The sequence below is a fragment of the Triturus cristatus genome, chromosome 2_2 (assembly GCF_964204655.1).
Source record: "Triturus cristatus chromosome 2_2, aTriCri1.1, whole genome shotgun sequence".
Taxonomy (NCBI): domain Eukaryota; kingdom Metazoa; phylum Chordata; class Amphibia; order Caudata; family Salamandridae; genus Triturus; species Triturus cristatus.
In genome coordinates, this window is record NC_140582.1 from 699,230,264 (window position 1) to 699,302,352 (window position 72,089).

Consider the following 72,089-nt stretch of genomic DNA (forward strand, 5'->3'; position numbering starts at 1 on the left):
TTGTGACATGGCCCTGTGTTTTGCCATGGTGAAGAGGGGGGGTTCTGGCACTGGCCACCCTTGGCTACATGCACGCAGTCTACCTGCTGACGAGCAGACATTCCCACACACCACACGGCTGATTTGCTCTCCCTGTGTCTCCCTCCCTCTCTGTCCCCCTCTCCCTCCCTCTCTGTCCCCCTCTCCCTCCCTCTGTGTGTCAGCCTCCTCCCTCTGTCCGTCTTCCTGTGTCTCCCTCCCTCTCTGTCCCCCACTCCCTCCCTCCGTGTGTCAGCCTCCTCCCTCTGTCCGTGTCCCTGTGTCTCCCTCCCTCTCTGTCCCCCTCTCCCTCCCTCTCTGTCCCCCTCTCCCTCCCTCTCTGTCCCCCTCTCCCTCCCTCTGTGTGTCACCCTCTGTCACCTCAGCCCAGCTGTGTCTGTGTGTGCGCTGCTGCTGTGGTTGTGTGTGCTGCCACTCTTTCACAGTGTTGGCTGTTCATTAGCTGCTGTCATGTGCAAAACAGTGCCTTCACCCCCATGTGTTGATGCAAGGCGTCCGCCATTTGCTGGCGAGTCTTTCCTGTGTGGGGACACACTGTTTGTCTGGCTGTGACCTGGGCCATATGGGCAGAGGGCATTGTTGTCTGCTTCTGAGTTGCACTATGTGATTTTTTGGGCCCACCCTCCCGCCATCCGTGTCATGTGTTGGTGTCTTCTGTGGCCTGTGACTTGACATTGTCCAGCTGGGTGCATGGGGCATGGTGGCGTCAGTGGCATGTGCGTGTTAATGGAGTGTGGTTGAGTCATGCGATAGGTTGGGGTGGTTGCGTGCCTGTTAGTGATTTTGGTTGTGGATGAGGTCCCCCCCATGTGAGGTGCGTTGTTCGTGTACTCACCCGGGTCTCGGAGTCCTCCTAATCCTTCGACTGCCTCCACCGGCTGTATGGCCATCACCCTCTCCTCCCAGGGCTGGTAGTGTACGGGTCTGCGGGAGGGCCCTCCTCCAGTGGCGTTGGCCTGGTTGTGTTCCTCTAGCATCTTGGCTCGGACCCTCCTCCGCAGATCGTACCACCTGGCTTGGCATTCCTGCCTGGTCCTTCTGGTGTCCGCAAGAGCATTCACAGCATCGACGATGGTCTGCCACATGGCTGTTTTTGCTGCAATGCTGGTCTGTCTGACCAATGTTCCAAAGAGCTGTGGCTCGACTCTGAGGATTTCATCAACAAGGACCTCCAACTCTCGGTTACTGAACTTTGGATTCTTGTTAGTGGGCATGGTGAGGGGTGTGGGTGTGGATGGTGGGGGGTGTGTGTGGATGGTTGTGGTTGTGTGGGTGTGGTTGTGCAGGTGTGTGTGTGTGAATGTGATGAGGGGGTGTTTGTGGAGGTGGTTGTGTGAAGGTGTGCAAGTGTAAGGTGTGGTGAGGCTTGTAGTATGGTTCTGTGGTGTCTGGCAGCAGTGAGTCTGTTGCAAAGGCTCATGGTTTGTGTGTGTGGGCCCTTTTTATTGGTCCATGGGTGGGTGTGGCTGTGTTTGAAGTTTGGGTGGGTGTGTTATAAGGAGTGGTGGTGTTTTGGGCCTCTGTTTGTTTTTGGCAGTTGCAGGTCAGTGGATGTGTTTTTTTAGTGTTTGTTGGCCATGTTTAGTGGCTTTGTGCCATTCGAATAGTGTATTCTTGTGTTGTTTTGTTTTGTCCTGGTTGTGTACGTGCGTTTTGAACGTGTGTACGGTGTGTACATGGGCCATTTGGTTGTACGGTGCTGTCCTTGTGTGTGGCTTGGTACGACTCGTACATGCGGTTGTGATGTTGGGGCCTGGGGTGCGCTCCGTACTTAGGAGGTTGTGTTGGGGGTGCGACTCGAACGTACTGGGGTGTACATTGACGGTGGTACGACACGTACAGGGGTGGGGGTTCGACTCGAACGTACTGGGGTGTACATAGACATTGGTACGACACGTACAGGGGTGGGGGTTCGACTCAAACGTACTGGGGTGTACATAGACGTTGGTACGACACGTACAGGGGTGGGGGTTCGACTCGAACGTACTGGGGTGTACATAGACGTTGGTACGACACGTACAGGGGTGGGGGTTCGACTCGAACGTACTGGGGTGTACATAGACGGTGGTACGACACGTACAGGGGTGGGGGTTCGACATGAACGTACTGGGGTGTACATAGACGTTGGTACCACACGTACAGGGGTGGGGGTTCGACTCGAACGTACTGGGGTGTACATAGACGGTGGTACGACACGTACAGGGGTGGGGTTCGACTCGAACGTACTGGGGTGTACATAGACATTGGTACGACACGTACAGGGGTGGGGGTTCGACTCGAACGTACTGGGGTGTACATGGACGTTGGTACGACACGTACAGGGGTGGGGGTACGACTCGAACGTACTGGGGTGTACATACATGGGGGTCGGACACGTACAGGGGTGGGGGTTTGACTCGAACGTACTGGGGTGTACATAGATGGTGGTACGACACGTACAGGGGTGGGGGTTCGACTCGAACGTACTGGGGTGTACATAGACGTTGGTACGACACGTACAGGGTTGGGGGTTCGACTCGAACGTACTGGGGTGTACATGGACGTTGGTACGACACGTACAGGGGTGGGGGTATGACTCGAACGTACTGGGGTGTACATACATGGGGGTCGGACACGTACAGGGGTGGGGGTTCGACTCGAACGTACTGGGGTGTACATAGACGGTGGTACGACACGTACAGGGGTGGGGGTTCGACTCGAACGTACTGGGGTGTAGATAGACGGTGGTACGACACGTACAGGGGTGGGGGTTCGACTCGAACGTACTGGGGTGTACATAGACGTTGGTACGACACGTACAGGGGTGGGGGTTCGACTCGAACGTACTGGGGTGTACATGGACGTTGGTACGACACGTACAGGGGTGGGAGTACGACTCGAACGTACTGGGGTGTACATACATGGGGGTCGGACACGTACAGGGGTGGGGGTTCGACTCGAACGTACTGGGGTGTACATGGACGTTGGTACGACACGTACAGGGGTGGGGGTACGACTCGAACGTACTGGGGTGTACATACATGGGGGTCGGACACGTACAGGGGTGGGGGTTCGACTCGAACGTACTGGGGTGTACATACATGGGGGTCGGACACGTACAGGGGTGGGGGTTCGACTCGAACGTACTGGGGTGTACATAGACGGTGATACGACACGTACAGGGGTGGGGGTTTGACTCGAACATACTGGGGTGTACATGGACGTTGGTACGACACGTACAGGGGTGGGGGTTCGACTCGAACGTACTGGGGTGTACATACACGGGTGGGGGTGTACATACACGGGGGGTACGTCTCGGACGTACGGGGGCGGGGGGGAGTGTTGGGCGCGTATGCGGGCACATGTGTCCATGGTTGTTATGGGAGTTCGGTGCGGACGGTGTTTTTTCCATACGGTTGTAACATCGGACGCACGGGATGGATCGTGATTCCTCGGTCGGACTTCACCTTTCACATTTGTACGGTAAATCGTCCGAGGACGTGTCGGACACATTTTCCGACCCGAGGACGTGTGGGAAATCATTCCCGATGCGGTTCGTATGGACTTTTTACCATGCGAATCGTGGTTGCCAGTTCGTACAGCACTTGTACGATTCGTACGGTAAAAAGACCGGATACGAGTCGCACGGGGAATTTTTTTACCGGATCGTAATCGGCACCTAAATGTACAATACCTGTGACTTGTCTCCATTCGTTTTTTTTAATCTGTAATCTGCATCTCGCTAACCTTGAAGGTTGTTGCGGGTATCAACACCTTACTGTGTATACTGTCCTACATTGAAACCATAATAAAATAAACAACCGTGTGCAGTGGCGCCCGGCACACTGCAGCCCCTGTCTCTTTAAGATCTGGGAGTCCAATGAGTTTTACCAGTAACCGGATTTCTTTTTCTATGTGACATTTATTAATGTATTCGCAACTTCACTCGCTTTGAATTTTACAGTGAGAAACAAATGTTTCAATTAAAAAATAACACCACACAAGATACTGTTCTCACCCTGCACGATAAAAACCAGTCTAACTAATGTCAATGCTGTTGACAAGAGGCTGGCACCCGCATCAGGGCAGGTCCATTATGTCCTATTTGAGCACAAAGAAGCTGGCATCCGCAGTCTTTTGACCCTATGACTGTCACTTCTAGTAAGCAGCTGTTTCCATGTGAACTATATTCTCGTGACATTTGTTTATGTTTCCAGTGCATATGTACTACAAATCCTCGCACTCCATTTCACATTTTTCAGTAATTGAAATGCACTGCATGATTAATTGAAATCTTCACAATAACATGTCACATACAAAAGGCATTCGGTAGTAAAAACGAAATATAATCAGTATGATGAAATCTACGCAGTAACATATATGCCCATAAAAAGGAAATTCCAGTATGTCACGCAAGGGAGATTAACATATGAATCATTCCATTTCACATTTTATTTACAAAATACTTTTGCCCAATGTATGCCTTCACAATTGAAAAAACTGTTTTAGCCAAACTCCGCATATAGACCACTTTGCAATCATGTCCTTTAAAATGAAGCTGTATGGGCCTTACACTGGCTTTTCTTGAGCACTGGACTTGTCAGAAGGGAGCCGAGAAATACTCCCCTGTGAATTATTTTCCAAATCCCCCTTCGATCTCCTACCCTTCACCTCCCTTTAACTCATTTCAAGTACATCAATATTCATCCCTTGCTGCTCTCCGTACCCCCACGCAAGAAGAACGTTTGGTACTTGGAAAGGAGCAATCTAGCGCCCTCTGTTGGTGCCGCCCTCAGCCCTGCCTTGTCTTACCTGCCCCAGAATCAGCCCTTGATGAAAGAGGCACTGAGTGAAAATACACAGGGGAAGATTTACTCATTTTTGGCGCATCCCAGCAGAGGAACCAAAGCAGATGTGCTGTGTCAGTGGGAATTACAAAAACAGCAACATATCAACACAGATGTGTGCTGTTTTATTCTCCCCCAGCATTGACATACTTTTGGCAGCCATGTGCTAATGCAGACACCATTACTCTGCAAGAGTTTGTGCTTTCTGTAAAGCATATCTTTTTTTTAAATGGGGGGGGGGCTGTTCCAGGACACAAACTATGCATTAGTTATTTTCCCACTTCGTATGTGTGATGTACAGTGCAGCACACATGCAAAGGTAGAAACGTTTTAGGAAAACTCGAGGTGTGTACATTTGTGGTGAACATCCCTGTTTACCAATGACCGTAGATACGGATTTGCGTTAAATCCCATGGGTAAGTTCATGGGAACACCCATATACCCTGCATGGAACAACCCTGGCGCACAGATGTGCATATCACCACTTGGCTTTCTTTAGGCAACTTAAGGGCAGGTTTACAATAAACTAACGTAGCGCGGTGCAGCAAGTCATTTTGCTGCGCCGCGCTGCATTAGTTTGGAAGCACAGGAATGCAACATATTTGCAACACTATGTCGCATCTCTGTGCTTCCCCCTGCGCTGGCGCACAAACTGCTGCTATGTGCCGACACAGGCACCCTTGCACCATGGTGCAAGGATGCCTGCGTCACATGGATGATTGTTTATGTGCAGGAAGGGTTCCCTTCCTGCACATAAACAATCAGAAATGTCGTTATACAACTTCTATGTGTGCTGCATTTGCACATGTGGAACTTGTAAAACTTCTTTATTTAAAGGATTCATTATGTGCAGGAAGGGACACCTTCCTGTACATAAACAATCACCAGAGGTGATTTCCTCTTTCTATGTATGTAGCAGAATGTAGCACGCATAGAAAGAGGAAAAAAACAGAGTAGAAATTAATACATTTCTCCTTGTTGTGCCTCCCTACACCTCCCCTGGGGAGGCGTAGCAATTAGACGCTTTTCCAGATTTACGATTTCTTGTAAATCTGGAAATGTGACTGGTTCCACAGCAACACCCATGGAACGCCCCTTTCACGCAAAGTGCTGCGTGTAAACGGGCGTGTTTACAAGGACAGGAAAAACCACACAGGCTGGTTTTTCCTGTCCTTGTCAATATGGGGCAGAGAAATGCGCTGCCGGTGCGTCACAAAAAGTGACGCACTGGCAGCAAAAGGGGCTTGTAAATCTGCCCCTTAGTTTCCACCAGAAATCATGATTTGCCTTGGAAAACAAATCCCAACAAAACATTTTGCGCAGGGTTTATCACTTTTGTGACACAAATCCAGTGCAAAATGTTGATAAATTTCCCCCAAGGCATGAAAATGAAAGCGGGCTGCTTTTGCGTTGTTTAAATCAGCCAGGTATATAGGATTCTGTGCTCCACTTCATTCTCCTATAGTGTCTCAACCTTTCATATAGTTGAATATTATAAAAGCAATATTATACGAATCTTACTCGATATTGATGCTCGAGTATTTCCCGATTCTGACTGTTGGTCTAAAAATCATTGTTTAAGGATCTTGTCTGTGTCCATGTGTTTCTGAAATTCAGGAATAAAGGAAGATGGCTGAAAAAGGAAATTAGTTGTGCCTGCTACGCAGTTTGAGACGGCCATTTGATTAAAACTTACCACAACTGGCCACTCCATAAAGTACACAAAGATCAAGATGTGCCGACGTCGTCGGGTAATAAAGAGACTCCGACTAAGAAAGGCTCCCCGTTCGCACTGCCTTGATGTCGCAATGTTGAAACAGGCACTCTAGAAAGTTAACAAGCACGCGCTCTGCAAACCAATAAAAGTTGTAGAGAAGCAAAAAAAATACAAATTGCTCTGCAAACCAATAAAAGTCGTGAATAAAACAATTTAAAGCATGAGGCCTGTGCTGTAGGCTGCCTTCATAGACGGGTTCTGCAACAAAACTGAGAACTTCACAAAAAAAAGCATTTGCAATGCAATAGTTCTCGCATTTCCGCGAGTTTAAGCTATTGGCATTGTAAATGACAATGCTTTTTATTTATGTTTTAAAAACCAAAACATACATAAAAGGCATTGTCATTTACAGTGCCAATAGCTCAAACTTGCGTAAATGCGAGAGCTGTTGCATTGCAAATGGTAGGCATCGCAGACAACAGGGAGGGAGGAAGGGCGGGCGGATTGGGGGGAGAAGAAGGCATGGACAATGGGAGGGAGGAAGTGGGGTTGTTAAGAAGGCACCAAAGCCCGTGGTGCCTACAGTAAGAGAAACTGGATAAAGAAAATAGTACTCACAATCTAAATAACACATTGTACAGTTTAACAACCAAAGTAAAGGGGCCAGTCACAATGGGAGGTGACAAATGAAGAGTAGGTGGTACTAAGGAAGGACTAACAAGCCTCTTTATGAATCAGAAGCCAGCATTTAGGACGGACAATGACACAAGCCAATGGCAAATATGGGTGAAGAGTGGGCGGGACTTCTATTCCCTACTCCAGTACAACAAGTCTCACAGAGCGGCGTATGCACGCTGGCTCTAGGCTCGACCTAAAAATAGCAACATATTGAATGGCTACCTGCAGCCTTACTCTGCTGTCAATGGCTGCAAGAATATGCTGTTTCCTGGCTAATGGTTAGTTTTCTCAGATTCATAAACATCAGTGTTAGCTCTCACCAGCTTGGGTAAATGTTTCCTAGATGAATGGGTCCATTTGGAGTAGGGACTACTCAGTGATCCAGACCTAAACCCTGGTAAAGAGAATGCATGGACATTGAAATATGGCCCTATGGGACATCTACTTCTGTACTTCGCGTCTGAAAAACTGCAGCTTGAGGTCTTAAGGAAATGTCACTGTTTTTGGGGCACTGCTCATATTATATAACCAATCATGGGTTTGGAAGGACTCACCACCTGAAATGAGCCAGTTTTTGGCACACTTGATATTTCCAGGTAAGGGACTGAAGGCAGACAGAGATTGGAGGCCTTTTCTTTTGAGTAAGTAAGTTACTTGACAGGATCTGTGGTGGCCCAGATCCAACATACTATTACATTTCAGTTAAATAACCAAGTTATCACCTTTATACACATGACTGCCCATGGATAGAGATAGTCAAGGAGCTACTTAGTTTTAAATTTATCTTGTCAAATATGTTTGTCTTGTTGGCCAGTATAATGGTGCTTTATATACTGTTCCATAAATACTTAGTTGTCTTTCACTTTTGCTCAGTCTTTGTCCAGCAACAATCTATTAAACAAATTGTCAAGCACAGGATTCAAAGTCACATGTATTATGGCAAGCACTTAGTTACAAAGACCATGCCTCTTGTAGAGGGTTCTTAGGCTTCTTAGGTCACAGACCTTTAGAGTTTACCTTCACCCACTTTTTTTTTCATCTCACTTGAAACAATGGGGGTGGTATTGTATAGAGACATGGCGCTCAATGCCAGTTATGGCATATGTTTATTATTGAATTGAGAAATTAGATGGTTACCATGACGGACAGAATTTTCGAGAGCCTCAGGAAGAGTGTAGCATAGGTTGTAGGCTTGCTGTGTGTAGCAGACAGCCTGTCCTAGGTCAGAGGCAAAGATTGACAGGAAGCTTCCTATGTTGGATCCAACTAATGGTTTGGTATAATAATGATGATGAGTTAAAGTGCAGTTCAGGCAAATCATTGTCAGGCACATAATAAATGAGGAATAGTTCTCTTTTGAAGAGGGAGCTTGGTACACAGAATTAGATTCAGTCATCCAGTGGGCCATATGTCCGTGATTACAATATGTTAGCGAGGGACTCTACCTCCCAGATCATTGGCACAGGAAAAAGGAATGTTTTGATGGCATGCCAAAAGCCAAGCTGGTTAGTTACTTTCCTAATGCCTATCCATATTTATTCCATATTTTCTCTGATGGATTGAGAAAAATTATTGACTCATCCTATGGTAGGTAGGCATGTTACCTATAAGGGTAGTTTTGGACCCGAGGTTCCATTTAGGATGGTATACATGGATTGTCTTTTAATGGAGAAGTGTGTAAAGTCTGGGTTACACATCTGCTGGTGTCTCGCAGCTCACTTTACATTTCCACGGTGTATGAGCAGGGATGTCAATGTGAGATTTGGTTTATTTGATTTGCATTAATTTTCTCAACCACTGGTGAGTCACTGAAAATATATGTCTATGAATCTATTCATCAATGGCTCTCTTTCCTTTTACAGTGTTCCAATCATCAGTTTTTCTAGACCCACTATGAGGTCTAGCTCTGTGTTCTTGATCTCTCCGCCTCATTTTATCTTCCAACCAGAGCGCATCAGGAAAAAAACAGAGGGCATATAATCCATCAGCTGAGGTCTTCTCAATGCACTTATGACTTTAGTGGATTACCTTATCTTGCCAAATGTTTTAAAGCGAAACATGTCTCTAGAAGTCAGTGAAAGTGACCTTGTGTTCTAAATACAAATAGTATGCAAGGTCACATTGGATGCCACATGATTAATAAGTTCCATTTGAAATTCTCTTGCTCTCCCATTTTAGCCTGACTTGTAACCCAAAGCAACACATTCCAATAATACCCACACCTAGAATTCAGTTGTGTATATTTTGGCATTAGGTTTTTATAATAACTGATAAAAACCCATCGAAATGGAAATAGCCTAATTCACAGTACGCATATAAACATCTTTAAAGAGCTTCATGTTTAAAAACAAAAATGTCATTAAAAAAGATCAAGTGTGACAGAATGTGTCATGTTTTATTTCTTCCTGAAGGGACAAACAAAGCTTGACTTTGCTATCCAAGTTAGCAGCAAGGTAGACTTAGCTTGCTTTTGGTTATTTAAGGATGCCGCTAAAATGTTGCTTCTTTTTACTTTTGTTTCTTACAGTTTTATGTTCTTGGATTAAAGATGCAGGTTTTAGAAGTATGTGAGCTGAGCTATAGTTCCTGCTTCGGATACTATATACATATATATATTTTTTAAATATTTTTAAATTTTATTTAAATCAGCATTGATAATTTCATTCTTACATTCAAAGAGCATTTATCATTACATAAACAATACGCAAAAACAAAAATAGAGCAATCAGTCCCAATTAATTATTGGGGCCCATAGTGCAAGCCCAAATTCCTTTTTTCTTCTACCTTTAAGTTTATACAAAGGGATTTCCAAATTATACAGGGATAGTAGTTTAGCCTTCCAAGTAGAAAAAGACGGTGAATCCGGACTAAGCCATTGGGAGGTGATACATAAACGAAAGATGGCCATACATAAAAACAAAAACCCCTTCTCGGGGGTTGAACGCTTTCTGATATTTACCCCAAACTCATATCCAAATAGCACTAATTGAGGTGTAATGTCAACAGAGACTCCAAGACCTAGGTTCAAAAAGCGTTTTACCTCTTTTAACAGGGGGGCTAATACAGGACAGTCATAGAACATATGCACCAGATCAGCTGCCCTCAAAGCGCATCTAGGACAAACATCCCCCCGATTTGTTCCCCATTTAGCTATCTTCGCTGGGGAATAGTATAAATCAAAAATAGCCATATAACATTGGCTTTTGAAGCTGCCTGAAAAAAGAACAACATCAGCTAAGTTCAATACTAGCTGTAAATCGACACCTACTATCCCCAGCCTTCTATCCCAACGTTGCTCAAAGAAAACAAGGTCGTCCTGTTGGGTTGCAGTTATAATTTTGGAAAGTTGAGAAATCTTATATCTCCCCTTTATACATTCCAATATCAGGTTCTTTTCCAAACTAATCTGCCCTCTTAAATCAAGTTTATCTAAGAAGCTTCGAATTTGGAGATGTTTAAAAAAATCCGAGCGTTGCAGCCCGAACTTCTCTTGAAGTTCACAAAAGGACATCAATTGATTATTTAAGAAAAGGTCCCCAATAGTTCTAATCCCCTGAGTATTCCATCTCCGCATAGTTGAATCACAAAAAATTGTAGGGAGTTTCCCTATTATTCCTAGAGGCATATAGCGGTTATATTCCTTTAAAGTAAAATGTTTGCGAACTTTGAACCAAACTACAGCTGCAGCCCCAAAAATCTTAAAACGAGTTCTTTTATAGTAACTAGGGCTCGAAAAACTTAGAAAATAAATGCCTAGCTTCAGGCCCCATAATAAGTTCATATATAGATGGAGAAGCAGCAGAATCTATGTACGACTGGGTACCAAAAAACAAAATCCCCATGTGCTGGAGCCTCGCCGCCCAATAACAGTACTGGAATTGGGGGATATTCAGTCCCCCCCTCGCTCTTGGTAGATTAAGTTTTTTAAAAGCTCTCCTTGTCCTCTTATACCCCCATATAAAACGAGAGCACATTCTTTCTATCCTTGTAAAAATTGAATTGGGTAGCAGAAGTGGAATCGTGCGAAATAAATAAAGAAATTTCGGAAATAAAACCATCTTAATAACATTGCACCTACCATATAAAGATAAGTGTAAATAATCCAAGTTTTCTAGCATTTTATTAAATGAAATTAGGATTGGGTCAAAATTTAAATTGACAATAGTTTGTACCTTCGAGGCAATTTTAACACCCAAATAGACGGCCTCTGTGACTGTATTAACACCTGTGAGAACGTCAGTACCGGTAAAAAGAACTTGTGTCTTATGTAAATTCAATTTGTAGCCTGACACAGCACCAAATTCCGACGTCAAAATTTCAATACGTCTCATCGCTTTAACCACATCCGCTGTAACGACAGTGATGTAGCAGGGTTTTTACTCAAAACCCAAATACCTGTTTCATTTTCGTATGTTATAACTAAAAGTACTACTGATTAATCATTAAGTATTAAAAGTTTGTCAAATGTCGTCTAATAAACCTTATTAACAAGAGAATTACACGTGGGAATGCTATTGCATGGCTAAATAACAAGTGAACTAAGTTGGTGAGCAAACTGACAGAAAACGATGTTGCTTATGTGATGTTATGGTGTATTGCGCTTATAATTAATATGCATTAATGGCTTTTGATGTCGCAAATGGCTAGATAAATACACACACATAAGGGTATTAGCAGGGGAATAACACTGTTTAATCATTTCCGTGCAGTAATTCTGTTTTATGTTTATTTTTGCTTAAGTTGTCCAATGTGGCCTACCCGAAAATGGTTACCATCTACAGCCTGCACTCGAGTAAATGGAAATTTACAGAAAGGCTTCGCTCTGCCTGTGACCTTGCACCTCCGATGAACTGAAAAGCCATAAGCATGATGACAAGTCTGGGACATCTGCCAAAAGCCCCTGAAAGACAGAAAAGTTGATACGAACTTGTTGTGAACCCACTATTGAAACAAATTCACCTAGTAGAAACATCCGTAAAAGTAGTGAATTAGTCATGGACGTTCAATTCTGCTATTCATTATTTGGGATAATCTATGCGTGAGAACAACCCGTAGAATATCGAAAAAGTACCAAGATGACATTATTTCCGCCATTCATCCGTTCTGAACAAAGAATTGTTACTTTATAGAATGTAAATTTTAGTATAAATATTAGCAGACTAGAGAGGTCTAGCGCCACTTCTTCCCGAGCTGATGATGCGAGGTCCCTATGCTGACGGAGAGGACGATGACTCTACATGACGACAGAAGACTCTAATACTTCTACAGAGGACCGGTTCTGACTTAGGATCTGACATTTAGACAGAATAGGTAAATATGAGAGAAATGAAATTTGCATTTAATTGGCTTTTCTTGACATTTTAGATAAATGAACAATCTGTTTGAATTCATGTCTCGGGTGATTATTTCTGGTCATGTTTGATTTATTGTGTATCCTTTGAAAATGTATTTTGCTCGATCCACAAGCAACTAGCTGGTCGCATTGACCTCAAAGTACAGGCAGATTAGATAGAGCATATGTGAAAGGTGTTTCTCCTTTACAGGGCACGGATAGAGTGATTTAGGGTGAATGTTGGTGTAATGGGCCCCACCAGCGTATGATGTGTGTATGCGTGTGTGACTGTGAAATCATTTCATCTGTGGAAGTAGAGGGGATTCGGAAGCTCTGATCTGCACCAACAGCCACATCGTCTGCATAGGCTAAAACTTTAATAGATTCTTGCATGGGTTTAACTGGTATAATCTCTGGATCATGCTCGATTTTTATCAACAGAGGCTCGATATAGAGAGCAAAAAGAAGGGGGGAGCAGGGACAACCCTGCCGAGTGCCCCTATATATCTTAAACTCCCCAGAATACTTCCCAGAAATACGAATTGTGGCGGCAGGGCGAATATAAAGGGCTTGCACTGCTTTAATGAAGGAAAATGGGAAGCCTTTCCAATGGAGAACTGCCCATAAAAATTCCCAGGAGACCCTGTCGAATGCCTTCACGCCATCCAACAGGGCCACCCCTATTGGAGCTTCGGAAACCTGAGCCCAGTCCAAAAGGGATATTATTCGGCGGACATGATCGGTGGTACCTCTACGTGCTACAAACCCATGCTGACGCTGTGAGACTAAAGGTGCTATAACCTTCCCTAGTCTTCTAGCAATAAGCTTAGAAAAAATCTTACTATCTGAGTTGATTAAAGTGATTGGACGATATGAGGCCGGCTCAAGCGCCTCCTTCCCTTTCTTTTTGAAAACTATTATAGTTGTCGTAGACCATGAATCCGGTACTATACCGTTAAATGCCTGCTGGAATAGAGAGAATAACGGATCCCACAATTCAGCCTGAAAGAGAATATAAAACTCCAAGGGGATCATATCTGGCCCCATTGCTTTGCCCCGGGGTAAAGATGCCATCGCCAATTCAATTTCCTCCCAAGTTATGGAGGTGGACAGAATATCCTTCTGAGCTGAACCTAAACCTGCAAAGGGGGTTCCCCCAGATAATCCCCCGGATCTATAGTTTTTTCATTCTCGTATAACTTTTGGTAAACATTTTTAAATACCTCACGAACACCAGCCTCCGATTCTTGTAGTGACCCGTCTATATCTTTAATTTTATCGATCTTGATTTGCATCTGTTTTTGCCGTAGTCTATTGGCCAACACCTTCCCCACCTGTTCCCCATATTCAAAGCATTCCCTTCGGAAGGCCTGGTATTTAGCGGCCGATTCATCGGCATATTGCTGAAAAATTAAAGACTTCTGTTTAGCTACATTATTTTGCGATACAGAGACATCCAACCTATCTTTAATCTTCTGGGCTAACTCGCATTCCAATAAACTTAACTCTAAAATACGTTGTTCAAATTTATGTCTCAGAGTATTGCGCTTCTGTATCACAAATCTCAGAGTTTCCCCCCTTACACCGGCCTTAAAAGTATCCCAAACAACTGTGTCTGGAGCCGTGTTTTTGTTAACTGAAAAGAAACCTGGGAACCAAGACTTAATATGATCCCGATATTCCTCATCAGCTAATAACTTCCTATCAAAGGTCCAGTTAGATCTTGAAAGCGGCGCAGCAGATACCTCAAATTTTAACACAAGGGGATTATGATCCGAGATTAATCTTGGCAACAGAGTGATTGTAGCTTTTTCCAATATGGCAGATGAAACCCATATATAGTCAAGCCGAAACAGTTTGTTGTGGGGAGCAGAGTAAAAAGTGCTGCCCTGCTGTCCTTTGTTGAACCTACTCCAAACATCATGAAGACCCTGATTCCTTGCTAGGTTACACAGGGACTTATAAACTCTTGGCTTTCGTCCCACATATGCTGAGCCTGAGCTGATATTGACTGACTCGTCTATATGTATATTAAAATCCCCGCAGAGTATAACAGGTTGGGGCCACAAGGCAAGTTCCAGGTTAAGAAAATCATACATTTCGGGTTCATCCAAGTTAGGCCCATAGATGGTACAGATAGTTAATACCTCCATATTGCCAGACAATGCCTCAACGATCACCCACCTACCACTTTTATCCTCCTTATATTTCTTACAGGACAAAACCCCCGTTTTACAGAGAATTGCCACACCCCTAGTGTTTGAAGATTGTTTTGAACACACAATCAGCTCCATTCCCATTCTTTTAAGCCATGCCCTATTGGCCCAGGCAATATGCGTCTCCTGGAGGCAGAGAATGTCCCAGGAGAGACCTCTAGCAATCTTTGCCAAAACCTGCCTTTTTTTTAAATCGTTCAGACCACATATATTTAAAGTACATAATGATAGTGTTTTCATTTTGTGCTTTTCAGAGTTTAATTTAAGCCAATTAACCCTGCTACAAATATGGGCCCTACCACATAACAGATAGACATCACTGTGTTACTACTTGTTTCATAAGAAATAGCCTTTTGTTTCAAACAAAAAAACACTAAAACAAACATCAATGCTGATTTTTCTTTATACCCCCCATCACCACCCCTTACACAACCCCCCAACACCACCCCAACCCCGACTCCGTCCTGCTTCCCCCCTCCCAACCCACCCTTACCCTTCCCATGAAGCACAGGGTTGATAGTCCCAATAGATGATGAGTCGAGCTGCCCACCTCCCCCCCGCGGCCCCTATGCCACATTAGAACTGAAACCAATCCGATCCTATCTTATCGTATATCAGCCAGGATTAGAAAAAAAAGCATTTTACATCTCAGTCAATCAGATTCGATATCCCTGAAGGTTAATAAAGCCGGATACAATTTAAACTTCCATAAGTCCTAAACTCAGAGTCCACAGAAAGGAAAAGAGAGACCAAAAAAAAAGAGAAAAAAAAAGAAAAGAATGACTATAACTTATGCAAAAATTCCTTAGCGGTACGTTCTTCCGTGAACACTGATGACCGTCCCTTAACAACGACTTTGAGCTTGGCCGGATTTTGTAAAAAAACCTGTGCTCCTTTTTCTTGGAACTTCGGGACTAACTGTCGGAGTCTCCACCTAAGGTCCACCGTTGCCTGGCAAAAATCCGGACGTACAAAAAATTCACAGCCCCTGGCATGGGCTTTCTTAGTGGGACGGGCCAAATCAAAAAGAGCTTCTCAGGCCAAGAAATGATTCAGTGAGATTAAAATAGCTCTATGGAGGGGGCTTTCTTGACCCACCGGTTTCCTCTGGCAAAATGGGAATCGATGGGCCCTCTGGACCTCTACCTTCCAGTCCCAGCTAGTGACTTCTGGAAAAGCCTCAGAGAGGAGCCATGCGACGAACTTCCGGGGGTCTGCTCCTTTCTTTCCCTCCGGCACCCCAAGAATTCTGAGGTTGTTGCTTCTTAACCTATTTTCCATATTCGTAATTTTCCATACATAATCATCCCTATGAGCATTCAGTGCCGTAATCTCTTTTTTCTGAGACACCACGTCGTCCTCTAGTGTTGATATCCGAGTTTCAGCTTCTCCAATTCTTATGGCAGTATCTGCACATGATTTAGCGACCCTGCGTAAAGAGTTCTGCAGCTTCTTTAACACATTCTGAGTATGAAGGCTTTCTGCTTGCGCCTCTGCCCTATGCGCCATGATGACATCATAAATAGTGTCCAATGTGATTTTTCAGTGCTCATGGCCAGGAGGATCAAGGGTACCGGCTGATTGTGACGCTATGAAAGGTTGGGTATTAATTGGAGGATTGGGCGAGTCTTGGTATGCCCAGTTTGAGGAATCATCAGACCCTTGTAAGCTCCCCATAGCAGATAGTCTCCCTCGGGCATCATCCACAGATATTTGCTTCGGTTCGGCTACCAGGTCTTCACCATCCTCTCCCCCTGAACTGCCCTCGTCTAGCCACCCTTTCACCAGGCTTTCAGCTGAGGAGCGGTCAGACAAAGAAAAGAAGTCATCTCCAATTGATAGTTTGTCCTGAACTTCGAAACTACACCCCTCAGATTGCGCAGCACCCAATGATGGTACAGAGTCCCCCGCAGGCCCCCCATGTTCTATATTGTTCGTTCGATCAGTACTATTCATACCTGTAGGGATCGGGTGTGCATCTCTAGGACCGCCTTCACTTTGCACAGTTACCAGGGTCATCAGCGCCTGCAGCGGGACTACAGCTCCCATAATGCCGTTTCCTAGTGACTCACCGTCAGATACCGCACTCTGACAGCAAGCCTCCGTCCCCGGTATCCTACACGGTGATTTCAAAGGCGCTGCACCTACAGTCGCGCAGGCAGTACTCTCGTAGCTAGAAGCTTCCAAAACCGGCATTGAGGCAGAGGGTTGCAGGGTACTAGCATGTATTTCTGGTGTTACAGCGTCCTGTATAGGGTTCTTGTTGCCCCGGACTTTAAGAAAAAGGGACGGGACTTTAGGCCGAACGTCGCCAGCAAGGGTTACTTGCCCTTCCCTAGCGCTTTTACCGTCATCAAAATGGGCTGTAGCCCCCTCCTGCGTCGCTGCGCGTGCTTTTCCGGCTGGTGCGGCTCCGGTCGCAGGACGCGTCTTCACCTGCGGGATGAGCGGCTTGGAGCGAGAAGCCCGGCATGATCCCTTGGACGGCATAGATTTCTGTGGACGGGGTTTTAGTTCAGGAAGGATTACAAGCTTTCCAGCCACACGAACACAGCAACGATATAGGAGAAACACTTTGGCCGGGTACAGCAGTCGCCAAAGCATCACGGAAACCTAAGCAGCATCACTTCTCAGGTACGCAAGGCATTCAGAGACCGGGAGGGAGAGCAGCCTGCTCAAACGGCCAAACGCTTAGCCGCCATCTTGCTTCTACTATATTTTGTTAGTAGATAGAACTTTGCTTCAAAACCTATGGGTGGTTGCATGAGATCGCACTTGTATCACCCATGGAATGCCCCCCTGGTGCAAAGTAATGCAAAGCAAGGAATTGTGCTACTTTCAGGCAATGTACCAGCTCAAAACAAGTTTGTGCTGGAAAGTAAATTCAAAAGAAACATTTTTCTCTAGTTTATGCCACTTTTGTGATGCAAACCCAATGTAAAATGATAGTAAATGTGTCCCTACATACCTTTAAATACTGGTCCTTTACATTAAATGTGTGGTATAACAATCTCTGAAATCAAGCAACATATTTTGTAAACACTGGAAAAACACAATTTCTATCTATTTTGGGGTTTAGGCAGCTGAATAAATAGTAAACAATGAAAACATGAAATCCTAGCTACATTCCTTAGAATAAGAGTATTGTGCCAATTTCACTGACTTTCCTCCTGTCTCTGGAACAGTGGATAAATAAATGCATCACCATTACTCATTCACCTTATCTTCCTTAGACATCAGACACCAGTTTTAACTGTCATCCAGGCCCCCTTTGGTAAATCTTGTTTCTTCTTGAAGGTTCACATTTCCTGAACAGTATCTAGGAATTCTCAACCTCATTCTGCCATTCAAATAAGCAACTGCCACCATTTAAAGGAGGAACTTCTGTAGCTCCTAAAATCTCCCTAGACATGAGGTTTCACAAAAATAAAGGCAAGCAATCTCAGATTAAGTTGGCCGGGTCCAGAAGCATGACAATGCACAGAGTCCAATCACACAATCCAGTAAAAATATGTTCGATTACAGATAAGCATAAGTTTATGATTAGCGAAACATGTCTTATGGATCTGCTGGTTAGAGACTTACTTTGCAAACTGAATTGTGTAATTTATTCTAGAGCAAATAGTGTCTACATTCAAATAAATTACCCAGATGTTGAGTTTAAATTGAGATCAGAGTCACAATACAATATCGACATTTCTGCAAAGTTCAGGAAGGGATTATACCGGTTGTTAGAACTGTCAGCCTTAAGGTGGCCTTCCCCAACTGTATTGCCTTTTTCTCTTCATCTTTGCTGGAATTCGTTTTTGTTGGCATTAGGACTCTGTGCACATTAACACTGCTAACCAGTGGTAAAGTGTTTCTGCTCACTCCTCAAAGCATGATAAAATTGACTTACACATAATTGGCATTCTTATTGTACTCATAAGTGTCTTTTAGAGTGGTATACCATATACACAAGTCCTGTAAATTAAATGCTACAAGTGGGCCTGCAGCACTAGTCATGCCATATACTTGCGTAGCCCCTTAAAACATCTTCGCATGCATACAGACAGGGGTCATTCTGCTATACTGATCCTGTTAGACCTGTCTGCCGCATTCGACACAGTGGATCACAAGGTCCTCCTGAAACGGCTGGAAGGAGAGGGGGCTGTGGGTCTGGCACAGAAGTGGCTCCACTCTTATCTGTCTGACAGATGTCAGGCAGTGGCCCTTCCCCCCCTTCCACTCAAAGTTCACCAAGACATGCTATGCGGTTCCGCAGGGATCTGCGATTAGCCCTATACCATTTAATGCCTATATGCCTCCCTTGGTGGACGTCATTAAATCTTATGATATAGGTTTGGTGAACTATGCTGATGACACCCAGCTGATCCTTTCCCTGGAGGGTGATCAGTCAACCACTCTACATAATTTCCATGCCTGTATGCTGGATGTGGTACACTGACTGAGAAACAATTCTCTGCAATTTAATGCAGATAAAACAGAGATTTTATGTATTGGGGGTGGGAGAGTGCCATACTCTCTCCCAGCGGACTTCTGGCCCATTACTGCTGATCCTAGTTTGGCACCATCTAAGACGGTTTGCAATTTGGGAATCTGTTTTAATGAGAAGTTGACCTTGGAAATACAAGTCAACAAGGCCGTTGGGAGCTGTTTCTCCCTTATCAGGGCCCTTAGGGAAATTTTTTCCCATGCTTCCCATTCAAACATGGGCACTCGTAGTAAGGAGCGTCATTATGAGCAGACTGGATTACTGCAATGCTTTGCTGCTGGAGTCCCCAAAGTATTTAATTGGGAGACCAAAGAGAATTCATAACGCAGCGGCAAAGTTGGCCTTGATGAGATCTCGTCAGTCCTCTGCTTCCCAGGCCCTTGCGGAGCTTCATTGGCTCCCAGTCTTACAGAGGATCCATTTTAAATCCCTTTGTGTCGTGTTTAAGGCACTGCATGGTTTGGGGCCCTTATCGCTGCAGAACAAATTCAGCTGGTATGCTCCTACTGGCTGTCTTCGGTTATCCTCGGCTAACTGGGTGAAGGTATCCATGGTCAGAAGAGTTAGACTGGGGGGGCGAGCCTTCAATGTCGCTGCAGCAAGCCTTTGGAACAGATTACCCACAGAGTTGCGACAGATGAAAGATCTACTGCTGTTTAGAACGAAAATTAAGACCTGGCTCTACCTTATAGCGTAATGTCAATGTCTCCCTTGTCACAGGCCCCTCGTTTCACAGCACCACTAAACCCGCTGGGTCACAGTGCGCTATATAAGTATTGGTTACATTACATTACATTACATCTCCTAGGCCTGCTATTTCAGCCTAAATGCAAGTTAAAACTGCCAATTTCATTTGGCAATATAAACCCCTAGCCAAGCCTTGAACTTCCCTTTTATTACATATAAGTCACCCCTAAGGTAGGCCCTAGGTAGCCGATAGTGCATTGTAAATTAAACATTGGCTCTGTACTTTTTAAGTGTTATATTTCTTGGTAGTGAGACCCCTCATATTAGTTTTTCACTACTGTGAGTCTTATCTGTTCCATGGGATACCATTGGATAGCCTTACTATTATTATTAATAATTAACTTTTGGTTGGGAACAGATATGCATTTCATGTTTGGTATCTATTTTAGAAAGTTGGCATTTTCCTGCCCTTTGCTATTTGGTGCATGCAGCCTGTCCTAGGTCATATGAAAGGGTGTAGTGAGCAATTAGAATTAGTGAATTCCTCCACAATAGTCACACAATAGACGGATTAGGTGTGCCTGAATGGGCCACCTACTGGCATGATTGGGTGTGTCAGAGCTGGGCACAGCTCCCTTGAAACTGAATAGGCTGTGCTCTGCCTTCCCACAAATGGCTTGTAACCACTGCATTGTCTCTTCAGCCAGCCTGGAGCCAGTGAAAGGGAGTCAAGAAATTCCAAGACTTCAAAGAGGAACCTCTAGAAACGTCACATACTTCAAAGAAGGCACTAGATAAAATAATAAGACCAACAAACCCACTGCTCAGTTCACTTTCTGGACCTGCAGAAGGACTCTTAGAGAATTGCATGCTGCTGGGCACTCCAAAAAACTGCTGCACTTGGAAGGATTGCTTGGCTGCCCGGAGCATGACTTGAGACCTTAGAGCCCTGCCCTGCTGTTTGAGCCCTGCTTTTTCACCTGAACCCAGGATTACCAGAGTGACTCCAAGGGCTAGTTTGCTGGTCTGCTGTTCAGAGCCACAGGGATATAACAGGCTTGAACCCACACCTGGACCCACCTTGAGTGAGTCTTGAACCCCGAAGTGGTGCCCCTCCAGTCCTTGATCCTTGGTTGTGGTGTCAAGATAGCCAAAATCCAAAATCTGAAACTTGGGACTTAAAAGACTCTTCTCTAAAAACTGTTCTGGGAACCAGGAGAAGACCAAGTCCAACCTGCTCCTCTATCTATCTGCGAAAGGTGTATCGCCGGTGGACCTAACTTCGTAGCACCTCCCACTGCATTCTTCTCTGCAGCAGCAAATACTGTTCCACAGTCCTTTACCAAAGGGGTATCCGTCTCCTGGAACTCTCATCAACTACAGCCTCGAGCCTCATCTCGCTGGACATTTTCAACTTCCAAAAAAGTGACTAAGCCCGAATGGAGAAATCTTCACTGCGACTTCGTCCAGTGGCTCTCTGACAAAGATGCTCCCTCCTCAGACACCACCTGTAGCCTTGCCCTGCTGAACTTTACCTTCTCATAATATTTTGTTTTCAAGAATTTCTTCTTAGTCTGAAGGTAAGCACCGACCGGCCCAATCCACTTCTTGTATCCGAGCCATGCTCCATTTCGTTCAGCCATATTTTTTTACTTTAGCTCTCCCTCGCGTGACTAGATGGTGATTTTTTAGGTGCTGGATTTTACCATAAACTTTAAAAAATCATAACTGGTTTGACTGATTGGATTTCTGTAATTTTGGTATCATATGTATTAAAATGTACTCTATTTTTCTAAATTTATGTGGGGTTTTACTTGTGTTGTGTTTTCACTTTATTATTGTATGTGTAATGCATTAATACTTTAAACATTGCCTCTAAGTTAAGCCTGACTGCTTTTTGTGCCAAGCTACCAAAACTTAAAAAGTAAGGAAGGTGTTAAATAAATGCATCTCTGCAATTCTGAGAATGAGTTCACCTCATGCACAGAGAGATGGGAGTATATTCTTGGGAACGAAGGTTTAGTGTAATCATTGAATTAATTTTTTTCCAGCTAACTGCTAAGCCAGTGACCTGGAATAGGGAAGACACAAAAACCATTCTGGAGCAGAGGCATGTATTCTGTACAGCACCCGCTTTAGAAATACTAGACTATGAGAAAGAGTTATTTTAGTACTGTCTCAAAAGAGATGGGTGCTCTCTTTCTGTTCTCACTCAAAAGGACACTGGTGGAAAAAGTCCTGTTGCATATTTTTCTAGAACCCTAGATGCAGTTGCATTTGCGCATCTTGCAAGTTTGAGATCAAATTTAGTCACTGCTAAAACCATTACCCAAAGTAGTTCAGTGGTTTCGGCTCATTCATCAATTTTGTTTGTGCAACACTCAGGGCCTGATTCACAAAGATAAAGTTACATGTTTATGTAAGTTTATACTTTTTCAATATTCAGAAAACTGCATTTTAATAGTAGGTGTGTGAGTGCCAAAACTCCGCAGTCTGGGCGGAGAACTCCTTACATAAAAAGATAGGCTGGTCTATCTTTTTTTGAGCGGAGTTCTCCATCCTGACTGCCGAGTCTCCACAATATTAAACTTACAATTACAATGCAGTTTTGTTAAACTTGAAAAAGTGTAAACTTACACAGATGAGTAAGTTTACCTTTGTGAATTAGGCCCTCAGTGGGAACACTTTTGATACGAAGCAGGAGCCAACATCTAGATACTGCCAGATTGACTAAATATGACTTAATAATTCTTGTAACTCCGGATTTGTAAATCAGAAGATGTGGTAATTTACATCCTTCTACTTTTGCCACTTCTAAAAGTAGAGAATGATATTGACAAAAATGATGAAGACCCTGATTGTCTGGACGTAACAGAACTGTACACAAAGCCAAGACCTGACATATAAGATGTGCCATTAAATTTGGCTGATTTTGTTTTATTTGCCAATTACTCTTGTTCAAGAGACGTTGAGCTGAAGGAAATGTATGTGCAACATATGCTATTTGGACATTAACATACATTGCTGAAGCATCATATGTGTGCAATATGCTTTCTGCACAGGTTGCCAAACCGATTGCTCTTACTCGAGCTGTAGTATTACTCATGTTCAGAATGTTACAGTTTACACTGATAGTGAGTATTCTTTTGGACTTGTGCATGATTTTGCCCAGTTGTAGTCACAGCATGGTTTCATGACTTCTGCTGGAACACCAATTCCAAAAAGACCACAATGTCTTGATTTGATGTATTCTTTAATATTGCCATCTAAAATTACAGTTGTGAAATATTCAACACATGAACGTGGGAGTGATGATGCCACCAAATGAAATAATTATGCAGATGCAGTTCTAATACTAATGTTATTCCATCTTGAGTGGCCCTCAGCAACTTCACCTTTTAGTTCAAGGGTTTATATACATTTTTATAGTCCTTGCATTGTTGCTGCAGTTCCACCACCATTGATGCTATATCTGCCATTGTTATTTTCATATCGTTGACATATGCACCAGCTATCGTTCTTGATATGTTACAAAATATTAGATAAAGAAAAGATATAGAGACCAGCCATAACCAGTAGTTGAAAATGAATGAATAATGTTCTATTTTACAGGGAAAGAAAACTCATGCATATTTACTCATTAGACAAAATTTAAAGGCCTACAGTTAACAATACAAAAACAATAGTAAGTATATTTGAATTTTTTTTATTAGCTTTCCCAATACCTCACCCTGATAATTGAAAATTATCACACCATAACCACACCTTACAATATTATTGTTATCATATCATACCCTTTAGATTCTTTTGTAATTAAACTTTTAAATTTATAGAACTTTGCAGATTTTCTTCCATCTACTTCAGTTTCTTCCTTAAAGCGTACCTGGTAAGTGCGTTTACGTATGCTGAGCGGTTATTACTTTTAAACACCGCCATTATTTTATGGTCTTTAAGTTTGCACTGTTCTATTTTTTGGGCTTTACAAAGTATTTTTTTAAAGTATTTAAGTGTTTTTAGAAATTCTTAATATCTGTTGGGGGCATTTCTTAAGCTTTTTTAGAGGAGTGTAACCTACCGCTCTCTGGTCCACCACGGCTCACGCCAATTGTTGGGGAGAGAGACAGGTGTTCTTTTGATTTCTGCCCTCCCACTTACTGGGGTCACTAGACAGCCACCATTTTGAGTAGGTTGGCAGTCTAGATGACAAATGCCTCCCAGAATACTACTTAAGGGAGAATAGAGCACGGATGTTCAGCAGGTGTGCCGCAGGTGAGCTAAAGGCAAGCCTGTCTGCACCTGTCCACATCTTGATGGCGCCTGATGCCAGGACCCCTGCTCCTTTTCTTATCTCTGGTATCATGGTAAGCCCTATGGCCAGAAAATATTCTTCTTTTGAGCTCCACAACATTCAACTGAAGCTTAAGAATGCTAAAATACCTTCTTGGTGTAGTGAGCAGCTTTTTTAGAGAGTCCCACCTCATACAATAATTGCAGTTTTAGGTGCTCCGTTTCCTTGCCAGCTGTTAAAACTAATGATGCAATGTCCCCAGTCAACGGACTGTACTAGAAGGTTACCTACTTAAGCTTCAGGACCTCTCTCCTAGCCAATAAGAACTCTAAGAAGGATTGATGGGGCTTTATAGTATTGCCAGGTCTCTGGTTAAACATGCAATAGAAATCTGGGATCTTATCACCTCCTTGTCTCCTAAACTCCTCATTTTTATGCGGACTTGGTTAAATGCAACAGCACTTCTGTGCGTCCCCTTAGTTACACCAGATCACTATTTTTCTTTGATTGGACTCGATAGAGGGGCAGACTGAGTAGAGGGGTGGCTATTGCATTCCACAACTCCCTCCATGTCGAACGAATTGATACTTTTGTATCTGACTCATGGAGGGCAGCACTGATATATCTGCCCCCCGGTACAAAGAAAGACTTTGATTGGTCTTTAAGTGACTGTATCGCAACACATATATTGGCCACAAGCAACTTTTTGCTCCTGGGTGATTTCAATTTTCATGGGGCTGACATAGAGGATGGTGATGCGACCCAGTTTCTAGCAGATTTGAAAACACTAGTGCTCACACAAATTGTGTCAGGACCCACATACAGGTCTGGGCACACCCTTGAAATTATCTTTACAAATTCTGGGGAAATAACATGCGAGCTACCCCTTCCTATTACTTGGACTGATCACCACCTAATCAAATTTCATATTCCATGTAAAAAATATACCTGACAAGTCTTACACTGAACTTAACAAACCTAGCCGCGCTTGGAAGTCTGTCACTTCTGCCCCTTTTCTGAGCTATATAGACCTATTTCAGTTTCATCCCATGATGATATTGATTCTGCTCTGGATGCATATCATAGTCATAGTTCCCTTTTGAGTGTTTTTTAACCAAATATCCCCGGTATAAAAAAGTTTCATCCACTTTAGCGAAAGGTCATGCTCCCTTGTATACTGATTATTTGTGAGGCTCGAAACTCAAGTGCAAACATCTTGAACGGAAATGGCGTGCCTCTAAATCTCCAGTCAACAAAGAAGCATACAGGCTGCAAATAAAAAACTATCATAAACAGATGAGGATAGTCTCCTGGCCACTACAGATCATTTGGGCAATTCTATCAAGGATCTCTACAAACCTTTGAAATGTTTTATAAAACTCCGAGGCTGTTCTCGCACTATCCCGGCCTCACAAAAATTATGTGACTCACTGACTTATTTCCTTGAAGACAAAATTAATCTTATCTACCAGAATTTTACAACTGCCTTGGAATATCAATCTTAATTGTCAGTTTGAGCCCTTAGACTCTCATTATATACTTCACTCTACAGAGGAAGGCGAGGTCTGGTCTATACCACAATTGTTAATCTTACCAGCAGTTAAATGGTCCCCCTTTGCAGTCCAACTAACGTGTTTGTGCTGAGCCAGGGCCTTAGGGCTTGTAATGGTAGGGCTATCTCAGATAGGGAGGGAAAACATACATTCAATCACCTGCTGGGGTCGAGCTTTTTGGATTATGTCCTACTGGACCTGAGGCTATGGTCTGCTTTAATAGGCATGACCATGATACCTCGCATTGATAGTGACCAGAATCCATATCACTAGAGCTGAAGATGATAATGCCAACAGTAGTTAGCAATACCAATGTCCCTCTTGACGGTAGATTGGTCTTGACATCTAGCAGTCATATGGTGCGTTGGTGCGATGGTGCAGGTAATGAAAAATGTTGTATACCCTCCCCATTTGCATGTTTATACTAATTAGAATAATCAATTAATTATAACCGTATTAATTGTTTGAAGTGATTCACTAAATCAACCTTATTAATATATGACTTGCACGTGGGATCTGCATTTGCATGGCTTAATTAATACGTAAACTAAATTATGTACGCATACTAATATTAGAGAAATTAGAATATTGCATGTTAAATATTGCTTTTGTGATGTAAATTGTAAGTCGCATTAAATAGTAAGTATAATTGCTTTGAATGTTGCTATCATGTTAGATAATTACATACACATAGGGGAATTAGTGAGGGTTTCACAATTTATTAGCCATTTCTATGTATTAATTACGTTTTGTGTTTGTTTCGCTTAAGTTGACCATTTGGGCCTGCTACAAAATGGCCGTCTCTTACACTTGACGTATCGGACTACACTCCACGAGGTTCTGGGTGAAGTGCGCCTGCGCCAACACCAGCAACAGTGGCCTCGTCTTGACCCTAGCCAGACTGTACCCATCAAGGACAGCCTGGGAAAGCTGCCAGAACCCTGGGAACAATGGACTGTCTTTAAAAACCGGAACTAGCAAGTGTGATGATTTAATGGACAAAACTTCATGAGAACTTCAACGTATGACCCTAAATCCTCCAATCAGAAAAGCCGAAAACTAATATTTGTTACTTTCTGACAGTGATTTTATTATAAAAGACGATAGAATAGTGAGGTTAGGGGCTAGCTCTTTGTTTTCCTGACGTTATGCTGACGGAGAGGACGGTGACGCTGCAGGACAGCTGTTTCCCTGAATCTTTGACGAACTGAATTGCTGCCCAATTTCCTGATGAACTGAACTTTCCAATTAAATGGGCATAGATTGACGGGTACGCGCTTATGGTCTCAACCTAATCTATGGGACGGTAGCGTGCTGCAGGACAACCTGATTGACTCAGAGGACGACAATTAGCCAGAATAGGTAAATATGGTAATTTGCGGTTTGAATAACATTTTCTTTCAGATTTTCATTTAATTGAGATAAAGCTTGATATTAATCATTTATTAATGACATTGTGTTGTTTATTTATGAGGAATGTTAAAATTCACAGTAAATAAGAAGGTCACCTAAACACGCAACTAACTTAGATCCATCGCGTCACATGGAAGGGATATTTGGAATGTTAGATATAGGACATGTTAAAGCCTAGTTATGTAAACTTATCATTCTATGGGTTATAGGGTATTCTTTTCATGTCAGCGTTTGGAACAATCATCCCTGGGAAAGACAGACCAGTGAAGTGTGAATGTTGGTGTTATGGGCCCCACCAGTGAATGTATTGAACGGATGTGTTAATGAGATACTTGGTCTGTGACGAAGGGAGGATTTTGGATTCCACTCTGCATCAGTTTTTCTGGTAGCAGGATGATGGTTGTTATTGCTTGGGTTTGGTGATTATTGCTTGTACATTGCTTATTGATTATTGATTGGTATTGGTTTATGTACTAACACTCTATGTTGAGTTACGTTTAGTTTTATGTTGTTTGCACGGCTTCTGGGATGTAGGAAGTCGGAAGTTTGTAACGGTTCCGTAGTAGAGCAGAGGTAAGCGCTGCTCTCGGGAAAGACGGAATTGTTGTAGCCCTGTAGGTACACAGGGGAAACGATTGGAGTTGCACGATGCATTGTCTGGGTTCGATTCGGTAGCATCGTCGTGTGTTGCCATTAGAGAAATTTTCTGTATGAGAGAAGTGTGTATGATGGCGAAGGTTACCTGTGAAATTTTAGGTCTTAGGTACCAGGAGGCCAGAAGGCACTCTGATAACGCTTATCACTAAAAAGGTAGCAGGTGTTCTCTGAGCTTGCTAGAAGGACAGAGTAGAGGGAAGTGCTACCTTGTTAACGAGTGTTATAATTCTGTAGCAGGACAGACTGTTCGCTGTTCTCGGGAAAGACAGAATTCTGTGTGATTGTGCTACTTTTTTCCCGTGTGAAAGTGCGTGAATGAAAAGGCATTCTGGTTAATTGCAAAACTCTCGTTTTATTTCTCAGGAGCATTGGGTCTCCAACTAGGTGTCTTAATTCTAGAGAAGCGGTTAGCTAATGCGTGCTAGAAGGGTAAGGTAGAGGGATGTGCTACTTTATCAACGGAAGTAACGATTCCGTAGTAGGGCAGAGGTAAGCGCTGCTCTCGGGAAAGACGGAATTCTTGTGAAAAAGGTCTTTTACTATTCTATGGTTAGCGAAGCGGACAATGGTGGTGTTTTTATGTAGTTACTAACAGAATTGCAAATTTGAAAAGTTTGGAAGACTTACCGGAAGAATTTTTTGTAAAGGAGGGGTCAGTAGAAGCAGGAGCAGGAGCAGCGGCTGTTGACATCAGAAAGACCGCGCTGGGATTGGCCAGTTAGCTAGAGACGTAGACGCTCCTGATTGGTGCGTTAGTGTATGCCGCGCTGGGACTGGAGAATTACAGAGTGACGTAGACGCTCCCGATTGGTGCGTTAGTGTACGCCGCGCTGCGATTGGAGAATGACAGAGGTGACGTAGACACTCCGGATTGGTGCGTTAGTGCGAGTCGTGCTACGATTGGACAGAATAACAGTACAGTTGTAAGGAGAGACTAGCGATACACGGAAGACAGGAAAATGTATTACGATCCACCGGATAAGGCGAAAAAGTCTTGGTTTGGTAAAATTAAAAGGTGGTTTAAAAGGATAAACTAATTGTGACAAGGTAAGGACAGTTACTTCCTCCACCGAAAACCCCTGCATCCTTTATGGTTGCGAAATATGGATATCATACTTGTATTTGGTTAGACAATTGGGTAAAATACACAGAAAAGGATGGAGTTTTGGCATTTCCGGAACATGGTTCATTCAATTTGGCAGTTTTGAGAAACTTGAGAGAGAAAATGATGAATTTCGAACCAAGACCTAGACCGACGCAATTTGAGGAATTGACAGAGTGGGAAGATGAGATGCATGAGCGAGAGAGACAGAGTGGCGGAAGGTATAGGTACATGTTTGGTAGACAGTATGGACATGAAAATCATGATGATCGGATGAGAAGGTGGCGGAATGCTAGTATGACTGAAGGTTTGTTTCCTGTTCAAACTGCAGAGGATAATGGAGGACGAAAATGTACAGAGAAAAGACATAATGTAGAATCAAGAGGGTATGGAGTGAGTGAATCAGAGGATGATGTTCTTGATGACATGTTTTATAAAAATCCACCACCGTATCGACCAGAACCAGAAATATTAACACCAAGTGCCCCAATGAGAGAAACATTACGAATTATTAAGACAGAGCCAATGTCGCCAGACTTAGAGAAGAGTAACTCCATTAGAGAGGTAGAAAAGAAGTCAGAGAATAGAATAAATGGTGAAAATTCCACTTCTTCCGTAAAAAGGATCCATGTTCCTAGTTCAATTATCCCTTTAAATAAGGGAATAAATAGATTAGTGCGGGAGCAATTCCTGTGCAGATCCATTGAAATAAAAAACAAAATATATTTGTTAAAAAGAAGGAGAAGTAGAATTAGGAAGAAACTTGAAAAAGAGGACTCCCTTTGGATAAGTTTACGGGAGGCTGTCGCTCATGGCAAAGTCAGACAATTTTGGTCCCTTATTGGAGAGGGTTGTGGAGTCAGAGTTAGTCCTCTCCCTATTCCGATTGCTGAATCGTCATGGATCTCCTTTATTTCCAGCCTATATGCTGGGAACGGCGTAGTGTTGGAAAGTGAGCGGCCCATTAGAGCCATTAGAGACGTTGAGTTTTCCATTGAAGTTCCTTCAGAGAAAACCATTGAAATGGCTATTAAAGATATGCGTTCCTCTGGAGCAATGGGGCCTGACGAACTTCCTATCTCGATATTGAAGTTAGACCCTATTTTATGGAGCAAGATACTTTTTCCTTTATTTAGAGCGTGCTTCCTTAGTAAAACTGTACCTTCTTCTTGGAAAGGGAGCATTTTGGTTCCTTTATTCAAGAAAGGCGATAGGGATAAGCCAATGAACTATCGCCAGATAGCCCTCCTTGATGCTATTGGAAAAGTTTTTTCCAAATGTCTCCTATCTCGAATTACTGATTGGGTTGAGGTGAATCAGATACTACCCCTCGAACAAACTGGTTTCCGTAAGGGGCATGGCACTTTGGATAACCTTACAGCCCTGCAGGTTATTTTGGATAAATATGTAAGAGTTCGGGGAGGAGGAGTGTATGCGGCTTTTATTGATTTCTCCACAGCATTCGACAAAGTAGATCGCCTTTTGCTGTGGAGAAAGTTAGCAGTTTTGGGTATGCCCCCACCTCTATTAGATTTAGTTCGATCCTTACATACAGACACTTGGTGTCGAGTGCTACAGGGTGGAGAAAGGGGCTTATCACGGGCTATACCATCTATTAATGGATTAAAACAGGGTTGTCTTCTGGCACCACTACTGTTCTCCCTGTATATTGCTGAGCTTCCAGCTTCGCTTGCATCTTGTGTTGGCATAGCCCCGGTAGTGGGGGGCTCTTCTATTTCCTGCCTTTTATATGCAGACGATATTCTTATCCTTGATTTAACTCCTAAAGGTTTAGCTAATCGTCTGCAGGCTTTACACCATTTTGCAGAGACCCACTTCATGAGGATAAATGCCACAAAAAGTAAAATTATGTGCATTACAGGGAGGAAAAAATCTAAATCTGAGAATTTTGGCTGGTCAGTCGGTGGTCAGAAATTGGAGGTGGTTAAAACATATACCTTTTTAGGAAAAATAATTTCTGCAAACCTGAGTGAGAAACCTCATATCGATAACAATTCTCGTAAAGCCCTGTCCCAAGGTAAAAGTTTGAGTGCTCTTTATTCCGCCACAGGGAGAAGACACTTTGCTTGTTTACTCGAGGTTTATAGGGCAAAAATTCCATCAACCCTCCTGTATGGAATAGAAGTGGTCGATCTAAAGCATTGGGGTTTTCTACAGACGGTCGAAGGAAAATTATTAAGGTCTATAACCTCTCTTAATTCTGCTTGTTCTGTAGCTTCCTGCAGACTTGAGTTTGGTCTCCGTAGCAGTTGGGTGCAGGGCCTATCTGCCTTAGTACGATGGGTTGCCAGCCTCGCTAGAAGTGAAATGGGGTCTCTGAGATCCCTTCTCAAGGGGGAATTGTTGGGAAGTTTTAGAGAGTACTCTCAAATTGTTAAAAATTTCAGAAAGGCTGTGGCTCTTCTTGAATTAGATGAGAGCACTATTTTTGTTATCTCTCCCTCCCAGCTAAAATCTCTTCTGAAACAGGCTTCCTGGACTCTTTGCTTTATGTTGGACAAAAAGTCCATGGTAGCTAAGAAGGGAGGTGTTCTTCTGACTAATACATACCTAAGGAAGTTTGTCCAACCCTACGTCATTTGGAATTTACCTCATGGTATTCGGAGATTTTGGTTCCTCTTGAGGCAGTATCTATTGCCACTTAATACTCTTTTGGCAAAATGGTATGGGTCCTCTCCATTATGCAACTTATGTAATATGTCTGCACAGGATCGCAATCATGTATTGTTTATATGTCCGGCATTGAGTCCACTTCGCTTAAAGTGGTTAAGATCTACATGTTTGCAATTGGGTATCCTGGATATGAACTCTTTTTTGCAGGCTTTATATAGTCCTCCAAATGAAATGTTTTACTTCAATATTTTTAACTTTTTTAAAGGTTTTGTAGCTATTTATTGATGAAATATGGAGGTCTGTGTCGTAGTCTGTCTTTTTCAGCGGAGAGTGTTGTAATTGGTATTTTATTCTTTGGGAATATGTATTTGTATTTGTGTATTTTGTTTATGTGGCCCTCTTCGGAGTGCCAAAACATAATAAATAAAATTGAATTGGTGAAAATTCAGCGGAATTGGCAAAAAACACTTTAGAATTAACAGAGAAAATACGAGAATTGACTAAAAATTTGGAAGCTGTAACTGTTCCAGTAACGACAGGTCCAGTAATGCCTATATTCGATAAACAAAAAGATAGCGAACATTGTTTAACAGTTCCTTACAAGAGCCATAAACAGGTTGAACAGCAAAAATCGAGCCAAAATGAGAATCCATGGAGACAGACGATAAGTATGATCGAACCAAATGTTTCAAACAATCCATTCATAAGTCAGAATTTTCCTGAAAAGAGTAGAATGACAGTAGAATCATTATTAGAACCACAAAAGAATCCAGAACAAGGTAGCATAGAGAAACCAGTAGGACCATCTACAGAAGAACTAAGTGAATGGTTGAGAAGCTTACAGAGAGAAGATAAAGAATCCCAATCGATCGATGTGGCCAAATTACGAATGATATTAGAAGAGTTAATAGTAGGAACTATCCCTACAGAGAAATTAAAAACTTACCAGGATGAGGAATTACTATTTTTGTGCAAAAGCGTGACATGGAGAGCAAAGAACCTACATGAAAGGTTAGGTAAAGTAGCAAATGAAATGGGAATAGACATTGAAAAGGTAGAAGCTTTGCAAAAACCATATCGAATTGATTTCATTGAAAATTTGAACACCACAGGACGGATAGGTCAGATTAAGGAAATAATTATCTTCATGAGAAAATGGGGAGATGTGGATAAATGGAGAAGCAGGTGTATAGAAAACGAGATGATGCCTCAGATAAGACATTCTCAGCATTTCCTGTAAGAGAAAAAGAAAAGGTAGTGACAGAATGCCCCATGAGAGAGATTCCAGGAGGAGGATACGTGCATGTCCCATGGACAAGACAGGATATTTTGTCTTTTACAAATGATTTCCCTCAACTGTGCGAAAAGCCCGTCGAGTGGTACAGGCGGGTAGACAGATTTGTAAAATTGTCTAAAGTACTATGGATTGATTTGAATAGTCTATTTGACATAATAGTACCAGCAGATTTATGGACAGAGTGCAAACTTATGATAAATTGGCCAACTCAAGAATACCCTAGGGATCTAAAAACAGGAGCTCCAGACCCCGAGGTAATGAAGAAATGTGAACAGGTTATGGCATTTCTGAAAAACAAGGTACCTCCTAAAGAGACAGACTGGGTAAAGATTGACCGACAGACTGGGTAAAGATTGACCGAACGCATCAAGAAAGTAAAGTGTCAGTACATGCATATTATGAAAGGCTAATACTAGCTTTTAAACAGTTTAGTGGAGATGAGAATCTGAGTGAAAAGGATTTGAGTCATTTTGTATACAGATTTGTATATAGTCTACGTCCAGAAATTAGTGAAATGATAAAACCACATACTGTTGATTGGCAAAATAAGAAAATAGATGAAGTATTGAGACATGCTAAATACTTTAGTGATGAGATTGAGGTAAAACAGCGAAAATTTTAAGAAAAGGTTATGTGGGCACAGGTAAAGGTAGAGGAAAGGCAGGAAGCTCAATTAGTAGAACAAGCGAATAACACAGGAACAAGACAGAAATTTGGTCCTGGGAAAGGAAAGGGCAATATAGAAGAAGCTAAAAAGAAGTTCCCATGCCATAATTGCGGTAGGATAGGGCATTGGAAATCCGAGTGTAAATTTCCCCCAAGTACTAGCAATGAAAATCCATCATTGAATCCACAGGTGCAGAATGAGGTGAGTGGTCAACTGCAGCAACAGCAGCAGGTTGCTATTCCCCAGAATCAGGTGCCAAAACCGACGTTTCCACAGAGCAGAAACTCTCATAAGTATAGTAGTGAATCGGGATTCTACAATGAAGAACAGGTAAATAAGCTGCCACGCGCTAGCGCTGTCTCGCAGTATTGGCTGCAACGCGATGTAAGTGACTCAGAAGAAAGCTATTGACGGTGCCGAAGGGAGGAAGAAGAGTGCGTACTTGGCGCAACTCTAGAAGTAGACCAGACAGGCCCCTTTGTAGATGGGAAGGTTAACGATGAAAATATTACTTTCCTAGTTGATACTGGTTCTACTCGATCAACTGTTAGATCAGCTGATGTTAAGAATCTTCCTCTCTCGGATGAAACAATCCAAGTAGTTGGTGTATCCAACAGACAGATTAAAACTTACCTTACAGAACCAGTGAAAGTAAGCATAGGGAAATTTTCGGAAATGCACCGCTTTGTCGTGTGCGATACCAGTCCTGTGAATTTATTAGGAAGAGACTAGCTGTGCAAAATGAATTGCACTATATTTTGTACCCCGGATGGGATAGCATTTGAAACCTCAGATGATGATGTACTGTATAAAATGACCATAGCTAACAGGGAAAACGAGGTTATTGAAACCTATGCTGTATTTAACCCTGATGAATTACCCAAAGAATTAAAACAGTCCATAAAAGCGGAAGTTTGGGACTTCACTGGAGAAGATGTGGGATTAAAGAGAAATGTAGATCCAGTAAAAATAACAGTAAAGGAAGGAGTAAGCTATCCAAATGTCCCTCAATATAAATTGACACCTGAGATAATTGAAGGAGTAACTCCTGTAGTAGAGAAAATGATCAGGCAAGGGATTTTGAGAGAAATAATGAGTAGTCAATGTAATTCACCAATAATGGGACTGAAAAAGCCTAATGGGAAATTCAGAATAGTACAAGATCTGAGAAAGTTGAATAAAATTGCTGTGTCATGTTGTCCCATTGTACCAAATCCATCAGTGATTTTATATCAGATTCCCCATGATGCAGAATGGTATACAGTGATTGATCTATGCCATGCTTTCTTTTCTATTCCATTGCACCGTGACAGTCAGCAAATTTTTGCGTTTCGTTTTGGCGAGCGTATTTTGGCTTGGTGCCAAATTCCACAGGGGTATACAGAAAGCCCCTCAATATTTAATCAGCTATTGAAAAGGTCTTTGGAAAGTCTAGAAATGCCTGAAAATTCAGTGTTAGTTCAATACATTGACAACCTTCTTGTGGCGTCAAAAACACGTGAAGCCTGTGAGGTAGACACTATAGCATTGCTAAATCATTTGGCAGACGGAGGACTCAAGGTGTCTCCATCAAAATTACAGTTTTGCAAAAAGGAAGTTCAGTACTTAGGGCATAACATTGAGAAAGGATTGAGGAAAATAACAGTAGACAGAATCAGAATCATAAAAGGAATGAGAGCTCCCATGACCCAAAGAGAAGTGAGAATGTTTCTGGGAATGGTGGGATATTGTCGTCAGTGGATCAGCAATTTTTCTTTGATTGCAAACCCTTTGGTACGATTGACAAGAAGTGATGTGAAAGATCCCATTGATTTGAACAAGGAAGAATTGGCAGCATTTAAACGATTAAGAGATGGATTGTGTGAAGCGCCTGCATTAGGTATGCCTGATTATGAAAAAGAATTTGAGTTGTATTGCAGCGAAAGAAATGGATGTGCACTTTCTGTGTTGATACAGAAGCATGGAAAAATGAGGAGACCAATTTCATATTTTTCATCAATGCTCGACCCAGTACCTGTAGCCTTACCTGGGTGTTTGAAAACAGTAGCTGCTACATGTCGAAATTTGGAACAGAGTGAAGGAATTGTGATGGGATATCCATTGAAAGTGTTTGTACCTCATGATGTGGCGATCCTTTTAACAAGGAGTCGTACTCAATATATGACACATAGTCGGCTGACTAAGTATGAAAAGGTCATATTAGGTGCAATTAATGTGAGCCTTGTGAGATGTTTGAATGTGAATCCTGCAACATTGTTGCCTGATGCTGAGAACGTGGAAGTCAGAGACCAAGCAGATCATGATTGTTTGGATGTACTTGATTTTTGCACAAAACCACGACCAGATATAAAAGATGTACCTTTGCCAGAAAGTGATTTTGTGATGTTTGTTGATGGGTCTTGTTTGAGAACAGATGAAGGAGTGCTGAGTGCAGCATATGCAGTATGCACAGTCGCAGCAGTACTACAAGCATCCTATCTGAAAGGAGTAAAATCCGCCCAAGTAGCAGAATTAGTGGCCCTAACTAGAGCATGTAAGATTGGGAAAAGTGTGAGAGTGACTGTGGTAACTGACAGCCAGTATGGCTTTGGGGTTGTCCACGAATTTGGCCAACTATGGCTACAAAGAGGTTTCTTAACCTCGAATGGAACTCCTATTAAGAATGCTGAAGTGGTTGGAAAGTTGCTTGAGGCGATACAGCTGCCTAGACAATTGGCTGTTGTAAAATGTGCTGCTCATAGTCATGGTGGTGATTATATCACCACAGGGAACAGGTATGCCAATGACGTGGCACAATATTGTGCACGCCATCAGAATTCTATCAATCGGGCTAAGGAAAGGGAAACGTTTTCTTGCTCCTTGATGTTTACTAACATTGTGGGAACATGGGAAGAAGTAAGACAGTTGTAGGAAGAAGCAGGAGATGAGGAAATGAAACAGTGGATAAAAGCAGGATGTGCACCAAGAGAGAAGGATTATGTGTGCGTTTATCGAGATGGAAGACCAGTTATGCCTGATAGCATGATGTCTACCATGGCACGGATGTATCATGGCCAGGGACACATAGGGATAGACGCTATGATCAGGTCATTTAAGCAAACCTGGTACAATGCAAAGTTCAGACTTGTAGCAGAAAGTTTGTGTCAAAGATGTCTAATATGTCAGCAATACAATCCTGGGAGGAAGACAGTAGTGAGCCTAGGAACAATAGGCCGAGAAGGAGGGCCTTTTACCAGAATGCAAGTGGGTTTCATTGAGATGCCTCCCTGTAACAGATTGAGGTATGTTTTGGTTATGGTCTGCCTATTCTCCAGGTGGGTGGAAGCATTTCCAACAAGAAGAAATGATGGGATGACAGTGGCAAAGCTACTTTTGAGAGAATTCATCCCTAGATTTGGGTTCCCAGTGACAATTGAATCAGACCGAGGAGGACATTTCCATAATGAGATCATAAAATTGATTTGTGAAGCATTGAATGTACAACAGAAACTACATTGTGCCTATCGACCAGAGGCTTCTGGTGTGGTTGAACAACTGAATGGTACTATCAAAAATAGAATAGGGAAAATGTGTTTAGCCACAGGTATGAAATGGCCTGATGTCTTGCCTCTGGTACTCATGACTATTAGATCAATTCCAGACAGAACTACAGGGTTAAGCCTTCATGAAATAATCATGGGACGCGCCATGCGGCACGTGTTTATACCAGTCAACAAGCTGATGACTATAACTGATGACATGGTGTTGAAATACTGTAAAAGCCTGACTGATGCAGTTCATTCTGTGTTTCATCAGGTTGGAGCGGATTCCACCACCCTTGAACAGAAGCCAGCCCATGATTTGAGCCCAGGGGACTGGGTAAGGATAAAGGTCCACAGAAGAAGAAATTGTTTGGTTCCAAGGTGGGAAAACCAAGACAAGTCATTCTGACCACGACAACAGCTGTGAAGTGTGCTGGATTGAAAAACTGGATCCATGCAAGTCATACATTGAGAATTCCAAAGCCAGTGGACAGCACAGAAAAAGAATATTTTGATGAATCAGAATCAAGTACTGAGTCAGATGACGGAGAGTCAAAAACACGAGAAAACTCTGAAAGGGGGGAAACAGAATCAAGTCTAACCTTAGTCCCCAGAAGTAGCTCTCTGAGAAGAAGATTACAGATTTCTGATACCAGTTCAGATTCTGAAAACGAACAAGGAACGCAATGTTCCAGAAAAGAACATGGAAAGAAGAGAGTAAAAAACAATGAAGAAGTAATAAAAGGAATTAGTGAAAAGGAAGTACCAGATGAAAGATTGAGAGAAATTCCACCTGAAATAACCAATTTAAGTGAACAAGGGACAGGTACAGGGAGAGAGGGACAGATTTCTGTGGAAGACCCCCGAGGAGGTGTAGGGAACTGCAACATCCAGTTAGGTGAAGGGACAAGTAGTCAGCAGGAAGATTGCATATCGGAGACTCGAGGAGGGACAGAAGTAGGGAAAACAAAACAAGTGGTGAAAAAGGAAATTGTTGAAAAGAAAAAGCAAGTTGAGACAGAGTCTGAAGAAAGCGAAAATGAAATACCTGAAGGTCGAGTTCTGAGAAAGAGAGCTTGGCGAAATGAAAAGAACGACAAAGGAAGTAAGTTGAAAAGAACTGCAAAAGACGACGTGTGGCCAAATAAAATAAAGAAATTGAGATATCGGCTGACACGCGTAAATTCACCAAGGGCTGAACAGGTGAATGAAGTGACAAGTCAGGAGAAATCGAAAGGAGAAAAAATGATTGTGAAAAAAGAAGGTAGAAGAACAAGGAAACCTAGCCAGAAGTATAAGTCACCGGAATGGACGTACGTGGCTCTGCCTGAAAAAGGAGAAGAGGCAGATAGTCAAGGAAATCCAGAGGAGACTGTGCTGAAAGTGGTTGAAGAAGAGGAAGAATCAGAAATCCTGAGAGATCTCTTGTCTGACATTGGGGAAGAAGAAACGGAAAATCAGGAAATTCTGTATTTGGATGACGAGAGGAAAGTGAAAAATGATGAGATGCCAAACTGAATAGATCCAGAAAGCTGCTGATGAAGAAATAATAAAATAAGTCCACAGATAGAAACTGGTAGAACCAAGTAGGTGCTTAGAGCCTTGGGTTAGAAAACTAGTTGTGAAGTAGAAGAGGCTAAGTCAAAAGACACGGTCCATTTTAGCAAAGATTGCTAACATAGATAGTAGCAAAGGTAGATGTACATTCATGCAAAGATGGTGTAAAATGTGTTGTTGTTGTACAGGATTATTGATGCTTCTGTGGAGCACACTTGCTCTTCTGATTTCTTTTAAGGTTACTATAGATACATTAGAAGGACATAGTAAGAATAAAACTAATGTAGGGAAAATTCCAAAAGTAGTACCAACAGTAATGGATAAAAATTATTTACATAAAGATAGGTCTATAACAGATTTTTCTAACCATTTGTTTTCTAAACTATTGTATGAATGTGTGAAGACAATGGATGTAAGGGACTGCTACGTATGCATGCAGTTACCTACCTCTGTATCAGAAGGAGTGACTTACCATCACCTTCCAGCAACATATGGAATAACATGCAGTGTAATAGCTAGCTTATTTTATCAAACGGGAAAATTAGAGTATTATTTTTCAGATGTAGATAACATTTTTGTGCAAGTGCCTGCTATTAATAAACTAAACAAAGTAAAACATGCTAAGGTGTTAGGTGAATTTTTCTTAGACACTAAAGAACTAACATTAGAATACATTTTTAGAAACAATTTGACTTGCAGTTTGAAGAAAGAGGAAAAGACATTCTTAGACATGGTTGAAGAAAGGAGACTGAAAATGCAAAGGAAGGCATCTGAAGGAAAGGTGGAGAAAACAGTCTGGGATGTAAAGATGGAAAAACACTTGAAAGGTGAAGCTAGTCCAACTATGGCTTTAGATTGGCCTCAGAAAGTGAAATTGTGTATAAGAAGGAATCAAACTGTATATGATAATTACTTTTTAGGTAACAGTGAGTGCCATGATACATACCGAATCATGGGTAGATGGGAATTTAAAGGTGGAAGAGATCCAGTTTTCCCTGGATTATATTTTATCTGTGGGAACAGGGCATATTATCGTTTGCCAGACCATTGGTATGGCACATGTTACGTAGGCCTGGTTTTCCCGAAAATCTTTCATATTGATAGAGGAGAAGATGGTATACATAGTTTAGGTAATCATTTAGTACGTAGTAAGGGAGAAACTTGGACAGAAATTGTGGGTGACATTTTTGGAGCATTGATATCAGCAGTGGGAATATCTCTGAATGCAAACAAAATTAGAAAATTATCAACTGTAGTGGATCGCTTGTCAACAAGCACCGCTGGAGGATTCTTATTGGTAAACACCGAAATGGTTGCCATGCGTGCTATGGTAATGCAAAATCGACTTGCCCCTGTTATATTATTGGCAAAAGAGGGTGGAGTCTGTGGAATGCTGAAAGTTCAACACTGTTGTACTTACATTCCTGATGAAAGTAAAGATCTGAAAATTCACATTAGAAACATTACAGAATTGCATGACGAAATTACACCACTGGAGGTTGAAGGTGTTTGGGAAAAGATTGGAAAAACTAATATTAGAGAAATTAGAATATTGCATGTTAAATGTTGCTTTTGTGACGTAAATTGTAAGTCGCATTAAATAGTAAGTATAATTGCTTTGAATGTTGCTATCATGCTAGATAATTACATACACATAGGGGAATTAGTGAGGGTTTAACTATTTATTAGCCATTTCTATGTATTAATTACGTTTTGTGTTTGTTTAGCTTAAGTTGACCATTTGGGCCTGCTACAAAATGGCCGTCTCTTACACTTGACGTATCGGACTACACTCCATGAGGTTCTGGGTGAAGTGCGCCTGCGCCAACACCAGCAACAGTGGCCTCGTCTTGACCCTAGCCAGACTGTACCCATCAAGAACATCCTGGGAAAGCTGCCAGAACCCTGGGAACAATGGACTGTCTTTAAAAACCGGAACTAGCAAGTGTGATGATTTAATGGACAAAACTTCATGAGAACTTCAACGGATGACCCTAAATCCTCCAATCAGAAAAGCCGAAAACCAATATTTGTTACTTTCTGACAGTGATTTTATTATAAAAGACGATAGAATAGTGAGGTTAGGGGCTAGCTCTTTGTTTTCCTGTCTTTATGCTGACGGAGAGGATGGTGACGCTGCAGGACAGCTGTTTCCCTGAATCTTTGACAAACTGAATTGCGGCCAATTTCCTGATGAACTGAACTTTCCAATTAAATGGGCATAGATTGACGGGTACGCGCTTATGGTCTCAACCTAATCTATGGGACTGTAGCGTGCTGCAGGACAACCTGATTGACTTAGAGGACGACAATTAGCCAGAATAGGTAAATATGGTAATTTGCGGTTTGAATAACATTTTCTTTCAGATTTTCATTTAATTGAGCTATAGCTTGATATTAATCATTTATTAACGAGTTGTGTTGTTTATTTATGAGGAATGTTAAAATTCAAAGTAAATAAGAAGGTCACCTAAACACGCAACTAACTTAGATCCATCGCGTCACATGGAAGGGATATTTGGAATGTTAGATATAGGACATGTTAAAGCCTAGTTATGTAAACTTATCGCTCTATGGGTTATAGGGTATTCCTTTCATGTCAGTGTTTGGAACAATGATCCCTGAGAAAGACAGACCAGTGAAGTGTGAATGTTGGTGTTATGGGCCCCACCAGTGAATGTATTGAACGGATGTGTTTATGAGAAACTTGGTCTGTGACGAAGGGAGGATTTTGGATTCCACGCTGCATCAGGTGTACTATTCTAACATCAGAAGAAGCCATTGGCAATATTCACCGATGTGTTGCTGGAGGAATTGACAATCTTTTGATACTCTTAGATCAGTTCCATTTAGAGTCGGGAGAATGGGCATGTCTCACAGATTCACATTTGCAATTGTTTGGTAAATTACGTGAATTCTTCCATGTAGAATCCGGCCACTCGAGCAGAAAGCTCAAATCCCCAACGTGGTATAATCAGCGGAGTAAACTTGCAGTAACAGTGGCCATAACAGAGCAGGACCATTCTATGATAAGATAGGCTTGATTAAATTATAGAGACTGCATGAGAGAGGCCATGAGAGAATGTGATTAGATGAAGTGGACCAACATGTTGGTTGCGTCAAGCAGGAGGGACTCATGTCTTTCTGGAACATAATTGCTACTGGATCAGTGGATGGTAATACCTCGTTTGAAAAATCATATTCCCATGGCAACCTGAGTCACACATTTTGCAAGCTTGTATTCCTTGTCAGGGCCTTGAATCCTCGGAGTCGTACGATGCTCAAATGGGTTCCACCCCTTGATAGCCCCAAGGTTTGAGTGAACTAACAGACTCGTTGGAGTGATCAAGTGAGGGAAGGAAAGGAAGGGGACAGCTGGGAGGGAGACCTGTAACAAGAGTAAAAGCACTATGAATATACACCACTCAATCTACATCACAGGGAAACTGCAATATATGTATATCCATATGTAACTGTATGCTACGCCTTGCGCTATACCTGTTAAGGAAAAGAACAGCGCGGATATCCGTGATCCGGAATACCAGCGGAGAGTGCAGCACCTAGCCACCTATAAAGGAACATGTACGTTAGGGAACAGTTTGCAACATCTCTCTAGGCTAGTACTGTAGCGGAACCTTAGGTCTCACATACCTATGTGCTCATAGGTGGTGTTAAAACAGGGGAGGAGGAGCGGAGCGACCAACTGGACCTGCTACACTTTTCCCCTCATGTGAAATACAAAAGAAAACAAGCCACCGCAGTGACACTTCACAACATGCAGAACATGAACCTTTTGACATGCACCATCTGAGTTACGGTTTACCAACAATGGCTTGATCCATACATAGAAGTGTTGTCACACGAAGACGTTTGGCGAACACAAAGGACATAACATTACTAGCACTCTTAACCTCACAGGCAAAGGACAAGTGAAGCTTTGCACAAAAGAAAATAGTAAGTTCTCCACCCCAATGATGCCAATGTTCCCCCCTTGATTAACAATGTCAAGCAGAGACAATGAGGTTTAACAGAGGGTTTTTCCCAGCAGCCGCTGGGTATTGTAGCGCTCGGGGCTTGGGAGCGGAGTTATCGCAGTGGGCACCGCCACTGCAAAATGACAGTCAATAGTAATGAGCACAGTCTCAACACGTCACTTGGAACGCCCCGCAAGAGCCGATTCGGCTCGTCCAACAGGACGTAGTTCGTGACCATGACCAATTCCCACGGGTCAAGAAGAAAGGTAAGCACATGAACTCAGGAGATTGTAAAAGAAGGATTGGTGCTCCAGGCACCCCACCCAGCCCTCCTGGCGCTCGTCTGGATTGGATCGTCTCAAGGAATCAACGGCATCGTTCGGTGCCCTTGAAGCCCTCATATCGGCTTCCGGCAGCGTGATGACGTCACGTGCGCCTGTGCCCGGTGCTTCATGGGAAGTGTGGTCCTTCCCGGCGACGGTGTCTATGGCAACGCCGACGGGTTCGCAGTGTTCCTTAGCGGCCGCCATGATGTGCCATGACAGTACATCCCTCTCTCTCGATGAACACTGGCAGAGGCATGGTTTCAAAGGGTATTTTGTATGAAAGAGTTTGGTGTACCGAGGAGCGTGAACCCCCGTGGCCGGCTCCCAGGAGTTCTCCTCATTTCCTTACCCTTTACATGCCACCAAATACCAGAGCCTTGTCTGGTATATTTTAGAGTCAACAATACCCCACACTTCGTATTCTGCCTCGTGATTAACCATAAGTGGTGGAGGCCTCCCATAGTTTTGTTTGCGTGCTGGTTTGACAAGGGACACGTGAAAAGCAGGGTGTATTCCCAGGGTGAAGGGTAAGGCCAACTTAATCACCACAGGGTTAATCAGTTTGGTAATTCTATAGGGCCCAATGTACCTAGGATTGAATATGTTATATATTTTTTATCTTATATTTTTGGTTGAGAGCCATACGTACTCCCCTACCTTGTACACAGGCCCAGGGCGCCTGGTTTTGTCTACATAGGCTTTGTACCACACCTTGGCGGTTTTTATGTTTTTCTGTGCTGCTCTCAGGGTGGCCTGCATATGGTCGATTCTATCCTGCACCTCAGTCACCTGTTTTGCGCATACTGGATGTAAGAAGGGGGTAAACACTGGATGGTACCCATAAGCGCAATAAAAGGGGGCTAACTTTGTTCTATGGGTGGCGCTGTTATATGCTACTTCGGCTAACCAGAGTCTCTCTACCCAGGCCTCTGTGGAAGTGTCAGCATAGCATCTAAGGTACTGTTTAAGGGTTTGGTTCACCCTTTCTGTCTGGCCATCTGTTTGTGGATGGAAGCTAGTTGATGTGTGAGCTGCTATTCCCAGTGCCGAACACCATGTCTTCCAGAATTTTGCAGTGAACTGACCCCCCCTGTCGGAGATTATGACCTTGGGTATCTCGTGTAACCTTACTATGTGGGTTAGTAATAGCTGAGCTAATATACTAGCAGAGGACATCTGTTTACAAGCAATGAAGTGTGCCATTTTGGTCAAGTAGTCCACCACGACCAAGATGATCGTGTGTCCTTTATCAGCTGGCATCCCTACCACAAAGTCAAGTGAGATGTGTTCCCAAGGTTGTTCTAGAGTTGTAAGCGGTTGTAGAAGCCCTGCCTGGCGCCCATGTGCGGGTTTCATTTGGGTGCATATTGTACAATCGGCAACCCAGGAGGTTATGTCTTTATTGATAGTGGGGCACCAGAATTGGCGCAGCACTCTATGCAGAGTTTTTTCCTTGCCGTTGTGTCCTGCACAAGGCAAGACGTGGCACCATCGAAAGACCTGTTTGCGCAGTTAACAGATAGGAAACAGGAGTTGCTTTCCCTGAACTTGGAGTCCCTTGGTTACCTTCCAGTCCTTGTTCTTCTGTAACCATTCCTTCCACTTTCTGCTGCCAATGGCACATGAGATACTTTGCAGGAACATATCAGTGCAGGTAGCACTGATTATATTTTATGGTTTGATTATGGCATTTTGGGGAGTTTCTCCAGTGCTCAACAGAGAGTCCTGGCGGGTTAAAGCGTCCGCTTTCTTGTTTTCAGTTCCTGGTCGGTAGGTGACTATGAAGTTAAACTTCGCAAAAAACAGCATCCATCGCAGCTGTCTCGGAGTTAGATGTCTGGCTGCGGTCATAAATTGGAGGTTGCGATGGTCAGTGAATACGGTCACTATGTGCTTGGCTCCCATCAGGAAGCGCCTCCAATCTAGAAATGCTTGTTTTATGGTGAGTAGCTCCTTTTCGGCTATTGTGTAGTTCATTTCCGCGGGTTCAGTTTTCTTGACATATATGCCACCGGGTGCAACTGACCCGTTACTGTATGACGTTGGGAGAGCACCGCCCCCACCGCCGAATCCGAAGCATCAGTTTCAACGATGTAAGGTCGGTCAGGATCGGCATGCAGCAGAACGTGGGCTAAGGGAAAAGCGTGTTTCAAGGCTTCAAACCCTGTTTAAGCCTCCTCCGACCACTGAAACACGACCTTCTTTCTCAGCAATCGTGTGAGGGGGGCCGCAAGGTCTGAGAAATGGTCGATATAACTGCGATAGAAGTTGGCAAAGCCAAGAAAACATTGGATGTCACGGGTGTTCTTCGGTGTAGGCCACTCCTTAACGGCTTTGATCTTTCGTTCGGACATTTCCTGCCCCCAGGGAGTCAGGTTCACCCCCAAGAATTCGACCGTCGACACGCTGAATTCACATTTGCTGATCTTACAGTACAAATGGTGTTCCTGCAATGTCCGTAGAATGGTACGTACGTGTTTTACGTGTTCTTCAGGGTTGGATGAATAGATCAAGATGTCATCGATGTATACCACCACGAAGTGGTCAATGTACTCCCGCAGGACATTGTTGACAAAAAATTGAAATGCTGCCGGGGCATTGCACAAGCCGTACGGCATCACCAGGTACTCATATAGCCCGTAACGTCTCTTAAACGCCGTCTTCCACTCGTCCTCGCTCCGCATACGGACTAAGTGATAGGCTCCTTTCAGATCCAGCCTCGTGTAAATCACCGCCTTCTTAACTTGTTCTAGTAATACATTAATTAACGGGAGTGGATATCTGTTTTTAACAGTGATGGCGTTTAAAGCCCTAAAATCCACACAAGCGCACAACTCGCCGTTAGCTTTAGGAATAAAAAACAGCGGAGAGGCTGCAGGGGATTTGGAGACACGTATGAACCCCAACGCCAAGTGTTTATCAAGGTAGGCACGTAGGTGGACATTCTCAGGCTCAGTGAGGTCGTATACCCTCCCGGCTGTTATAACTGCCCCTGGTACCAAATCTATTTGGCAGTCATAGGGATGATGTGGGGGCAACTCTTCCACTTTGGTCTCATTGATTACCTCCATGTATTCGTGGTATGCCTCTGGTAGGGTTACATCGTGTTCTATGGCTGTGGCGACGTGATGTGTGAAAGCCAAGGCCCTCGCCGAATTGGTATGTGGTGGGTTACAATGATTCCTGCAGTAACCTGAGGTGAACCGTAGGGTTTGTTCTTCCCAATCCACCTGGGGGTTATGTTTTCTGAGCTAAGGAAGTCCCAGTATGACGCCGTATTGGGGAGCTTGGATAATGTTGAAAACCATGTTCTCCTGGTGGTCTCTTCCTTGTATCATCGTCAGGGCTCCTGTTTGGAGACGAATGGGTCCCGAAGTCAACCGCCTCCCATCCACCACAAATACCGCTTCCGGTGTTTCCTTCTCGTGTAACGGTAGGTCTAACAACCGAGCCTGCTCTTGGTCCATAAAACAACCGGTGGCTTCGGAGTCTAACATGGCCTGAACCAAATGCCATTCGTTTTGAACCAACAGATGTATTTCCACGAAGAAATGGTGGTTTTCTTTCATTGCTTTTCCTTCCAGTGAAGGGATGTGCACATGGCTTGAAGTCGTCCCCTCCTCCGTCTTCAAGCTTGGTCGATTCCCGTAGGGAATTCGGACGTATCCGCAGGCACCTTTTTGGACTCCGTTCTTGGCTATATAGACTTTGACGGGCATTCTCTTATGAAGTGACCCTTCTTCCAACAGTAGATGCACAACCCTTTCTTACGACGATAGTCTCTTTCCTCCATGGTAAGGGGCTCACAAACTGTTCCGCTCTCAATTGGTTCCAGTTTCGGCTCCTGCCTGTGGTCTGATGGTCGATAGTGGTCCACACGTGGGGTGTACTTGTCCCTTCTCTTATGCTCCCCCTTTCTCTCGCCCATGTGGTGATCCAGCCTTAGAACCAGGCTTATGAGGTCCTCACACGTCGTGGGTTGGAGGTTGATCTGGGCCAGGACATCCTTCATGTCCTCCCGAAGCCCCTGATGGAAGATAGCCACCTGTTTGGACTCTGGCCACTCTGTTTCCGTCACCAGTCTCCGGAAATCATTGAGGTATGCGATCAGGTCCCGGTTACCTTGCTTCAGTTCCAATAGGTCTTGATCGGCCAAGATAGTGGCTGCCCTATGATTAAAAGTTCTCTCGAATTCTTTGAGAAAGGAATCCCAATCGTACAGTAAGGGATCATCCCTCTTTACCAATGGCACCGCCCACTGGGCCGCATCCCCTGCTAGGTATGATATCAAAAAGGCTACTCTAGCATGGTTGGTGTTGAATGCCTTTATCTTACATGTGAAATGTAGCAGAACTTGTGTGAGGAACACCTGAACCTTACTGGTGTCTCCGTTAAACCTTTCAGGTGTGGCTAATGGTATGGGCGTAGGGACCTCTACTACCACTGAGGCCGGATGAGAGACATGAGACAGCCCTGCGTCAAATGGGTTTCTAGCCATCCTGTCTACCTGAGCCTGTAAGGTTGACGTTTCGGCCCTGGAGGCCGCTAGTTCGGCTTGTACCAGGTCCAAAGCAGCCATTACGTCATCCAAGGTGGCCATATCACCGTACGACTGGGAGGATAACAATCCGTGGTCTGTTGATTCTGTCAGGGCCTTGAATCCTCGGAGTCGTACGATGCTCAAATGGGTTCCACCCCTTGATAGCCCCAAGGTCTGAGTGAACTAACAGACTCGTTGGAGTGATCAAGTGAGGGAAGGAAAGGAAGGGGACAGCGGGGAGGGAGACCTGTAACGAGTGTAAAAGCAGTATGAATATACACCACTCAATCTACATCACAGGGAAACTGCAATATATGTATATCCATATGTAACTGTATGCTACGCCTTGCGCTATACCTGTAAAGGAAAAGAACAGCGTGGATATCCGTGATCCGGAATACCAGCGGAGAGTGCAGCACCTAGCCACCTATAAAGGAACATGTACGTTAGGGAACAGTTTGCAACATCTCTCTCAGCTAGTACTGTAGCGGAACCTTAGGTCTCACATACCAATGTGCTCATAGGTGGTGTTAAAAGAGGGGAGGAGGAGCGGAGCGACCAACTGGACCTGCTACGCTTTTCCCCTGATGTGAAATACAAAAGAAAACAAGCCACCGCAGTGACACTTCACAACATGCAGAACATGAACCTTTTGACATGCGCCATCTGAGTTACGGTTTACCAACAATGGCTTGATCCATACATAGGAGTGTTTTCACACAAAGACGTGTGGCGCACACAAAGGACATAACATTACTAGCACTCTTAACCTCACAGGCAAAGGACAAGTGAAGCTTTGCACAAAAGAAATAAGAAGTTCTCCACCCCAATGAGGCCAATGTTCCCCCCCTTGATTAACAATGTCAAGCAGAGACAATGAGTTTTAACGGAGGGTTTTTCCCAGCAGCCGCTGGGTAGTGTAGCGCCCGGGGCTTGGGAGCGGAGTTATCACAGTGGGCAACGCCGCTGCAAAACGACAGTCAATAGTAATGAGCACAGTCTCAACACGTCACTTGGAACGCCCCGCAAGAGTAGATTCGGCTCGTCCAACAGGGCGTAGTTCGTGACCACGACCAATTCCCACGGGTCAAGAAGAAAGGTAAGCACATGAACTCAGGAGATTGTAAAAGAAGGATTGGTGCTCCAGGCACCCCTACCAGCCCTCCTGGCGCTTGTCTGTATCGGATCGTCTCAAGGAATCAACAGCATCGTTCGGTGCCCTTGAAGCCCTCATATCGGCTTCTTGCAGCGTGATGACGTCACACGCGTCTGTGCCCGGTGCTTCATGGGAAGTGTGGTCCTTCCCGGCGACGCTGTCTATGGCAACGCCGACGGGTTCACAGTGTTCCTTAGCGGCCGCCGTGATGTGCCGCGACATTCCTCTCTAGATTCAGGCTTGCCAACAGCTGCTGAATCCCTTACTCCTTGCAGCAGTGTTACTTTAGCGACTAACACCGATTTGGCCACACAAGCCTCTACAAGCGATTCCTCTGAATGTCTAGTTGTTACAGACAAAGATATAATTGCAGCAACTAACAAAATTGTCCCCCAGAAAGACCCTGGTTTGAACAGTGTCGCAGGAGATTATTTCCTTGATAAACCTGATTTGTGGGGGCCTATTTTTCTTTGGTCTCTAGTGCCATGATGTGAGGAGCGTCAATACCCATAACATGGCTTGGAGCTGAGATAGATCCCATTTTTAAGAAGGGAGCCCGCAATACTCCAGCTAATGATAGGCCTATTAGGCTAATTGATTGTACTAGAATTTTTTTGCAAGGGTTCTTCTGAATGGGCTCCTAGAATGGATGTTTGTGTCTCAGATCCTCACAACTCTGCAGGCGGGGTTCAGAGAACATATCAGCACACTGGACCAGGGGCTCCGCTTTCAGTTCCTTTATTGAAAATTTGTTTTACTGGGGCGAGGATGGCTAAACATAGCATTTGTAGATTTTATATCTGCCTTCGATCTAGTTCCCTTCCCCGATGATACGTTGCTCATATCAAAGTCCCCCATGGGCCTGATGAGGAACCTGGATTGATTCGACATTTTCTGTACCATAAACATCTCCAAAACTAAATTCATGGTACTCAATCCATGTAGCACCACACAGCCTTACCTTGTCCTCAGAGGGTCCCATTGGGAGAGTGTTTGCACATTTGAGTATTTGGGAATAACCTTAAATGAGCACATTATCTGGGACCCGCATATAACTAGAAGCAGGCTATTGCTTGAAAAAGCTATGGGGGGGTATCATAAAGTTGCAAAACCTATTTCCCCGTCGCTACAAGTTTTTAAATATAAAGCACTTGGCTCAGCTCTTTATGGAGCAGAGCTTTATGGGCACAGGGAAGTGTCCTCACTTGAGCTTGTTGAAAATCTTTTTTGCTAGTGCTGACACGGCTTCCTATTAGTACCCTGTTGCTTCTCTTAAGGCTTGATACAAGGCAAAAAAACCTGATTGATGTGGTTGGCTTAAAGCTCCTGTTATACTGGAAGAGGCTCTGGTACACCCCAAAGCTTGCTTCATACTAGACAGAGTTGCAGGAGATTTTATGTCGTACGGGTGCAAAAGAAATCCTGTGGTCTAACTATATCAGGGTTACATTCACGAACATTGGGCTTGGGCAACTTTGGGATGCTCTTGCGGAGTGCAGTGAAACATCCAAGAACCAATTACGAATGCTGATTGGCAATATGAGCTAAATCATTTACATAATAAGTCACAATTACGAGCTTTAACTCTGGCCTTCCTCCAATGGAAGGATAGCTACGGGCTAGTGTGCTTCCTGGATGATATTTACCCAATGGCTGTGACAAAACTATTTACAGTTCAGGTACGGTTTTCAAACCCTCTGTTCTTTTGCAACCAGGTGGGGGGCTGATTTGAGACCCTCTTCCCACTAGTGTGCCCTTTGCCTCTCAGCAAATGAAACAGTAGAGCATGTTCTATTTCTTTTTCCTGAATACCAAGGCCCCAGGAATTTGCATATCTGACTATTGTGTTGTAACATTCGGTACAGGACATGTCGAGAAGCCCTGAGAATCCTGAAGTGCAATTCCACCCACTATATAATATTTACAGTTTCACATTTCTTGTTGGCTATATGGAGAATTAGGCAAAATCATATGAAAAGAATTAATGCCTAGTTCGTCTGTGGCACAAACTAATATTTAATCGAAGTGCTTATTGCTGTTTTATTGATTTATACTACTTATCTGGATTTTAATGATGTATTTATGCCTAATAGTGTCTGCCCATTTTTTATCATGATTATAATTGTTTTTAAGAATTGATCCTGCGCTTTGATTACATATTGGTGAACAAAGGCAAGTAAAACATACAAGGGTAAGAAACATTGGAAGAAATGCGATATTATAGTGAAACCTATCTAGGTTTTATTATTTTAAAATTGGACTCTTTCAGCCAGTGTAGTGCACTCTCCAGGTGACATATCGGACCCTTAATGAGCCCATTTAAAGACTCTTTTGAGGTTTTTGTTCCTTTGGTTTTTGTCTCAGTATTGTGTTGGCATTTTAACAAACAATGTATCATGATTGCAATTGTTCTATATATTTATACTGCTATGAGTTGTGACTAGTATTTATCATGCTTTTATTTATAATGTCTTTGCACTATGCACTTTTATGGTTCATAGGAACCATATAAATTGAATTGAATTGGAGAAATTGTAATTCTTTTAACCAATGCCCCCCTAACACCAATAATACCTTGAGCAATTTTGAATTATGCTGCCTGAGACAGGTGCAGAGGATTTTATCTACAGATAAAACTAGCTCCTTCATAGACCCTTGTCCTCCTAGGATAACTCACCGTCTTGGCATCAATATTTTACCAGATATTATGACACTGTTTAATCTCTCTTTAAGCTCAGTGTTGGAAGATGGCTTTGTATATGGTATGCCACAAGGTGATTATACCGTGCACAGAGTCTAGGGGTTCCCCAAAAGTATGCAGGGCTTAATGTAAAACCAAGTGCTCTATTAGTGGTAGTGTGGGCGAGCAGCCTTAGACCTAACACAGAGGAGTGTAAGACATCAATTCCACAACATTGATCAATAATGGACACACGACTCAGAAAAGAGATCCACACCAATTTTTGAAAAATAAACTTTGTTTGTACTTTATATTAAGAGTAAGATCTTCGCAATAGGGTAAGTACGTTTGTAAATAAAATTACTTTTCAGTTTCAAAAGTCAACACACTGCCATTTCTGAACAGTTCAATGTTATCCTATGGGGAAAACAATATAGCGGTTAAACAGGTACCACACCTACAGTTCTAGTCTTTGGGACCAAAGGTCATCAAGGGGCAGAGTCACATGAGTACCAAAACTGCACCAGCAGTGGACAGGGGAGGTCGGTGCAGAGGTCAAAATCGGAGTTCGACCCAATGAGTTTCAATGTAGCCTGGGGGTTGCTCAAAGCCACAGTCCTTGCAGGTAGGTAAATCGGTTTCAGGGGCCAAGCTTTGGGGGTTAGGTCAATCACTGGGAGGGCCACAATGCACTACTAAACATACACCCCCAGTGGCACAGGGGCGGCTGGGTGCATGGTGCAAATTCAGCGTCGGGCGCCAAATGCTCTTCAATGAGGATTTTGTTGACGGTAGGCATGGCACCAGAGGCTGAAGGAGGCAGATCAATGGCAGCAGAGGTAAGTAGAGGTGCAGGGAGGTATAGACGCACCGTTGGTTTAGCTCACCAAGGCCTAGGGGCTTCAGGTGCACAGGTGCCTTTTGACGTTGGAGTCTTCTTACTAAAGCCGGTCCTTGTCAGGGGGGAGCCTCTGGATTCACACTGCAGGCGCCATCGCAGAGATCAGGAGAGGTCAGCCAATGCTGGACTCAAGTTCAGGATTACTGGGCAGACCTCACTGTACAGGTGAGCCACTCAGACTGGGCTGTGGGCGTCGGGTGCAGAGTGGGCAGGAGTAGCGGTTCCAGCTGGATCCAGAACCCTTGTAGTAGATTTCTTCTGGACAGGGCTGCTGTCCACGGGAGATTGTAGTCTTTTTGAAAGGGAGAAGTCCTCCCAGAATTTTCAGAGGTTGCTGGCTGCAAGATAGGTTGCCTTTTGGCCGCAGGTTCTTCGAAGCTGGAGACAGGCCGTTAGAGCTGGGGCCAAGCAGTCATCATTTTCTTTCTTCTTAGGTTTTTGCACATCTAGTTTTCAGGTATGGGGGAGCCACCTTAATAGTACATTTTGGGGCATTTTAGGGGCGTGACAGGTAGGTCCAATGGGCACCTTACCTGGGGTGCCTACACCCTTAATTATGACTCCCTCCTATGATCTAGCCTTGATTGGAGGGATCTCCCCATATTCAAGATAGCGGTGATTGAAAGATGTGCTTCACCTCGCCTCCCCCACCTAAGCGGTGAAGTTGGCAGAGGTGGGCACATCTCCTATTCATCTAGGTTTTCCCGCTGCTTTTTCCGCACCAAAGTCTGGGTGTTAACCCGGGTGCTGCCATCAGCTGCTAGCAGGCCAGACTGAGGATCACATTGCAAAGGCGGATGGCCTTCGAACCTTCCCTTTCAAGCACTGGCCCTTCCTGTGGGAAGATGTTTGACACCTCTGCCCAGGATGTGCATTGTTTCTGGTCCCAGAGAGCAGATGCTCTTCACCCAGGGCTCCAGAAATATGACTGTGTCTGACAGGCTGCCTAAAGCCAGCCAGTGCCCACACCAGGGTCAGTAGGCTTTCACGGGGCACCTCTGAGATGCCCTGTGAGTACATGTTGTAATTAATCTCAATCTCACTTACAAGGAGCTATTTGGTATAAAACACTTCTGGTTTCAGTGAAGCCATTGTGGTGCTAGGGACCTCAAGTTGTTGAGTTCCCAGCTCAAGTATTCGTTATGGCTTCCCAGGCACTTATAATAGTTAAGAATGGACTTAAGTACCGTAGGGGCATATCTACTCATGCAGATATGCCCTCACCTGTGGAATAGTGCACCCTGCCTTAGGGCTACAAGGCCTGCTAGAGGGGTGACTTAGCTTCACCTACAGACAGTGCTGGTTAGCATGGCACCCAGGCAGGGTGCCATGTCAACTTTGTCATTTTTCACCTCACAAGAGCAGTGGCATGGTCCTAGTAAGGGGGTCCCAGGAGATCCTCTTCATCTCCCAGGCCCTAGGTATCCAGGGTACCACTTACTAGGGACTTACAGGGGGTAGAAGTACCAAATGGGGGTATGTTTTAGGGAAGAATCACTGGCACAGGGGACCTGGTTGACAGGGACCCTGTGCACTACAATTAAAACGACATCAATTTCCAAGCAAAACGTGGGGGCTAACCATGTCAAAAGAGGCACTTTCTCACACTTAGCTAAACCTCAGATGAAATGGAAGTGTGCCCAAGTTTAGCCCATTCTCAAGAGGTCTATTGCCAATCCTGAGAATCTCTCTAATTTCTGACAGGTCTCCTTGTTACCATTACTTGCTGAAATTTTAGAGAGCTATGTTAACTCTAAACTGACTGTCATTCTAAAAGAAAACAAAATTCGAGATACTTCACAGTCTGGGTTTAGAGCATCATATAGCAAGGAGATCGCACTAGTGGCAGTCTCTGACACCATCAGATTATCTTTGTATACTGGGAACCTGATTATGCTGGTATTGCTTGACCTGTCAGTGACCTTTGATACGGTCTCTCATACCCTCCTTACTAATAGATTACATGAGGTAGGGATTTGCGGCAGTGAATTGCTTTGGGTGAGAGATTTTCTTGATAACCGAACCCAGAATATCTGTTTAGACTCCTTCCAATCTAGAACTATGATAATTAATATATATGTACCATAGGTTTTCTGTCTGAACCCTACATTGTTTAACATGTATGTAGTGCCCCGGCACAGATAGTAAGAGCATATGGATTTGAGACCATATCGTACATGGATGATAACCAATTAATTCATCCCAATCCCAGTTCACTCACTGTATGAGAGAGATTGTGGCTTGGGTGGCTAAAAACTGTCTCTAGTTAAATGGAGATAAAAAGGAGATTGCTCTTTTGGCATGGCACAGGAAATCTGGTTAGCCGACTGGCGGCTGTCTGAAAACCTGGGTATTAAGTTTGACCAAACTCTCTTGATTAAATCTCAGGTCGAATCTACCCACAGTACTTGTTATGCCACCATACAACTCTTGAGCAAAACTTTGCCATGGCTCCCTCCCAGATACAGAAAGACTCTAGTCCAGGCCCTTATCACTAGTCTTCTCAATTACAGTAATAAACTACTAGGGGCGGCCAACAACATCTTGTTTGCCAAACGTCAGGTCGTGCAAAACCCAGTGGCGTGGTTAATCTGTAACTTCCCCCATTGCTCGTCTGCCACCCCAATTCTAAGGGAAATTCACTGGCTGCCCAATAGAAAACAGATAATTTTCAAGATATGTTGACTGACCCAGAAGGCCATAAACAAAGTTGTGCGTACCTATTTACATTCCAAACTTCGTGCCTCATTTACATGGCCCCTGCTCTGCCAGAATGTCACCTTTAGTGACGGTCCGACACTGCACACTGCAGGGCCATATCTACAAGGCCACCCTACATAACTTTTCATGGCCATGTATATATGGACTGAGAGAACGCAGCTCAAGTTGCTGACTTGGCTCACCTTGTGATAGGGAGGTGTGCCATGGGTGTTGTAGTGGATGTTCCCACGTAACACTATGGCATTTGACACATTCCCAGATTTATGACATTGAATGCATCAAAAGCCTACACCTCACTAGGGGTGGTGTAGGGGAGGAGCAATGAGGAGAAATAACATTACTTTTTCTAGTTTATTTCCTCTTTCTATGTGTGCTGAAGCACACAATGAAAGAGGAAATCGCCTCCATTGATTGTTTTTGTGCAGGAAGGTGCCCCTTCCAGCACAAAAACAATCACCCTTAAAATATAGACACCCTTGCACCATGGCACAAGGGTGCCTGTATTGGCGCATGGCAGCCATTTGAGTGCCAGCATAAAGGGAATGGACAGGAATGCACCATGTCGGATAGATACGGTGCATCACTCTCCTTTTCTTTTGATGTAGGGCAGCTGAGCAGGAAGACTTGTGGCACTGCCCTATGTCAAAAGATTGTAAATGAAGCCCTTCATTTTTACCAGCTCTCCAGACTACCGAGATCTTCATGTATGGGCTATCTAAAGTTCCCACGAATCTGCACAGCTCGACAAAGTGGTAGATCGTTTTCTTATCTGGCTTCATTTTACTAAATTAAACTGCCCCTTCCAATCCGCTCATGTGAGGAGCAGGCTAAATTCAAAAAGATGTTAAATGTCTGGCTGTTCAATGTAGCTTGACAATGTTGATTCTTTGCCCGGTGTACTAAGCGCCGAGATGTTCCTGCAGGACTGAGTCACACACTATAATAGGTGCTCTGAAATGTAATGTACACTACACTACAGAATGCGGCAGCGTAATTTCAATGCAAAATTCCTAAACGCCAATCAGTGCCCCAATTCATTGACCAGCTTCACTGGATTCACTGGATTCCGGTGAGATAGAGGATTACATTCAAAGACTTGTGTATTGTAATCAAAGCTCTGCATGGAATTGCCCTGACTTTCTGAAGAAGTGCATTACTGGGTCCTACTTGGTCCTCACCAATTCGTTTTCTTAGATCAGCATCAGCCAAACTTGTTTCAGTCCCTAGATTTAAACCTGCCAACTGGGGAGGAAGACGTTTGTGCTAGGAGCCTCAAAGGCCTGGAGCAATCTCTCCTTGCATATTAAAATCCAACCTAACCTTTTGCCCTTTAGGAAGGCCCTCAAAACCTGGCTTTTTGTAAGACTCTAACTATCTAATTCATCCATTCACCTTGTCTCAGTTAGTGCCACAACGGCCTTGTGGGCATACAAGCACTTTACAAAAACACATAACACATGACATAACATAATGTAACTCTTCTTGTTTTCTATGCAGTACTGTGTTGGAATGAAGTAGTCTAGTCCAGGTGGTTTCTTTAAGTTGATTTATTCCAAGTAAGATGTTATAGAGAAGAGCCTCACCAGGAACAGCCTCCCTGCTGCTCAGCCCTTACTCCAACTGACACTCTCTCTCATTCAACATTCCATAACCAGCTCTCACACCAACATTCCACTCTACAGACACACAGGCTGAGCAGCAGGTGCAACACATCTCCCTTTCTTAATATCAATACAAAACAACAGCAAAAGAATAACAATAAATAGATGCATGTACAAGATGGCAATAATAATTACATGCAGGAAAGGGGCAACATGCAATACATGTAGATGGCGAAATACATATATACAAAATAGTAAAAAGATAAATAATTGGAAGAAGTAAATGATTACGCAATCCAGCAATTATAACACTCACCACTTCTCCCTTTCTCATACAAACAAAACAAAATCCACACTCCCTTAAAACCAAGCCAAAGCAACACATGCACTACCATGCCAGCAAAGCACAAACAAAACCCTAAAAACCAAACAAGAAGGCTGGCCAGGCCATCAAGAGGTAGGAAGGGTCCAGACTAAAAGGTGCAACAGGAAACATCACCTAGATAACAGAGAATTAAGTTCCAAAAGAAAAGCAAGCATACACTCCACCCAAACAGACCACTGGGTTGTGAGGTGTGGAAAGGGAACTCCACACTGAACCTGAAGAAATGCAATCAGAAACTCCACCCAAACCGAAGATTGGGTTGTGAGTTGTGGGAAGGGCACTCCACACTGAACCTGAGGAAAGCAATCAGAAACTCCACCCAAACCGAAGATTGTGTTGTGATGTGTGGAAATTACAGTCCACACAGAACACATGTACAGTGCACTCACTACAAAACTCAAACAAGCAAGGAAACCTTGAAGTGCAAGGGAGTAATGAACATGCTAGCAAGCAGTAACCTGTAAACCATGTAAGTAAAAGCGCATCAAGTAAATGAGATCACTCCGATCACCAACGTAACCTCCACCCAAACATACAAATTAGGTTATGATGTGTGAAAGGGACTTCACACAGGACTAATGTAAAAGCACATAAGGAACAAAATTGCAAATAAGGTAAATGAATGCATAACTGAAAAGCAGAATCTGACTCATGCAGACGCGCATACTCAGCACCATAACCACGTAAGAGTGGAAAACAATAATTAACATTAATTTATAATCAAATTCATACACATACCAGGAAAAATAAGTACAAGTACCTTAGGGAAGCAAGAATAAAGCATTAAAACATTAGGATATAAGTAAGCATAGTACATCAAAATGTATATCACATAGGACCTAAGATTTCAGTAACACACTCTGGAACACTGGTGAGCGAACTCTCACCTGAATAAATTACATTCCCAAAGACAGCAGGTAAGAGAAGTTCAGATTACTATTAAAAAAATATATATATTAAAGTTCTCATGAAACATATGTAGCTCTGTACAAACTGTGTGAGTTGCCAAGTGAGACCAGCACACACCACATTGTTGACACGAGTGCGCAGACACAGAAAAATCCAAGGAAAAAAAGGAAGTTCCATAGTGGCTTTAAAACAAGGCAAGTTGCTTAAATACATGTGGCAGGAAGTCAGAAAACACAGCAGTACCTGTAGACGTGGCAGGAAAGCAGAAAACCCAGCAATACCTTTAATTTGAAGATTACCCATTTTTAAATGAAGTGTTGCCAGAACGAAGTTTGTCAGAATTCTTTGAAAACGTAGCTCCCAGAACACAAACGAGCAGTCCAAGTGAAGAAAACTGCGCAGGAGAAAAAAAAACGTGGTTGTCAGAACATGGTTGGCAGTGAAAAGGCAGAAACACAATAGAAAGCATTGCAGCAATGGTAGGATGAAGTTGCCAAGCCCAAGATGGCGGCACGTTTTCTGATGCGGAGCCGGATGGCTCAAGGCATGTTTGTGCAGTGGAGGATCTCTCAGAAGGAACGAACATCCAAGAAGCAGGAACGTTATCGCTGAGTTGACCGGGAGAAGAACACTGCGAATTAGTGCATGCAGGCATTCCTCGGCAGCGGTAAGAACGTCATCAGGGATTCTGTTGCTGCACGCGGCACCAAAAGGACGGTAAGGTGCACGAGCAGAAATTTAAATGAATAAACAGCTTAACTGTCACCACTTGCCATTAGGGAGACAAGACACTGCAGCACAGTAAAAAAAACAAAAAAACACAAATGCCAAATACCACTAAAAGGAAGGGCTCGCAAATTCTCAAAAACACACGATTGGTCCATCTACACTCCACTCAAGTTGGAAATGCATGGGCAGAGCCAAACCAAACAAATGCTCTCGAGGCACAAGCAAGAACGGAGGATCCAAGACAGTAGCATTCTCGCAAAGCAACAGGGCATGGTGGCACTCTCTAAAAGCAACAGGGAAGACGCTTCCCATTCCAGGGTAGGGTAGATAGTTGGAAAATCCTTTCACTCGGTATATCCTCCAGAGAAGCAGAGGAGGCAGGGAGCAAGGATGTTAGGTTGATTACTCAGGGCTACTGCATCAGGCTTGCCTGCTCCCACCGCGCGCCCCTCCCTCCTGCACGCGGAAGTCACCGTCTGGAATGTTGACAGCTGGACATTCTAGGGTGACAGTTTAGACAGTTGGTAGGATGGTGATTTGTCAGTTATGCACTAGGCCTCCTGTTGAGTGTGTCGTCCTGTAGAGAAATAAACTACTTACAAGTAAATCCTCTGACGCCTCATCTTTACAATTTGGCAACGAGTTATGGCTGGACGACGCACATGTGAACCCACATGAAGATGAACTTGGAAAATTTAAGGAACAAATATTAATATAATTTGAAGGAGGACAAGTAAAAAGTTTTAAGCTGTAAAGGAACTTTACAAAAACGTGAGTAAGGACCTTGTGCAGAGCGTTTCAAGATACGCGTTGAGTGCTGGCAAGTGTGAAAATTATTAAGCCAAAGAAAAAAATAAAAAGTAATTGAGACTATAAGAGGGAACGATCGAAGGGGCAACGGAGTAATTACAGCCACACAAGCGAAGGAAGAAACATAATTACGGCGGAAAGAGACACCCACGAACGGAGAAAAATTATACAAAGAAGACGAATGTGCGAGAAGAAACGAGGAAAAGTGAAAAGAGACTTTTTACTCACCGCTGGTTGTGCAGCTAACTGACTCCCGCAAAGGATCGTACATCGCTGTGTGGTAGGAGAAAGAAATATTAAATTCAAAGGAAATTGACGTCGTGCGAAATTCACCTCATAACGAAGGCGTTGCTGTTAGAACGCCGTGACGTGAGCAGAACTGCTGGAGTTCCAGGAAGTGAAGTATACGCACCAGTTTATTTGCGTAGTGATGTAAGCGAGTTGCGTCCCACCATCTTTGAGGAAATGCAAGTGTAAACAAAGCGGAACCTTCGTATCTACAGAGGAGCTCGTTAACACTACGGCAATTGGGGGCAACAATAGACTTTAAAAGGAAATCGTGCAGAATTAAAATTCTACGGTCGGATGAAACATTGGCAGGTGAGATTAAAGGAGGTAACTGAGACAATAAATATTTAGATTTAAAGAAGGAAAAAAAGGAAAATTTTATCTCCTTAATATTAAAGCTTCTGGAGTAAAACATATGAAACATTAAGGATTTTTTTTTTTTAACGAGGAAAGGAAAAAATAGCAACCATATAAAAGGGAACACACAGTGAAAAAAATAATAAGAGAGGTTGAAGTATGGCTTCAGGCAATTTATATAACTTGCAACCACCAGAAGCATTTTTGAAGGGTACTGAGGTACCTATTGTGAAGTGGGAAGAGTGGAAGGAATATTTTTGCAATTACATTTCCACATTTGACAAAGAGGATGAAGAACTTAAACAAGAGGAAAAGAAAAAAATATTGTTACATTGTTTGGGTGCAGGTGGATTAACGGTGTACAACAATATTACTAAAAAAGCGAGAGCAGAAGGAGAGAGGAAAGTATATGATGAGGCAATGGAGGACTTAGATGGATACTATAAACCTACAGTATGTGTAGCGGTGCACAGGTATAAGTTCTACAGAAGGAAACAAGGAAAAGAGGAAAGTATTGGTGATTACGTGTCGGCACTAAAGAACTTGGCACTTTCATGCAAGTTTGAAAATATGCATGATGACTTCATAAGGGATCAGATTGTGATGTGTGCCGCAAATTCAAACATACAAGACGCCTTATGGGCTAAAGGGGAGAAACCTCTTCAACAGGTTATTGACATTGTAAAGAAAGCGGAGTTGACTGGTAGATGTGCGAAGGAGGTTATCAACGAAGGAAAAAATAAAAATGAGGAAACTAATGTAGTGGCAAAAATAAGTGGCAGAAAGACATATTCAAAAAATAAAGGGAAGGAGACACCTAAATTCAAAGGACATGCTGGATCCTATGAACAGTTAAGGTGTTACAGATGTGGTAGCGGAAAACATTTGGCCAATGACTGGAAATGCCCAGCCAGGAACAATAAATGTACCCAGTGTGGAATAATTGGTCATTTCCAGAGGTCATGCAAAAGGAAAATAAAAGAGAAAGTGAAATTCGTAGAAGATGAAGAAGATGAGGAATTCGAACAAGAATCCTCGGATGACTCGGAGTACAACTTATGTATGCTAAATGTAAATGAGGAGACGGCTAAGGAGGATGAGGAGAAGAGCAAGAAGAAGAAACCAACATGCTTGGTGGAAATTGGAGGTGTGACTATCAATATAGTCGCTGACTCTGGTTCACCATGCACGATAGTTAACCGAGAGGTTTGGAAAGAGAAATTCAGAGGAAAAGTAGGGAGGCAATTGGAAAAACCTGATTTCACCCTTAAGACATTCACGGGTGAACCAATTGAACTTATGGGTTTCAAAGAACTAAAATTTGCATTTAAGGAAAGGGAAACTAGCAGCAAATTGTATGTAGCTGTCACAGGCCCATCTGTGCTTGGTTGGAAGGACCAAGGCAAACTTGGGATAACACTCAACCCTAACAGTATTGAACCCGTTCTGATAACACAACAGGAGGAATGTGAATTAATTAACAAGTTCCCTAAAGTATTTAATGGGAAAATAGGTAAACTTAAAGGGTTCCAACATGTAATCAAACTCAAGGAAGGTGCAGTACCTTGTTTGAATAAAGTGAGACAAATTCCATTGGCACTAAGGGAGGAGGTGAGATCCGAGATAAATAAGTTACTCGAGGCAGAAATAAAACAAAACAAAGAATTAAGAGCTGGTATTGGTGGCCTGGGTGCGACATTCAAATTGAAAGAGCAGTAAGAGACTGCATACCATGTGAGAATTCAGATAAAAGCCAAACGACCCTAAGACCTCCACTCCAGCCATTAAAGTGTCCAAACATGGCGTGGGAGAGAGTGGGGATTGATATTATGGGTCCTATAAGATGGCAAGAGGAACAGGTGTATGTATTGGTCTTAGTTGATCACTTCTCAAAATGGCCAGAAATTAAGGTTTGTAGGAAGGTGGATGCAACTGACATTGTCACATTCATGGACAGAATTTTTAATAGAGAAGGTATACCAAACACTATTGTCAGTGACAATGGAAGTCAGTTCACTTCTGACATATTCAAAAGGTTCATGGACAGAAAAGGCACTAAACACAAAACTACAAGCGTATACCACCCTGCAGGCAATGGAGCCATAGAGAGATTTAATAGAGTAATAAAAGGCATCATTCAGTTGGCAAACAACAATGGGAAGTGCTGGAGGAAAGAATTGGACAAAATGGTATGGGGTTACAAGATAACTCCAGGGGAACAAACCATGGTAAGCCCATTTGAGATTATGAGAGGCAGAACTCCCGTATCTAAAGACAATATTGGGTGGCTCAAAAGTGCAAGGAAATCAGAGTGGTCTGTAGAAACAGTGAGGAGGAGAATACAAGAGGCAAAAGACCAGTGTAAAAGAAAATTTGACAGCAAAAATAACTGCAAAGAAATCAACCTGGAGGAAGGCGACAAAGTAAGAGTAAGAAGGAGCGGAAATGTGGTGAAAGGACAAAGTAGGTTCTCTAATCCATTACTTGTGGAAAAAGTGTTTTGCAACTCGGCGCTCCTCAGTGATGGAAGAGTATGGCATGCATCCGCATTGTCTGTTTGTAAAAGGAAGGAGAATGGAAAAAGAGACATATCTGAAAAAGAACAAAGGTGTACGGATGTGGGCCGCAGTAGACATGACAAGCAGGACTGGATACAACTAGATTCATCAGATTCGGAGGAAGATGGTGATTACATAATACAACAACATCTAAAACAAAATGGTGGTAACAGACAGAGATGTGAGGTCATCGAAACTATAGGAGTAAACAGAGAACTGAGCACTAGCGCATCTGAGGCATCCATTGGAAATGGTAGTGACACAAGCATTGAGGAGGGACAGGAGACTGTTGAACATAGCGGAGAAAAGTGTTATCCTGTTACCAGTGCCACAAGTGGTTCCTTGGAGGCTAGTGACAGTCGGGATCCAAACCAAGAACTGGGGCTAGAGAAAAACAATTTGGAAGAGGAGGCCACCACAAGTAGATGTGGGCGCAGCGTGGTCAAACCCAGCAAATACAAGGATTTTATTTGTGAATAGTTATACATGTATTACACCTGCTATTTATGTTTTCCTTCTAATTAGTTTTGTTTTCCTCAAGAGAAGGAGATGTGTTAGGTTGATTACTCAGGGCTACTGCATCAGGCTTGCCTGCTCCCACCGCGCGCCCCTCCCTCCTGCACGCGGAAGTCACCAGCTGGAATGTTGACAGCTGGACGTTCTAGGGTGACAGTTTAGACAGTTGGTAGGATGGTGATTTGTCCGTTATGCACTTGGCCTCCGGTTGAGTATGTCGTCCTGTAGAGAAATAAACTACTTACAAGTAAATCCTCTGACGCCTCATCTTTACAAAGGATGACAGGCAAAAAAGGTAGCATGGCAAACAGGCAGCAGGAACTGGTCACCAATTAGGGAGTTTGTATGCAGCATGACAGGCAGGGAGCTTCCCTCTGAAGTAGCAGAACAGGCAGCAAGGCAGGAAAAACAAATCATCTAAAGCAGGAGGGCAGCAGATCAAGGCAGGAAAATACGCTGTCATGGGGAACTGCACTTTGAGGGAGAACTGTCCCAAAGAGGCAGGATGGGGACGGCTGTCCCAAAGGAGTATAGGGAGCGAAGTAGAGCAGGAACTGGAACATTACAGTAGAAACTGGCACAGTTGGGTTGTGGGGGACCGATGGGGTGGTCACTGGTGGGGCTCTAGGTGCCAGATTAATCAAGTTCCTCTTTAATTTCTTCAGTTTAAATTCACAGATTTCAGTCTAGTAAGATGGCACACGTAGGTTCTTCCTTCTTAAATCGTCGCCAAATTATGTTGTGATGAAGTAGTCTAGTCCAGGTGGTTTCTTTAAGCTGATTTATTCCAAGTAAGATGTTATACAGAAGAGCCCCACCAGGAGCAGTTACCCTGCTGCTCAGCCCTTACTCCAACTGACACTCTCTCTCATCCAACATTCCATAACCAGCTCTCACACCAACATTCCACTGCACAGACACACAGGCTGAGCAGCAGGTACAACATACAGGGTACTGAATTACCAATGCGGTTTTATAATCACCTTGCACCTTTTCTTAATTGTGTATCAATCCAAATATTGGAAGAGTTGAGGAAAGTACAACATGCAATTTTAGATGAGGAAAACAGTGTGAAAAAAACATGTAGAAAAGGACAGGATGGTTTAAGAACAAGCAATAATGAATGATTTGTCCTGCCAAATTCACTTTTACCACATGATTGGGTTATTTTATGATCTCACACATGTGAGAAGAGATGGGGTGATCAATCCATTTCATTACGACTGGTTTAACCCTCACTGCAGAAATAATGCAGAAAGCCATTGTCAGAGGTTCACAGTGTGTCAACAAAATAATATTGGAAAGAAGCCTCATGTAGTTATGAGTCATTTGGGAAAATCAGAGTGGAGTGTAGTTTTATCAGTCAATACAATATCGAAAACCAGAATGCTACACCTGTATGTTCTGAAGTGTTACAATTTCATTAAAAAAAGAAGTTGTAGTTAAGCTGGCAAGGTATGCCCAGACGTGTGTCCCTTGCTCACTTTGCCACTGGATTCAAGCTAGCCTGGCTGATGAGGGGTGTTACCCCGAAACTGGTCCTAGGATTCTTGTTTCCAGTCCAGGGAAGACCCGGCTTGGCAGTTCAGGCTGGACTGTTCCCATGAGGCACAGGGTCAGGACTGATTTGCATATAGCTGGGTCTGAACTGGGGGGGAAGTTAGCCAAAGAATGATGATGGTTTAAACCCAGATCTGTGACTGGGGTGAGTGTCTGAAAAGTTTCAGTGATCTGTCCATCATCTCCTTGTGTTTAGTTAAGAAGACACAAACACATCATAGTCTTAGAATTTGGAAAGAAAAGGTAGGAGTCCTGCATATAACGAGTTATGGTAAAGCCAAAACTGAAAATAGTAAATGCACATATATTTATAATGCAAATAGGCATTATTATTTAGGTGCTGGTCCTATGTTTAGAGGTATTTATCACACAGGTAACAAGACTGCTTATTTAACACTTCCAGTGGGTTGGACAGACAATTGTTATTTGGCATTAATGTTTCCTAAAATGTATCATGTGAATAGTTTGAAAGATGTGTGCCATAATAGAATGAAGCATGACAGTGATAGTATAGGACAAATGATTCTGGATTTTTTTCTCTGTTTTGATTCCTCTGATAGGGAATGTTTTAAATGATTTGAAGTTTATAATGCACTAATCTTTAATACAGTGTTTAGTGAAAAACACAGCAGTTGCTTAAGCTAGTATTAATGAAGACATGCTTGCAATAGGAACTATGGCCATTTAGAATCGAATGGCTTTAGATATGCCTTTAGAAAAAATGGGGGCCATTTCTAAGGTAATCAAGATTCAATTCTGCATATATGTGCCAGATAATTCTAAGTTTGAATAATTTTGCACAAGAAGTTAACCTCTTAGCAGAACCTGGAATCTGGGATCAGATTAGTTCATGATTAGGTGGATGAGGTAAATGGATATTAGAACTAGTTGCTATGTCACTTGTTATAATCTCGTTAGTTGCTTTAGGTGTTTATCGAACATTTACATTTTGTCGAGTTACTTTCAGCATGTGGACATGAAGTGCCTGAAGGAAGTAGAAGAAGACAAGAGGAGTTACCATGGAAGAAACTGAACTGAAAAGAAGAAAAGCTAGCATTCACGAGATTGAAAAGTTAATTACAAAATAATCTAAAGGGTTCTATGTGATGACAATGATATTGTAAGGTTGTGTTGATGATGAGATAATTTTCAATTAGCAGAGGGTGGGATTGAGAAAGCTAATTGAAAATCAACAATATAATTGACATTATTTTTGTATTGCTAACTGTAGCCCTTTAAAATGTGCATGGCAAATTAATGTGTACACATTTTTTCTCTCCCTGTGAAATAATTAATTTATTTGAAAACTGTTGGTCGTGGCTGGTCTCTGCATCTTTCTTGAGCTAATAAAATGTAATATTTCACAGACGAAAGCTGGCAGAAGGGGTAACGGAGATGGAACCAACAATATCAAATATGGCACAGACAGTGAAGGAACTATAGCAAAAATGTAAGAGCTATAATAAATCTACACTGACCAATGAACTAATTTCTGAAGATGCTGAGGGCCACTCAAGAGGACTAATATTATAAATGGTGGCCTACCTGAAAACAATCACGGTTCCAAGTATGGAGCTCTTCTTGGAACGCTAGTAGAGGAGAAGGTGGCTCTGGGAGCACTGTTGCTTTTTTCATGATTGAAAGAGCACCTTTAGTACCGGCAGTGCATCACAGACTGGGCCTTCCCCCGAGTCCTGTAGTTGCGACACTCCTGACTGATATAGATAAAGAGAATATTCTTCAGTGAGCACGGAAGAGGGGCCTGACTTTAATTTTTAGTGAAGAAACATCTTCATCAGTTAGGAGTACAGTTTATGCTGATGTTCACCGCTAAACTGATGATCGTTGACAAGGACAAATCACACTACTTCTTGACTCCTGCAGAGGCTATAGACGGGTGGGAAAGACGACGGCCCAGAGGAATGTGAGACTGGGTCTAACAACAAAATGACCAAGATGCTCATGATGCTAAGCAAGCAGGACATTGTATGTGGACCGAGGAAGCAAGACAGATCAGGCAAAATCCGGACAGTTGAAAGTACTGAAGGACCTATTGATTTGAAGAACTTCATGTCAGGTGGTGCAAGATGACCACTCAGACCTGAAGAGGTGAAGGGGACTCTGGGATGGGACACTGCGAGTCAAAGTCGGACCCATTTGGAATGGCGACTATGACACCAGAAATAGATGACAATCTCCTGTGAAGGTGCTGCATTGATAAATTGGAGGAGATAACACAGCCCCAGATTGTTGATGCATTGGGGCTGATTGATTATCAGTGACTTTCAGGTTATGCATTAGTGCTGTAAGTGGGGGTTACACTGAATGACAAGATGAGTGGGGTCTAGGAATGCAACCACGACTGCCCCTTCCCATTCTCCTGGCTTCTTTCTATATTATTGGTTTCTTACTATACTTTTATCTTCACCCACAAGCCCATGAGTGGGTCACAGGTAACTGGGCAAAGTTGCTGTTTTGGAGAGAGGTCATGGATCTATGGTTTGTGTGTATGGTTTACGTACATATGGAATCTGGCAGTCAGGGTAGAGCAGATTTAAAGAGGCATATAGCTATGTGGCAATTTAGGCATATCAGACTCTGTAGTAATCCAATGACAACATTTATCAAATATAGGTCAGTAACATGGAATGCTTATGGCATGGGGAATACAGCTAAACAACAAAAGGTATATTACAACCTGAAGAGAATTGACACAGTGTTTTTAAAGGAAACATACTTAACTAAGGATGGGGCAAAATTAGGCAAACATTTGAAGGGGTAGATGTTCTATACTGGGTATTCCTCAGATACGAGGGGTGTCATGATATGGGTAAGAGGGATCCCATATGCCACATGAACAGTAGAAGTAGATCTTGAGGGAAGATATGTGGCTGTATATGGTCTACTCGATGGGAAACAGCTAAGATGAGTTGTGTTTCTGCATCAAATTGCGGAGAGGATGTGGCCTAATGTTCTAGAGTGATCAACCTCAAAGCTGGGGAACCAGGTTCAAGTCTCTGCAGGGACGCTCAACATCCTGTGTTTCTGGGCAAAATCACTTAATCTCCTCATGCCTAACGAAAAATCAATGTAACACAGCTGGTGCTCATGTAAAGTGCACAGACACCTTCGGGTCAAGTTTGCTCTCTATAAAATGTTGTTTTATCATGCAGTACATAACCAACTTGGAATGAGAGCCCACCTTCCTTTGGTATGGAGAGGAGACCTCAATAGTGTCTTAGAGATGTAGTGTCTTAGTCCAACCAGTCTCATTTGTATAAAGATGGAATGACCTGGAGAGAATACATGGTTGAGGATGATGGGCCAGCATAGAGATGCCTGCCTTGAATGATACACAGTGAGAGGACTTGATCGCGTGCATAACAGGGGAAGAAAGTAAAGTGACAATAAAATGAATAGACACAGGGAAGACTCGGGGGTGGGCCTAGGCTGGCCCCAAGGCAACACGTTTTGACCACTTTCGATGCTGAATTTGGATTGTAAGATTTTGGCTATGGTGATAGTGAACAGACTGACTCCTGTGATGACTAACTGTCCATGCAGACCACACAGGGTTCATCTAAAATAGATGTACAGCACTGAAAGTGCACCATCTTGTACATGTTAAGGCCGATTTCCCCATAGAGGAAACAGGCGTGGCAAAGGTGTAGATACACAAAGGGAAGGTGTTTGAATCCATGAAGCAGTAGTACCTTTTTAGGGTGCTGGAAAAGATGGGGTTTGGCAGAGAAATTATGAGTTGGGTTTATCTTTTATACGAGGAACTGATGGCAGGAATCGGAGAGGGAGGGTAATAGCTGATATCTGTAGAATAGAAAGAAGGATGCAACATGACTGTCCTCTCTCTCCTCCTTTGTTTGCCCTGGCTATGCAGCTGGCTCGCTACAAAGCATTAATGTGGGGAATAGTGATAGACTGTGACGTTCTCATCATCTTACTCTATGCAGTGACGTTCTACTGTATTGGAAAAAGGCCACAGGAGCATTGAATGATGCTCATGGGGGAGCTCAGAAAGTTTGGCCACCAGGTGACATCACCCGGTGGAACAGCTGCAGTGGGTGGCTAAATAGCTGTCGATCTTTGAGATGTCAAACCTGCCCACTTGTAGAACGACACTGTAGGTGTAAGACACCAATGAAATGGTTGTCACTGTGGTCAACCCAATATATAAACGTTAGGTCTTGGGACGCAGCTGGTGTAAAGCAGTTCAGAGAATTAGGGCCTGATTTAAGTTTTGCCAGTCATCCTGTCCTGCGCCAGGGCACAAGAATTTACTCCATTGCCCTCGCGGAGGTCCTGACCACCACATTTTGAAATGTTTTTCAGCTCAGCTGTCATTTCAAGCATTGATAGGAACCCCTGTGAAAGTGGTTCCTGCCAATGCATTGTAACTTTGTCAAACAATATGGAGCTGTCCAGCAAAGTTATTTTTGTATATTCAAAATGAAAATCCCAAAGCAAGATTTTCCTTTGAAAAAACAAACAGTGCACCTCTCACTTTAGGAGTTTCATCCCATGGTGAAGGGGACATTGAGCACTTTGCATATACTGTTACCGCCGAACAATAACTATATGTCCACCCGTCAAAACTAGATGAGTGGACATAAAGCCAATTCTCCAACAGATCTTACTCCTTTAGGCCATCAGAGAAGCTTGACAATGGCATGGGAGGAGTAATCTCTGCCATCGACAAACTATGGTCCTTCAGAATCCAGACCATAATGTTGATGGAGAGGGAACTCCATCTCCATTGCACAGCAATATATGGGAAAGGCCAAAAGACAAATTGCGATGAGCTGGAAGTCCCAGGTGTCTCCTCTACTTGATAGATGGTATAGAGACTTAGGTAAATGGGTGCAAGAGAAGAGATAACAGAGTTGACCAAACGTTCCAAAAGCATGAAAAAAGCCCAAAATGTGATGAATAGGATATATATCTGATGGAAATAAATTAAAAAGATGATACCATAGCTGGCCGCGGCAGGGCTTGGGAATTTTACGTGCTAGAGAGGGATTATGGCCAAATCACACGGAGACCAAAATCACTTTATTATCTAAGCACATATAAGAGCAAGATATGAGCAGGAGGAAGAAGAACTATTTGCAAAAACATGAATTAATAAGAACGTATTTTAAAGATATTATTTTATTTCTGGTGCAAAGACTATATGACTAATGAATGTCTGGTGAGGGAGCAGATATTGGGCAGGTACACATCCCTCTTTTGCAACGTGGCACTGATGGTAGCAAAGAGAGATATAGTGCAACACTGGGGAGGGGTAAAGATACCCACAGCGTTTAAATGGGCCTCCATCAGGAACTGATGCATGATAGCAGTGGAGGTGCTTTACTGAACTAGAAGGTGTCCACAAACGTTTGAAAAGACGTCTATGTGCTCCCTTCTAGACATATAGGAGGGGGCTGAGAGTTACCCAGGCCATGAGGATGCATAAAGGGGGGTAAGGTGCTTGGAGATGGCGAGAATACACCTGATTGGAGAGAACTCCAGGCTGGTGAGTGAAGGGAATGGTCAGGAATCACCGGAGAAATACCATAAGAGCAGAGCGAAGCAACCATAACTACCTCATAGACTACCTCACAGTCTACCTCAATATCAACTCAAAATGAACTATAACATACCTACCTCAAGAAGCACTCGGAAACACGAACAGCAAAAACGACAACAGTACTGTCGCCAATCTCAGGAAACGAATGAAGGGACCCCAATCCAGAGAGCAAGACAACAGATCCACCGAACACCCAGTGAGAAAACCACGGCCAGGATGAAGGACATGCAAACGGAGACTCAGCCGCCGAAAACCACAACAACGCGAGACGACACGGACAATATATCCTTTTGTTAGCAAGTCTAAGTACAGTGGGATCAGCAAGTACCAGGGACAGTGGGGGGGGAGGAGAGGAAAGAACGGCACACAAACAAGAAGGGCCACGTCCGGGGGGGGTCCCGGCAACCTATACCTGTCCCAAAAGCAGCAGGAAGAAAGTATAAAAGAAGGAACGTTATAGTACAGTGGTGTACCACAACAGAATACCAATCTCAGGGAGACGGAAAGGCGACCTTGTCGTGGCACGTTCGACATACATTATTTTTTTTGTAGAGTGGGGAGGGGAGGGAGGGAGGAGAGGAGGGTGGAGACTTCTATTACTAATGCTTGTATTTCCTCTTTCCACACTAGCATCTAAGGTCCTTTCACTTTCACTTTCCTATCATGTCTTTCACTCGCAAGAAGGCAGACCATAGGCCGCACTGTACAAATCTATCACAGAACTTCCATGGGCCGCGCACAGGACCAGCACCTGGGAACTGGGCCTAGCTGGGGAAGGGAAAACACGAAACACCTGGGACGCAGAATAACACCGCCAATCAACACTACACGCAGTTAATGGCTCCAACCAATAAACTCCTAATAGTGGCGGACATAAAAATAGTATCCCTTAATGTGAAGGGGCTCAACCACCCAGTCAAGCGCAAGAAAATACTCGACTATCTTGCCAAAACCAAAGGGGATGTGGTCCTCCTACAGGAAACAAAGCTGTCACTCGAGGATCTAAGGCTAATTAGGGCCAGATGGATAGCACAAACAGCATGCTCCCCAGCAGAGGGGACAAAACGGGGGGTAATAACGCTACTATCCAGAAACTCCAACCTGACAATAGAAGCCCAATCCCATGACAAAGTAGGAAGATTCTTACTAACACACTTGAAAAGAGGGGAGGACCGCATACACGTCGCCAACATTTACGGCCTTAACAATGATGACCCGACCTTCTGGGAAGGCGTAGCACATAAATTAGACTCTTTACCAAAGAATGACCTCACGGTGGTTGCAGGAGACTTCAACGTACCCCTAGACCATATACTAGATGGGCAATCAAAATCCCACTCGCAACCACCCAAAGCACAAACCGCGCTGAAAAACATTTGCACCATACTTAATTTCAAAGATCCCTGGCGACTCCAACACCCAGACATTAGAGACTACACATTCTACTCTGCCCCACACAACTCATACAGCAGAATAGATTACATCCTGATCACAGGACCACACACACATCTAGTAGAACACACAGAGATAGCCCCGAGACAGATATCTGACCATTCATGCATTTCTCTTAAGCAGAGTGAGTGCCACAACGAGGATATTCCCTGTAGATGGCGTTTCAATAGTGACCTCCTAACAGACTCTGAAAACAAAAGAAAGATAGCAGAGGCCATAAAGGAATACCTCAGACACAATGACACACCAGATATCAATCAAAACACATTGTGGGATGTGCTCAAGGTGACAATTAGAGGCACAATAATCAAGTTAAAGGTCAAAATCAACAGGGCTGCAAACCTGCACCTAACACAGTTG